Source organism: Sander lucioperca, chromosome 20, assembly GCF_008315115.2.
Source record: "Sander lucioperca isolate FBNREF2018 chromosome 20, SLUC_FBN_1.2, whole genome shotgun sequence".
Classification (NCBI taxonomy): domain Eukaryota; kingdom Metazoa; phylum Chordata; class Actinopteri; order Perciformes; family Percidae; genus Sander; species Sander lucioperca.
This window is the reverse complement of record NC_050192.1, coordinates 7,270,359-7,342,447: the sequence shown is the minus strand read 5'-3', so window position 1 is coordinate 7,342,447 and position 72,089 is coordinate 7,270,359. Positions and strand designations below refer to the sequence as shown.

Here is a 72,089-nt window from a genome sequence, read left to right as displayed (position 1 = left end):
ATTGTTGAGTGGAAGACAGAACGAAAAACAGCTCAAAGTGAAATAGAGAATGGGACGGGCTGCATGTCAGAGGACATTCCATACTTTAGTTATTTGTGGTTCTATTGGCAAGCAACAATTGGTGCTGAAATAAACAAAAATGACAGTTAATAGATAATGGGTGTAATGGTGTGTTTGTTCATTCCAAATTTTTGAATAACCTCCAAGCTCCAAATGATACTTTTACATTGCCTCTTGTTCACATATGTTTATAATCCTCATGATGGCCTGATTGTTTGCCATAATGAGCCTCTTCCTTGTGACGGAGCAGGGCTAACCTTGGACACAACAGCAACCTCCATATGAATGAAGTCATAGCTATAATATAATCTTCTCTCTGTGCGATTCCAGTTTCAAGCTGAGAAGGTATTACACTCAGCAGCGTGAGTGATTCAAATAAGAACTGATAAGGACAGTGGAAAATTTGATTCCCAACGATTATACTCAGCTGCTAAAAATGCTGCATTGCCTTAACACTGCAGTACCACTCTGGCAGAGGAAATAACTGACACTCATAATGATACTGCAGATTCAAAATTCTTGGTATGTGACTTTTTAAAGCACCAGAAAATACATTTCTTATCTAAACTGATAGAGGAAAAGAGTTGGAAATGTTTTAGCTTTCCTTTTACACTTAAATGTATTCAAAAGCACTGCCTAGTTCCAGCAAGCAAAGCAGTAACGATAATTAAAGGTGGCAGTTATTCAGATGACACCCTCTTACCACAAATCCTGAGCGTATTGATTAACCTGTCTGAGCCTGAATCAGTGTGTAACTCAAGATTTGATTGGCTTAGTCTTTAGGGGCCCCCAAATTGAAATGTAAGCACAAATAAATAATGAGTACTAAAGCAATGAGCCATGTTAATAAAGCATGTCAGCCACCTGCATTACTTTTTTGTTGCTTTGTTAAAATTAGTCCAGCCTCATTAGAAAAGAAGGCTTTGTGTTAATGTTTGCCAACATAGCAGATAAGACCCAAAAAAAAAACATTCATAAATTAAAGCTGCATTGATTGTGCTAAATAATAAGTCTCCACTTCACCTGCATCATTGCGTCGACTGTCAATCATGACTACGACCACGCCCCTTTCCAAGGTTGTATAACTCCGCCCTTCAGGACTCTCTTTTCTTTCCAAACCAAACCACACCAGGCAGAACAAAGGGAGGATTTCTGTGAGTTGAATGGACTGTTTCACCTGTATAAGACTTATATTTTGGTCACATTGAATGTTTTGCCTGAAAGTTTGATATATTGTTTTGTTTATGCAAAATTACAGAGTTCAATCCTGTTAAGTAAAGAGAAAATGAAATGCAGATTGTGTATGCAGTGCAGATTGTGGATGCATTAATGATGTCAATCAAGATGAATTTAACCTAATTTGTTATTGATGGTTTAATGCTATTCAGATCTGTGACATTTTCTTTAGCTATCTCTTTGTTTAGACAAAATCATCCAAAAAGCTAAACAGAATGCACATGCATACTATTCTGAAATAATTTGTGATGTATCTCAAGGCAAGTATAACGTTCCAGCACTTTCGGCTAATGCAGTGTCTGCAGTGTATATGTAAGCTCACTGTTAAAAACATTATCCATCAAAATGAGTAATGACAGGGCCAATCGAGGCTCTTTATAATGAAGTAAAGCTAATCGAATACCAGTAGGCCAATGACAAAATGCTTTCAGACGTTGATTTGTCTTGTGATTGGTCATGCTCGTCAGTTGACCTCTGACCTCAGGAAGCACATAAAACAGCAGGAAGTTTACACAAGCTCCAATTTATAAGTGATGGCTGACACAGGGCCCATATACCCTTCCTGCTGCTGCCATCCAGGCACTCTAATCTGATAAATGATCCTTTGTTTCACATGAATTTATACTTTATGGGGATGCAAGTCTTCTAGGCTGAGTCTATTGAAATCAGTCATAAGGTCATAAAACAAAGTCATGAGAAAACATGATGTTGTTAATCATGTGAATCTATAAAGAAATATTGTTTTCAAACTGGAAACACACAAATAGCTTTTAGAAGCATTTTCGAAAAGTTGTATTGTTGAGATTCATGAATGGCGTTTGCTTGCATACAGTTGAGACTAATGTAGAAGAAAAGCAAAACCATAATGTTATAATGAAATGAAAAACAAGCCACACTTTTTTGGAAAGACTATCTCTGGCAACACATTGCGTTAAATGGAGCCTCATTGTGTTACCAATGTAAAAACAGCTGCATGAAATCAGCTTTGATGTGGTAATGACACAGATAAAACAATGTTAAATTTAACACCTGCTGAATGCCAGAGATGGGGACTCGAGTTTGAGACTCGGACCCGAGTCGCACTTAAGTCGCACACACAATGACTTCAGACTTGACTTCAGACTCGTCCTCAAAAGACTTCAGACTCGACTCAGACTCGAGATGCGGGACTCGTTTTCTTTTAGGAAACGTCTAATGAGCTGACCGTAACCTATGACCTACCTACGTAACGTTTAATACATAAACGGTTTCTGCTGCATGTGAGAGAGGACAACAAACATGTTGACCGCACTGGCAGCTGCTGTTCCATTCATCAGAAGCTTTGGCTTTAGAATTTTACACAATAAGGCCCAAACAAAAGAAGTGCTGTATGCAAAATATGTGGACTCTAGAGACTTCTTACTTAGACTCTAGCTCAGAGACTTTGGACTTAGACTCTAGCTCAGAGACTTGTGAGCATCTCTGCTAAATGCAAAAATTGTCTTCCTTCTGAGCTGGCGCAAAATATCAATAGTTGCTGAATTAATTCTTCCATTTTACTGTGAACAAATATTGATATTCCTGGTGGAAGGACAAGAGTGCAGGGGTGCATTTTTTAGGAGAGTATTCACTATGTCAGGGATCTGTGTAGTGTTCAATAAATAATGAAAAAAGAAGGTGCTGTGCACCAGGAGTTACAAGGCCAGGACACACTGAAACTCTGACCTACAAGCTGACATATAATTTGAACCTTTTCTTGTACGATGTGCTTCCTTCCACAGGTGAATGGCTTTGGTGGGTGTCTGGGGGCTGGTTGGTTGAGGGGGAATGGCGGGTGAAGGTGAATTGAAGAAAGCGCTCAGCTCCTCTGGGACTAGATAATTTGAGGTGGGTATATGGGAACTGAAAGTTCACGGTTCATGGTGCAGTGGTTGCTGGGATTGCAGCTCCGTGGGGAAGTCTAAGGCGTGTCAAAGGGTTTGTAGTCACCTTCCAGTCCCAACACATGGGAACTGACATCATGCATCTGTGTCTAATGCCAGGGTCGGGTAAGGGATACGACTTGACCATTGGCCTTTGGTGAAATTCAGCCATTCGTCATGCGTCGCTGGATCAGGGGCTGCAGCTCCTGGCACATCTGTTCATAATGCAGGTAGCGTGTGGGGGCTGTGGCTTCTGTGAATCCGAACAATCTGCTGATGTATAGAAATTGATGGCAGTTGAGCCATGTGCTTCGAGAGAGACCCTGGCTCTCAGCCTAATGAGGTTGTATATCCTTTGAGTTTCTGAGGCAGAGTACTCACCTCTGAACTTTGAAAAATCCAAAAGCATCTTGATGAGATGCACCAAGAGATAGTAGTACACAGCAACACTAGAGGGGTTTATTTTTACGCGTTGATGCATAAAGTATCCATCCATCTTTACACTTCAAACAATGCCATGATTGTTGCAAAGTTTCCCATTTAGCTGTCCGCTGGTGTTTAAAATGATTGTGAAAAGGAGCCTTTGGGGAACTTCAGGTGTTTACATTGTCTGAGACGGATGACGCTAGCTCCCTTTAGCTTAAACACTCTGTGGACATGTCACTTTTTGTTTGGCTATCTCTCATGCAAGACTTCCATATGCTCTCATAGTGCTACCACACCAGTCTCTTTGTCAGCTGGATTACGTATTTTCATGAAATTTGGTGGAAGGGTGTAGCATCGGCCAAGGAAGAACCCATTACATTTTGGGCACAAATAGTTTTTCACTTTCGTTAACATTGCATGATAGGGCATGGCCTTGGCGTGTAACTGTGTTGACATCATAGTTCAGCTAAAGATAAAAAGAAGAGTTTAATTGAATTGCAGTAACTGAGATTAGTTAAGCTGTGAAGCCTGTGAATCACTCAAGCTAGCCACGTACCTGTGATCGGCAGATTTAGAGGGAATTTCTGTCTGAAAAAAATCTCAAGGTGAGATGAGTTTGTATGTGGGTAAGTGTTTACCAGAACTCTGACCGAACTGTTGTTGGTCGAGTTGCATTGTGGGTAATGTAGGCGCCAGGATTTGACAAAGAAGAAGAATGTGTGGAATAAAGAGACATCTCTGTCTCAGCTGCGTCAATTTTTATAGTTCTCTTAACTGCACATCTTGAGCCCGACAATGTCATAGGAGTTGAATCTAATCCAACGGAGTGTAATGCTAAGTCGATGGAGTACTCTTTTAAGGTTTCTTGATTTACTTCCCTTACTACTTCTCCTGTGTTTTGACTTGTAGAAGGAATTACAGCGACAGCAGAAAATCTGCATCTTCTCCATTTCTCGACTCGGTCAGAGAGGTCAGCCTGTGATTGACACCAGGACCAGGAAAAACAGGTGACCCCTAACCTTCAATGAAGGCTCAATCGGACAATCATGACCCTCCAGAATTGCGCTGACATGATCTTTCTTAAAGCTAGAAATGCCCACAGAATATATATATATATATATATATATATATATATATATATATATATATATATATATATATATATATATGCTGTCAACAACTGCATTGAACACAATGGCAACTATTAAGTGACCTTGTAGCTCTCAGCCGATTGAAAGGAAAATCCCCAGGGAGAATCCCCTCTCCACCTGATTGAAATTCCTTGTGGAGGCACTGCATGGAGCTCTGAAGTCACAGCAGTGATCCACAGTGACAGTCAAATTACAGGAATGCAGAAAGACTTTTATCTCTGTCTCCATCCTAAAGTATTCGTTTAAGTCATGTAAATAATGATAAATCGCACTGGGGAGGAATGTGCTTGTTGCAACAGGCTTTTCCTTTACAGGATTGTCTCCGATTGATATGTAGTAGCTCATCAGTATCAATCACGGAGGGTGTTTACTGTTAAATGAATCACTGTAGATCTTATCAAAGTTTGAGTAAATCAGCCACACTGCTGATCTGAGAGTTTAACTGGAGGTTAAAGCAACATGTTTCTGACACATGAGAAAGGAAAATCAACTGATAAGAAAAACAACTTTTCCTATCAGCTGATTTTGCTCCAAGCTATTTTTGGAGGGTCAAACAGTTAGGTACATATTAGATTTACCCATTATTAGGTTTCCAAGCACGATCTTTTGTGCTCGCTTTTTGTTATTGTTGTGAATTGTGCTCGAGTTCAAGACAGAAGGCAGGCATGTTTTGCATCCAAACCATTTGCAGTTGTAGGGTACATGTCTGAATAAAAGATAGACACAGTGACAATGAGGGATGGAATTCAATAAACTGCAGCAGAAGGCACAGTAACAAGATGGGACCTGGCATGGCAAGTTAATGAGCTGTAGCTGACAGGCCAAAATGGATTTGTGATGATGATGTTGAATGACAATGTAGCAAGACGGGTGGAAGTATTTTGTGTGTAGCATTATAATGTACCATCTTATGCTGCTCAGTCTTCAAGAGTGTCTTTGTCTTTGTCCAGCATGCTCATCATTAAAATAACTTATTTAGCTGATAGCATCTGCGTGGTGTATAATGTGTTTGCACTGTGAATAGCAGTCTTTCACAATGAGAAGCTTGATGATAGATGTGGAGATAAGTCCACTCCACACTTACATACATACAAAAAAATTCTACCAGAAACATATGTATAATCAATCTACATTTTCTCAAGTTAGACTGGGTGAGTTTTTGTTTTTTAACCCAGAGTGGATGTGTATATACAGTAACCAAATTTATCGCAGAGCTGCTGGACCTCATTTCGCTGATTCCAAAGCTTTTTCCTGATTTCATCTCCTTGCTCAAGAAATCCTGAAAGGCCTTAACATCTATTATAACAACATGGAGAAAAAATGGTTCCTGTCTTCTCCTACATCAATGAGGTCAAGTTTTCAATCTTGACTTGATTTGACAATCTGGATGAACACATCAACTGGATGGCCCAGGTGTAACCTCAAGACCTACAGAATAACTATTTTCTGCACAGGCACTTCCAGCTAACTTCTGGGGCTCCCCAAAAACAGGTCAACTGCTTCCTCTTTTCTGGCCAAGACATTATCCTTTGATGAAGTAACTTCTCATTACCTCCACCAAAAAGGTTATGTTTGTCAGCCGAACAGAAAAACTACTGACACAATTTTCATGAAACTTAGTGGAAGCGTGTAGCATGGACCAAGGAAGAACCCATTTCATTTCTGGGCAGATCTGAAAAACGGGGAAGACATATTAGACACATATTAGTTTTAACTTTTGTTACCATTGCCAGATAGGCCTTGGCAGAGGTCTGCACTCTCCAAGTGCTCTTCTAGTTCTACTAGAGCCCAGAAGGCTGGCTCCACTCCCCACTCTTTCCTTCCATAAACCATGACCTCAATTTAATTCCACCAATCTAGACCTATCCTCTTCACCATCACTCAGTCCATGCTGTCCTCTTACCAGACTGCCTTGAAATGTTCTAAAGTATTTTCATTGAAATAAATATATACACCATTCCTCTCCAAAGACCTGCTGCTTATTGCATCCTCCAGAACATATGCCAGCCCCATATTCTCCAAGCATACTTCTGTCTTCCAAGATTACCTGGCAGGACAAGCTTCCTCGAGTGACAATCTGGACTTCACCGTAATTGTCTCAGTTTGCCAATTGCACTGTATTTCACGCTCCCAAATTTCCATTACTCCCTGTAGACAATTTTTCTTCCCAGATTTCACTGGGGCATTGCCACTGTCCTCTTCTTAAAAATCCCCTCTGCACTCAGTCCCTTCTAAGCTCTTGTCTCAGCCCTCATCTTCAGACCCACTTCAGAGACTAGATCAAACATCAGATATTGAACCACCTCAATGGTATCCAACACTGTCAGCCTCCCAAACAAGCAATTTCTCTGGTCACCAGTTGCTTCCAGCGTGGAATCCCCAACACTAGAGTCCAGCTTGGTGGCCAACAGCTCTCCCAAACCTATCATTCTTACAACCTCTCCTCCCTCCAGAAAGCCCATTTTTCCAGGATCTGCTTCCAGGACTCTCCTCCCACCAGCTGTCACTCGTTCTGAATACATACACTCGATCCAAAAATCGGAGTCTCTGGGGCCGATTGTCTCATCTTGTCGGATCCCAAAGTGATCGTCCAGACTAAGAGCCAAATATTCACATACCCAGTCTTCTCATTACACTGTTACTAAACAACTCTTTGCCACCCAGGCATGTTATTGTGTTACTCATATGAATGTTGTCCAGCCCTTTGAAAAGCCATTTAGTCAAAAATATGCTGTGTTTCATGTTTTAATTTATGTTGCCCCATGAAACCAGGGCTTCATTTTAGCAACCTATTGTATTTTACATTGAATACTCACTCTTCACACTCATAGATGGTTACTGAATGGGTTTACCGGGTGCAGGCCCAGGGGCCCAAAGGGTCAGGGGACCCCTGGCAAAACAACTAAAAGAGATGCAAAACAGCTGCAAAGAGACACAATGGGATTCAAAACTATTGAAAGGGGCAAAACCACTACAGAGAGACACAAAATTACTACAAATAGATACTATGCAACTACAAAAACACTAAAAATGACCACAAAGAGATGCGTGACTTCTAGAAGCAGACACAAAACAACAACAAAAAGATGCTAAACAATTATAAAGTATGTGTGTCCTGCTGCTATGTAGGAGAGGTGGTGGGGCCTTTACTGTGCCCAGGGGCCCATTGTCTCAAAATCCGCCCATGTTCACACTGTTTCATAATCTCCGTACATTTTTCACATTATTTTGTATATTCTGTTATAATTTATCTGACAAAGTGTAGATGATAGAAGACAATCCACACCCTTGGGCGAGTTGCCCACTTATTCAGGTTTGCTAAGTGTAAATGAAAATCTACCCCAGAACCACCAGTAGGTCTATCATTTAATCCCAATTAACTTAATTTTCAACTCCATTCAACATTCAAAAGTTATCAAAAAGCACCAAATATGTCACACTTAACAAGAGCAAACAGGTGTACAGGACACCTAGACCTTTTGTGATTTAATCATGAATTTGAATAATTTCACTTCATGCAGGCATGACATAGCTCCAATCAAGCCGTGGAACTAACAGATGTGGAATACACATATGTCACTGCCACTGCCATACAGTCTGAAGAAAACTGGAAGCTACTTGAGGGGAAACCTAAACGTATTAGATGTCATCTTCTGGAAGTAATCTTGCTGATCCCTAAAGACAGATAAGTATAATTTAAAGTATTACAATGTGTATCAGGAAATCAGAAGCATGCATCAAGAAATGATCAACACAGAACACTGCTCTGTCCTGATATGGAGCTTTTGATATCTGGAAAATTACTAAGAAACCAGAAAACAACATACATCTCACACAAGGCTTGTAAAGCTGCCTCTGAAAACCACAACTACTGTAACATTGACTGTTTAACGTGTAAGTACGTTTATTAGACAGACCAATAAACTTGTGGATGGCTTTCTCTATTAAATCTGTTAAGATGTAAGTGTGGAGCTCTGTATCACATGCAGTACAGCAGCTACACAAGAAGCAGGAAGTGGGATAAATCACAACCAGATTCCATTAGTTCCCCTGTGGAAGTTAATGCCTCAAGTAGAGAACTTTTAATTTGATTTATTATGTCCCTCCCACCCACTGAAGTGGAGGTGTGGAGGACAGGAAATGATGTGCAGTGATGGTAAAGGAGACACAGATCACCAGTATAGTGTGTCAGGTAGAACAAGGACAGATGGGCTCCTCAACGGCCATTTCATACAGCACTCAATTTTGTATTCAAAAGTGGCACAAAATCATGTAGAAATGTGCTCTTCCTTTCTGCTAAAGACAGTGGCACTGTGCTGCATGTGTACGAGTGTTAAATCTGACAATATGTGTTGGTTTCAAAGAACTCTAATTCACTTTTCCTAATTTTTGTTGCCATTTTTTTGTATTGAAGCGTAGTCAAATCTCACCCGTCTCCAGTCTACAGAAAAGAAACATTTTAAAGACGTAGGTATGCAAAGGTTCACAACAGGAATGCAGATCAATGTATGCATGTTAACCTGTATGTACGTGCCCATAATCAATAAAAGTGCCTGAAATTTATTTTTCACTAATACTGGGGACATGTTGGGGCATTTGCTGTGGACATACATCATGTTGCCGTGGTGAGCTGGTGGTGATGGTCACTAGCCACTGACTGCAACAACAAAACTGGAAGAAAGTGTACGAAAAGATAGACAAAAAAGTATTTATTTTTTTAAAAGGACTCTCTGCTTACAATCCCACATTGCATTTGCATTTTATAGATGCAAAATTAGAGTCATACAATGATGATTTCAGTTAGCCTTTTTTGTTCCTTTTTTAGTTTTTTGTTTGCTTTAATTTGGATGATGCGTTCATGAACATGTGCTCCACCAGGTGCTGGCAATTTTCCTGATTGTCCAGGCAATCAGGACTGTACCAGGTGGGACTTAGGGAAGGGGGGGGGAAACAGAGGATTCCTTTCTTTGTATTGGTTTTACTTCCAGCCCAGAGAGTAACGCTTACCTGAATGTAAGGTGTAGAGTCACTATACATTACTAATTACTATATATCTTAAAGCTTAGGTTAAAATGTAATATTGCTGACTGACTTGGCAGCCTTAATTGTTTCACCCGTGCTGATATGTGGGTGGTTTTGACCATAAGTGATTTAAAGCTGCTGTTTGATCGTGAAGGGATTTCTGTGTGGGATTAGTGGAATCTTCGCTGTCTATGAGACTTTCTTTTGTTTAAAGGGCCAACATGTAATATATTTACAGTATTAAATCAAAAAATGACAACAATATGTCGTCAGATATTAAGGAAACAAGTTAAGTTGAAATACTATCTTCTCTGACAACAATGGTAAAGCCAGTTTTCTCCTTTGAAATTGCTGTTTTAGTTTTGGCCTGTGTGTTGTTATCAACTGCCCATTTTTACATCCGGGTTGCCAGACATGAAACGCAAACGCGCAAAAAACATTATGCTGCAGCCGTGGTAGCAGCACCTAAATGAAATGGATTAACAGAGATTAATTTCACCCAACCTAAAAAAAACTCTGCATCTTTCTAAACAGTTAAGGTAAAACACAGGTAAATACTGGAGATGCATTTAAAAGATGGAGACAGCTTTGAGCCCAAAAGGACGCTGAGTTGGCTAATTTCCTCCTTAACAGGTAAGCATTAAGCTTTATGCTAATTTATTTATAAATAAACATTTATAAACAACATTTTTGTGCTCGCAGTAAATTAGGCTATATAGAGTACTCAAGTTAGTTACTCGCAAAAAAATTGAGACACAGCCAGTGAAGTGATCTTGACTGGTGCTAGCTAATGCCGCCATGCTAACACACGCTAACTGCTAACGTTGGTGGAGGACCGGGCAAGCTAAGCAACCGTGAGCCTCAATTGTTGAATTAGGACATAGCTTACGTTCTCCACAGGTCGCTCTGCAATGTATGGTGTGTTAGATTATGGAATATGGAATCTTGTGGCTAACGTTACCATTCGCCAGCTTCACGGCTATGATATGTTGGACAGTAAGATGATTCCCACTTCGTTACAAACTGACATGCAACCATAATGTCTAATGTACAGTGTATAGACAAGCAGCTCTTAGTAAATTATTTTGTAGATCATGCAACAATATCATCTACATTGTATGATGTCATCATTTTCATCTACACATAAACTTAGACAAATGGAAGAAAGGCTACATGTTAAATTTTTATATAGGCCTACAACTGGGTCTGGAAAGTAGTAGAACCAAAAAAGGGTGGCTGTCAGTCAGGTACAGAGGATCGCGAGGTCGTGGCTTTTTTAGCGGTTGTTGTTATGTTTAGGCATCACTGTTGTTGTTGGTCCCTAAGCTACGGTGGCCGACAGGGGCAAACGCCCTGCAACTTAAGAAAACACACGCAAATAGACAAAACACAAGCAAATTAAGAAAACAACTTCATTAATTTGACAACACGTGCAGCATTCAGCAAACGCGCTGCAAATACCACAACACAACCAAATAGATAAACGCACTGCAAATAAAAAACGATGCAAAAAGAAAAGCACGCAAACCCCGAAAAAGAAGCAATGCAAAAAGAAAAACAAATTCATTAATTTGACAACACATGCGCAGCATTCAGCAAACGCACTGCAAATATCACAACACAACCAAATAGATAAACGCGCTGCAAAGACACACAACACAACCAAATAGATAAACGTGCTGCAAATATGAAATGATGCAAAAAGAAAAGCACACAAACCCCGAAAACAAATGCAACAAAAAAACGCTGCATCCAGATTACACAACGGAAGTTCTCCAGACCTCTAGAGGGAGCAGCTAGTGGAACAGCTGGATTTTCGACCGTTATTAACCAATATTAAATTCATATTATTATTATTATTATTATTATTATTATTATTATTATTAATAATAACATAATATATTATTAATATACAGTTTATGCTCCCGTCTCATGCCCTCCCGGCTGGTGCTGTCCCCGAGCTTCGGCTTTTCAAAATAAAAGCTCGCGTCTGGTCCGCTATGTGTTTGTACTTTGGTGTGTTGGATGTTTGTGAACTAAACAGTACGGCAATCATACTAATGAATACAATAACTTTTTCAGCAGATGTCTTACTTACAACACGTTGGAGTTAGCAAAGCAGTTTTGTGTTTATATGTGCAGGCAGGATTTATTCAGTTTGATAAATCCCACGGTTAATTGGCTGGTTTACTAACAGGGAGGGACTATAAATCCTGTCTGTTTTTTGTATTTCAAGAGCGAATTGCTCCACAATATGAATACAGATTGATCACTTATTTTGTTGGTAACCGTTGTTGTATAATCACAATATTACACTTGAGGAGGCCTACACTTAAGTAATTTCGGACCTCGAAATTAAACCCTCTCTCTGCTGATTGAGTATCAGCTGGGACCTGAGCCGAGACACACCCACCAAACCAGAGAAAACCTATCTCAAACATAGATTTAATATTTACAGTCTATAAAGTCTATGCAGTTTCTCTCTCTCTCTCTCTCTCTCTCTCTCTCTCTCTCTCTCTCTCTCTCTCTCTCTCTCTCTCTCTCTCTCTCTCTCCCTCCCTCTCTCCCCGTGAGGTCGAAAATCCAGCTGTTCCACTAGCTGCTCCCTCTAGAGGCCTGGAGAACTTCCGTTGTGTAATCTGGATACAGCGTTTTTTTGTTGCATTTGTTTTCTAGGTTGGTGTGCTTTTCTTTTTGCATCGTTTCATATTTGCAGCGCGTTTATCTATTTGGTTGTGTTGTGTGTATTTGCAGCGTGTTTATGTATTTGGTTGTGTTGTGTGTATTTGCAGTGCGTTTATGTATTTGGTTGTGTTGTGTGTATTTGCAGTGCATTTATGTATTTGGTTGTGTTGTGTGTATTTGCAGCGCGTTTATGTATTTGGTTGTATTGTGTGTATTTGCAGCGCGTTTATGTATTTGGTTGTGTTGTGTGCATTTGCAGTGCGTTTGCTGAATGCTGTGCATGTGTTGTCAAATTAATGAAGTTGTTTTTCTTTTTGCATCGCTTCTTTTTTCTGGGTTTGTGTGCTTTTCTTTTTGCATCGTTTCATATTTGCAGTGCGTTTATGTATTTGGTTGTGTTGTGGTATTTGCAGCGTGTTTGCTGAATGCTGCACATGTGTTGTCAAATTAATGAAGTTGTTTTCTTAATTTGCTTGTGTTTTGTCTATTTGCGTGTGTTTTCTTAAGTTGCAGGGCGTTTGCCCCTGTCGGCCACCGTACTAAGCTACTTCGAAACGCCATCTTACACCCTCAAAAACTGGGTCCATACCTAACAGTGACAACATGTGGGTCTGGTTGTGTTCCATTGGAACAAAAATGTGTGGACAAATGAATCACTGCAATGAGTTCACTAAATTTTTCCTTTCTGTAGCTCATCGCTTGATTTATCCTTTCCATATTCCCTCCCCTCTGAGCCAGTCTGCTGTAGCCTATGGTGCTGGACCTTTTTGTTTCATCTGCAGCGTGATATTGTGCACTGCTGATGTCCTCCTATTATGGAAATGACCCTCTTACAGAGAAAGTCACACTCCATCTCATTTTTTTGCCGCAGTCGCTCCACATTAGAGAGCAGAGAGCGGTGCAGCACACAGCTTGTACAGTAATGTATGGATTCCAGCTGATGACTTCAGACACTGAGAAAGAGGTGCAGGGAGATTTCTCTCAAGCTGTTTTGACACAGAGCGTGACTCTGGCAGAATTCCTCACTTCTTTTTGCAGGGGTGGCTAAACCTCTCTATTAATCTCTCAGAGTGAACAGTTGAAGTGAAGGGCGGGACCTATTCCTCTTTAGCATTAATCAGATCTGCCCTTTAGTGCCTTGCAAGCTAATTAGCGATCCCATTATTCACGTCTCTGCCTTTTTTGTTTTTCTACACTTTCACAGGCTTACAGAAGTGTCAGCCACAAGTATGCACTGGCTGCACAGATGGAATAAACATGTATTAAATCATCTCAGCGGCCCTGATGGCAAAAATCTTAGAAACAATATGTGCAGCACACCAATAAGTTAGAGGTTCAATCACGCATCAGGCTGGAAAATGACAAGCTGCTAGTCTCCTTGATATTTCAATAATCATTATCAAGATATTGTCAACCAGCTAATTGGGATGTCTTTTTTGCTGTATTACATTGACTGAAATGTGTATGACTGAACATTTTATTACTCTGTGCTTTCCTGTTTTATATAATTCTAAAGAGGACATCGCCTTGTGCTCTGAAAAATTATGATTTTTTTTTTTTGGGAAACTAAACTATTGGTAGGCAAAGAAACATGCAAACCACAGAATAACACTTTTCTTGTGAGATTTCCTGGTTGTTCAGCTTTATAGGAAATACATGGATTTCCTGTGTTGAGCTGATCATGTTTCTCAGTCTTATGGCCCTGACACACCAACCTGAAAATCGGCTGTTGGACAGTCTGGCGAAGTCAGTGACTCGAGTCTGTTCGGTGTGTTCCATGCCATCGTACGTTTAGAGGAGCTGTCGGCCTACATTTTGGCCGACCTGACTTGCTGGGTCGGAGGGCGGGCAGTCGGACTCACTCCACCAATCTGATTGGTGGCCTCTCAAAATCTGACGAAAATCTTTTAAACTGACCTTTGTCGATCTGAAATGAAGACAACTGTATGGCCTGTTTCTCGCTTAAAATGTTCTTAGAAACACGTTCAGTGAACTATTTTCGTAAAATACGAGATCGTATTTTGAACAAGCCGCCATTACTATCGGCTGGAGAAGCCAGACCCACGTGACGCGTTGTCATTTCCAGTTTTTTGTATTACGTCTCGCGCACGCACAGAACGTACGCTCAAGACGGCGTTGCTTCGGTGTGTTCCAAGGCACTTTTTGGACCTCGGGGAGCCGACTGATCAGTCCGACAGCCTTTTCTGCCGACGGTCAGCTGTCGGGTTGGTGTGTCAGGGGCTTTAGGTGCACAGGAAAGAGCAAAACCATAAAAGAAACGTGAGCAGTGACCCATAGTAAAATACTACAGCAGTGGTGATAGTGTATTAGCATGCTACAGTTGAAGCCTGTGATCTTACCAAGTGCATACAGTACATGTGATATGGCGAGCATCACGGGAGGGCCTCACCTGACCTTGGCCTGCGCATTTAACGTCAGTGTGACAGATGCATAGCATCTGCAGTGCTAACAAGGGACAGGATGCGTGTGTGCACATGGCCAAGAGCTCAAGCGAGAGAGGAGCATTGCATGCGCAGCACCCGCCAACACCTTAAGCCTTGCCACCTGCGAATTGTGTAACAGAGATGTTGCGTGACCAGACTGTTTTTCTGGTCAGAGACAAACCTCATTTGTGGAATAAACCATTTTGCCACACTTTTTTTTTTTTATGATTTACGATCGCTTACGGTAAGACATAGTTCCCTATAATCATGTCTCCTGTCAGACATTACACCTACGTGGTGTTTGTCACCAGTCACGCTCTCTTTGGCTCATCACACGCATTAAGTTCATTCACTGCTGAAGCTCTGTCATGGGGATAGTAAACGCCTCATCTCTATTTTGCTCTCACACACCTCTTTCCATTCTTCTTCTTCTTCTTCTCCACCAATGATGAGCATGCGGGCCCAATGAAAAACCTGCATGGCTCTGGTGGGCTATCCTGACACTTTAATTGGAGAGGCGTAAATCAGGCTCCATTGTCAGGGAGAAGGGTAATTATTTCCTCCTGTCTGAGCCACCAGCGATTCCCTTCTTTCCTCCCCCATTTCACTTTCTCTGCGTGTCAGACGCTTTCATCAGAGACCTAGCTGACACTCCCTTTACTTTCTTTCCTGAGTGGGGATTTTAGCAATACACTCTAATTCTACCTCAAAGCCAACGTGTAAAAGTGTAGAATCCTTCACATCCTGGCTCATATCTACAGTAAAGTGACAACCCAAATGCATCCATTCATGAAAATGCAAACGGAGCATAGATTCTCTCTCTGGAGCTCAGTATGGAAATAGTTAAATCCAATACATGTTGCTAGTGGCTAACGCACCCAAGTCTTTCCAGACTCATGACTCTGCTGGTTTGGGCTTGTGTTGCTACAAATCTGTCCTGGGATAAGTGTTAGTGTTGATGCAGCGTTTGGCATGGCTTGGACCTTCAACATAGCATTTTTAGGTCCCTGTGCTGAGCAAGCTTTCCCCAATGAGCCCATTAAAAGCGATTGTGTTAACTGAAAGTTTCTTCTTCTCGAGCAAGTTGGGGTTTTCGTGCTCCTGGTTTGGAACGGAGCGTGCTTCTCTCACCAAAAGCATCCTCATCTTTTTTTTTTGGCTGACCACATCGGATGAAAAATGTCCTATGTTATTACTTTACTTCACCATCTATTAGGATGATGAAATCCATTACTTATGTGGCAAGATTACTCAAAGGAGGATATTTAATTTATTGAATGGTGAAGGCAGTTTATGAAAGAATGCATCAGCAAAGGAAAAAGGAATAACTCATCTGTTTTCAGCAGTGTTACCGGGATGTCACTACTTTGGTCCAGACCGAAACATCTCAACAACTATTGGATAGATTTCCATCAAATGTTGTACATTCATGGTGAAAATCTTTTGATATTCCATCAACATCAGCTGTATTTTGTGTTTAGTGCTAATTAGCAAATGTTAGCATACTAACACACTAAAAGACAATTTTTTAGATTTTTGTGTGATATGTGATCCCGCGATTCTCGTTTGATCTTGCAAGAATCCAGCTGCCGTGCAGGGTTACTTTGATAGAACCTGGTTGTTAAAATGGTCCCAGCACACACTTACAAGCTGATTCATTTTTTTAGCTTGTTAAGCACTTTGGTCAACTATGTTTTTTAAAACTTTGCTATATAAATAAAACTGAACTGATTATTGTGGAAACATTGATATTTAATATAATATATTAATAATATAAAATGGAAAATGTAACATTTTTCATATAATGTAGGGCACATTTTTATATTTTTGTAAGGGCTATTTGATTATCCACAGATGAAAAGCAGCTTTTGTCCTGAATGTGTCTGACCTTTTCCAGCTTCACCCTCTCCGTGCGAGGGACGAGTCCCCCCCTACTTCTCTGATGTGTTGAGCTGTACATGTTAAAGTTGGCTGTCTAGTTAACAGAAGAAGGGAAGGGGAAAGATCGTGGAAGGGAGGGGTGAGGAGAAGGGGGAGGGGGACTTCAGTGGAGAGAGTGTAATAGGACACCAGCCCTCTCTGTCTTTTCGCTCTCCTCCCTCTCTCCTCTCCTCTCTCCTGTGCTCTCTTAGTCAAGCCTGCTCTGTGAGCACTTAGATGGAATAGCAGCATTTTTCCTCTTTGGTGTCACTGGTGGAAACTGGAAACAAGGTGTTTGAAGGGGGATAAATAAGACCCAGATCTGCTTTGGTAACTGGCTTGTTCAAGTGGGACCAGCCCTGGAGGAAGCTCCTGAAAGGTGAGTTCCTGGACCAGGGATTGATCTGGATCCTGTCTCTGTGGGTAGAGGGTCTACCTGCTGTACTGTACCGTACTGTAGTGGAGCAGATCACACAATGGATGCAGAGAGGAGGTGGTGGGCAGAAGGCTAACAGGTGCAGAGTCCCACCAGTGGGGATAGCTGGAAGTAAACTCAATCTGACTGTTGTAGAGTCTGACAAATTTAACAAATTTAACTTGCTGCTCCTTCTAAATCTTGTGTAATATTACATCAGACTACTATGACATGCTGTATTTCCCTCACATGCTTTGGGTGTGCTGTCTATTTTAGATACAGTATACATTTCCAGAATATGAGTCACAACTTTGTTGCAGTTTCTGTATTACCCTGAAGCTAAAAACAGAAAATTAGCTTTTACAAATGGTTATTTGGTTAGGTTAGTATTTTTATATAACTTTATTACACCAGAAAATGTTTCTCTATTACTGTAAAAAAGCTCTTATTTAACAATGTGAAGATTGTCTAGAGTCACAGGGTCTAACTGCTGCGATCACAAGATTCACATGTTAGTTATTCAGTAGGTCTAAAGTTGAAATATTTGAAATACACACATTTTGCTGTTCATAGCTGCGCCTGCTAGATATGTGTGTGTGAAGGAACGTGTGGTTGTAACAGAGCCGCTGACAACTGAATGACAGGGTGTGGTATGAACACACACCGTCCTGTTAGAGCCGGGACAGCCGGAGCAACTTGCAAGTTGTTTACCATTTCAATTCTTGTTCTCCAGTCAAGGAAAAAATTGACTAAAATACTATTAAATCTATCAAATGTAAATCCAGATGGAAAGATTTCTAGCCTGAATTTCTCGTAGTTAAATAGTGTTCATGTGTTTAAAGCATTAACAGGACCAGATGCGAGCCAAACAATCACAGACCCAGTTTGGAAGATGGAAAACAAGACTATTTGCTTGTACAGCTATGCAGTTTTCTGCTTTCATCAATATTGGTTTTTGAGCAGCAGTGCCTCTGAAATAGCGAAATGGAAAATTCATTAGGCTGATAGCCAAGGAATGCACAATAAACACAATTATCATTACACCCCACTGGAAATATAACTCTCCACTCACTCAGGCTGGCCTCCTTTTGTGGAGGCATTTAATTGCTGTCGCAGAGATTCCTGGCCGACTCTCAGCACTGGAATTTCTGGACTTTGAAGAGCTCAACATAATTAATTGAAGTATTTATTATTTTTGTTCATGGCAACAAACATTAATGCACCTTTTATTGGGAGCCCCGTTAATCTTGTTGAGCGTTACGTTGCTCCACAAATGCGAGCAAGGATGGTAGTGAGCTCATTCATGTGTCAGTGTGGCGATCATCAAAGGAAGAATGGAAGGAAGTGTCCGGACCTGACCCGGTGGGATGTCATAGGATGCTCAGAAGGAGTCTAACTCCCCTGACGATGAGTTTAGCAGCTGTGAGACTGTTTCCACGCCAGAGCCTCTCCCTGGTAGGGGTAGGTGTGGATGTTCAACAGTTTAAAGGGGTCACTTAAATGACAAAAAAATAATTATTCTCACTTAGTGGTAACTCAAATCTAACGCCAAACAAGAATGCCAGTATTGAGACAATTCTTAAAATGCATTACATTCAATGACAACATTTTTAAGTCCAATGCTTTTTAAAACTCTCACTTTCTTTAATTACTGCTCATGGCAACGACAGTATGGTTTAGGTTAAGGACAGACTATGGTCATGGCAATAAACTAAGGTTGTAAGGTTAAGTTTAGACAATAAAACTAATGTGTTAAAGTTAGGAAAAAAATGTGTTTGAGGCTAATAAAAAGACATTTGTTAATTGGTCTGTGATGGGGCACAAACTCCAGTCTTTTGCAGGAAAGTCAGATGTGCTTCACCCCCTTCCACACACCCTACTTTCTGCCTCGTGACATAAAGGACACAGCACTTACTGTGGTGCCATTTGACGTTAATCATGCCATGCGGAATTATACAATATGGGCATAATTTATAGGAAACTGTGCTGTGTATCTTGTTCTTTTTAGTTGTTGTTTTTTGGCCCAAGTTTTGATATTCCTGCCCTCACACAAATGTAAAACATAATTTTGTTTGTGTTGTGTCACAGCATTTAAAATTACTTCTTTCTTTTCTTCTTTTTTTTTTTTTTTTACAAAATTGTCTTGTCCAGAAACTGAGATCCCCCTTACTGTGGATAATCCACAGACATCAGCAGTTTACATTGAAACTACTTTGCACCTAAGAAGGTCTCCCTATTCTCAAAGCTGTAGATGTAGAACTTTGACTTAAATCACGAAAAGGAGGGCTTGAGACTTGACTTGGACCTTGCTGCTGTGAGACGTAACAGCAAAAACATGAAAGTTTTGACCTGGTTAACTCTTGAGGGTCTTGCATGGCCATATACCTTGAAAATGCCTCAGCTATTAACACAGCTTTGAAATAAAAAAAAAATGTCATTTTCATGGACAAAATATTCAGAGATTTGAAAGTCTTGTAGTTGACTGCAGTTGACTTTTCCTTAGAGCAGGTCAAGAGCTGAGCCTCGGTACAGGGTCAGAGCCATCCGCCTGGAGGCTAAAGTTCTGGGAGACACCCGATATGAAGCAGGCTCTGGGGGAGGGAGTGTGGATGATGCAGCAGGAGAGGGCCTGCAGCACTACAGTGGCCAGGCCGCCTGGATAAGGCCCATGCTGTTTTATTTCTCTCCAGTGCAGTTTTCCATCTGTTATCCTTGTGCACCTGAACTGTAGAATTCCACCTCAGCTACATATCAGTCACGCTTCACTCCACCACACACACCCATATCTCAACCTATTTGTACACTACACCCCAAACTGAAATTTTCATAGCAATCGTGCAGCTTTTCTATCTCCTGGCCATCAATTTTTCATTGCACATCTTTAAGCCATGAGAGCAGAGATCCACCCCCCCCTCCCCCTTGTGTTTTCTTTTTGCATGTAAAAGGGACATTCTCTTTATCTAGTGCAATGTGTTTTGTGCACACAGGTCGTGTAACAGCCAGTTTGGGTGGTTAAAACAGCCAAGTCTTTCTCCAGCTGTTGAGTTTTGCATTGCAGGAGTAAGTGTCCCGCAGGCAGGCAGTACAGTACCTGCCTCTATCAATAATTGAGCTGCTCTTGTCCTGTTATGGAAAAGGAACAAGTGAAGGCTGAGGGGAGCATTTGTCCGGCAGCTCTTTTGTGCAGATTTAACTCATCCATATTTAAGAGATGTACATCTGCAAGGATATAGTAAGTGATGGGATTTATCTGACATGTTGTGCTCTCATCCATGTCTTCATTCAGTGTCGTTAGTGCTGCGATTTACTTTATAAATCAGCGTTTCTGGACCTGTCAGACTGATGATTTAACAAATAAATGTAACGATAATAAGGGTCATGTGTATTCTGTGTTATTTCTGTTTTCTCTTAAAGAATTATCCTCATAGCAACGGATAGTATTGTATTTAAATTTAGTATGATCAGAGACATTGTGTTTTGAAACCACTGCATCCCGGTAAGCATTGATTTGGTGATTTGCAGATCAAAAGACACATCGAAAGCCACTGTTTGTAGAACTTTTATACAATCAATAGTTTTTAATTATTTTAATTTTAATTATTTTTTAAGTTGTAAAATGAATGTAGTGTGTTTACTTTCACCCTTCACACTTTGTTGATACCACCGCTGGGTGGCACCAATTCAAATTATTTAAATCCTACACATTTAACTGGGCTAAATTTGAGTACGAAAGTTTTAAGATGTTCATAAATATGATCATTTAAACTACATTTAAAACTGCACTAGTCAATATTTTTACATTAACAAAGCATCACATGTGTAATGCGAAAGGTGTTGCTCACAGAAAACTATCACCCGTTGCTCAGCTTTATGGCGCTTTTTAGCAGTTCAGCCATTTAGCTGCTAAAGAGACCAATATTTCCATCAGGAAATAGTGGAGATCAACCCAGAGCTAAAGGGACAGTGAGTAGGCTATTGGACTATTATTCACCAGGTGTCAAGAAACATGACTCCAAATGAATGCTAATGTTCCACTGTATCTGTCAGAAGTGTAAAATATGCAACACATTACCCATGTTAACTTAGGTGTTAATGGGTCCTTGTCCTTGGCAATGTGTTTACAGTTTTTTCCGATGCCCCCAAGTGGTCAAAAAAAGTAATTTCATACTGCTTTAACTTCCTGTATTTCCAACATGTAGTGTGGCCTTGCTAAATGCTGTTCAAACTATATTTATATGTCAGATAGCTAAAAGAAATACCCACATTTTGTTTTACATATCTTTTAAGGCAAATTTCTTTTCACAACACTAATTCTGGTAAACAAGCAGTGATGTGTGTTACATTTCCAGCAGCAGAAATTGCAGTTTATTGGGAATATGAACAACTAAAGTGGCTAGTTAGCTTTACCAATGATAGCTAAGATGGTGGAAGAGACAAAAGCCCAAACACTTAAGATAGTGGGGAAAACTCAAAATCTTTTTTTGTTCTCTTTCAAACATTACCAACAGGCAGTGGTGACTGGTCGGGGTTCCTGAGTGGTGCAGTCATGGGCAGGCCGGAGGGGTTGGCCAGGCCACCTCTGGTGCTAGCTATGGCGCTCCTGGCTCTCTCTCTCCTCTTCACAGGGGTCTCCAGCCTCCCACAGCCTCTGCCAAGAGTCTTCCTCTCCTTTGAAGGTAAGAAGAAATAACAAGCTTGCAACCCCCAAAATGAATGTAAACCATTAACTTGGAACTTGTGTTTCTCTGCAGATGTAATGAGGTTGCACTGATGCCATGTGTTTAGTGAGCTAATGCTGAACAAATGGTTGATAATCAAGGCTAGCTCGGGGCTGTAGTACCTAGACTTTCCAGGGCTTGTGCAACTATGCTGTTGTTTTGGATCAGATTAATCTTTGATAGTGTTTCACTTGGGCCTTCATTTCACTTAGGCCTGTTACTTTAGGCGTTGAAGCTCCGTTCTTGGACAATCCTTGTCTCTCCACAGTCCTGCTGTGTGTCAGCAAAAAGTCAGACCTCTGCAGGAGGTGGCACTGCTTGTCAGACCTACCGTGAATCTGCTCGTGGTTAAAATGTAATCACACTCCTCCATACTAAAGGCCTGTGGGCATTATTCCTGCCTCTGGGTTTGATTCTGTTGTTTTATTTAATTTCTTTGACATAGATTATTTTGTGAATTTTTGATGTTCCCTTGAAATGAGTGTACTGTAGGGGTAGGCAGGTTTAGCTTTGCATGCTTGCATGAGTCAGTGTGGATGAGCTGGCCGATCACTCATGGCCCGAGCCATGAGCGGTGCAGTAGCCTTTCCTCAGTGGCTGGATAGTGTGCCGGGGCTGAAGGAGACGTTTGATCACCTTTCACTACCTCTCGCTGTGGATTAGGCAGCACAGAGCAGCTGAGGCTGTCCGTCAGCAAGATTTCTGCACTCAGACAACAACAAAAAAAGCCTTACAGTGTGAGGCTGAAGCAGTAGTATTGTTTTGTTTAGTTTAGTTTCTCTCTCAGACTGAATGCCTTACATGTGCCACATCTTTTCCCAATTTGGTCCCATATTTTTCTTTCACTTTCATTCCTTTTCTGTCTTTCTTCCCTTTCCGTACTTTCTAGTTTCTCTGATTATTGTTTCATTCCAAATACCTGAACCAGCCCACAGTCTGTTTCTGCTCTGCACATTGTTTTAGTTGTTAAATAGGGCAGTCAGCTTGAACAAAAGCCAAACTAATGACTGAATATGGGTAAAAAAAAACATCACTATCACTATCTTTGGTTTTGACCACTCAAGTCACATTATTCACTCACTTCTCGAGTGTTTCCAAATAGCCAGCTTAAAAGGTCAGAGGTGGCCATGTTGAAAATGAGCCAATCCCTGTAATCCTGGAGCTCTTGATTCCCTTTTCAGAGTGCGGATTAGATGTGATGTGTGTTAGTTGTATTCGCTACAGGGAGGACCATAAATGGAGAGTTTGACTTTGCAGTGCACTAATTCTTTAAGAGACTCTGGACTTTATTCTTAATGAGTGTTTATCTGTATGATGAGGCGAATCTCTGTGTTTTGCTGTCCTATAATTACCTTGGGATACATTTAGGTGAATTTACGAGGAAGCAGGAGGATATTTGTTCAAAGCTAAGCAACCAACTTTAGGTTTGAGATTACATTCCAGCTTTGATTTAGCACCTATACGCCTAAAACACGAGGGAGCTTTGAGTAGATACACCTTTTTGTTTTTGAGTGAGAAATAATTTTAAACTAGAGAGGGTTAGGGTCATAAGCTCAGCTGCAGGGGAAAGTTGGACAGGGGTGAGCACCAGATGTAGGGAGACTCTTAGGCACAAGGTAGAGGCTCATTTCTCCCATAAACTCTGGAATCCCTCACCGAGCAAAGAATTCAAGGAGTTTGGGCTCCATCCAAAGCAGCCAGAAAGATGAATGACAAGATATTGAAGAAGACTGGAAGAGTGGTGTCTCTGAGGGGATGGGGAAGAAGGCACAGGTGGTTTGGCACCTGCTGGTTGAACAAAAGGTTAGTCTGGATTTTTCTGCTCCCACATGTGAAAGCCTGTTAATTATTACAAGCTGGAACAGACTCAATCAAGAAAATAAACCAGTGAGTGAGACGTTCAGGTTGTGCATAGATCTGGACGCTTGAATATCCTCCCCCTTTTCCTCCTCATGTCACTGCTGAAATCCAATCCAGGGGTACGGCAGGTTCGCGGGACTCCCTGCGCAGCCTCGCGTCCTGCAGAGAAGTTGCTGTCTCTGACATTCCTCTCTCCCTCACTCTGCTTACTCTTGTGTTCCTCAGGAAAGCACAGCCAGACCCCAAATTAAAACCGCATAATAAACAGTGAAAAATGCAGCTAACCCAAATAATAAACCCTCAAGCGGTGCCTATCTCTTCCGTGCCTCGGATAATAAACACAGGCCCCCTGCCATAAAGCAAAAACTATTTAGGAATACTCAGTGTGATAAAAGATACAGTAATTACTCCTCTACATTTGCTTTAAATATCTCTGGTCCTGTAGCCGGGTTAGCTCAGTTGGTAGAGCAAGCGCACATATGTAGAGGATTACTCCTCGTCACAGCGGCTGCAGGTTCAACTCCGACCTGCGGCCCTGTGCTACATGTTATTCCCCTTCTCTCTCCCCTTTCATGTCTTCATCTGTCCTGTGGAATTAAAGGCCTAAAATGCCCAAAAAAATAATCTTAAAAATATCTCTGGTCCTCTCAATGTTTACTTTGTTTTTATGTATTTGTGATCAGATGGAGGATGAAATGCAAACCGTACACTGATCTGAAAGAGAACGTTTGATTGCAACTGTTCACAGAAAGGTAACAACTTTCTTATCAATGTCTGCAGCAGAGATAGTTTAGTTTTTTAGAAACTTCAGAAATACTTTACCATCCACATTTGTGGAAAACTACCATCATTGGTATACAAGATTTGGTCTTATCACACCAAAATAAATTAAAAGTGATAGTTTTTCTTTTTTTAAATGAAATCCCAGTATTTCCAAGAAGCCTGACTTGTTTTGTAAATAAAACAGCCCTTCAATCTTCTTTATAAAGTATTTAATAAGTAAGTCTTTCAAAAAATCAAGTCTGAATCAATTCCGGCTGTCGTTATCAGGTGACTTATTCGGACACATGTAGCCTAAACCTAAACTATGTTGTAGAATTGATTTTCATTCATGGTGCCTCCGCTGCCTCACTTAAGGAACAAGCTAACATTACTGTACGGCAGAAGTTTTTTTATGAAGTTATCAAACGGTTTTATCTTTATAGACAATGTCTTCAGCCATGGTGTCAAATACAAAATGCTTCCAACAATTACTACTCAGATGATTTGGTGTCATGATCATCTTTTGAGCATGGCTCGCTTTTTTCCTCTATAATGTGTTTGCAAAGGTAGAAGTAGGGACTTGATATTGAACCCTAATACTTGTTTTGTACCTTCCAAAATGTATCAAAAACTGTCAACTACCCGAAAGCTGTTATCAAATTTTGGGTTAAGTTTGTAATTTTGTCTATGGTTTAATATTAACTGATTTAAATTAAAAATTTGATTTGGGCAAAGGTATTGTACGGCTGCTTGTGTTTAGACAATATTTAATATTTGGCTTCTTTTTTAAATGAAAAAAAGTTTTTTGCTGAAAAACATGCTTGCTTTTCTCAAATGTTAGGTATCAGAAAATGTTTTGTATCGGTACTAGGGCTGTCAAACGATTGAGTTTTCTTAATCACGATTAATCGTTGAATTTCTATAGTTAATCGCGATAAAATTCTATTATTTTGCATTTCAGAACAGTACATATTAACAATGGAAAGCCATTCTTACCAGTGTATCTTGATTGAGAATCAAATGAATGCAAAGAAAGTGACTTTATGAACTTGATTTTAAGATTTGTATTTGTTTATTATATATTTAATCTAGTCACACATTTGAATTTAACAACAACTTTGAATGCACCACGAGACTGTAAATTACCAGTTTCATTGAACGCACCATCTGAGTTTTTCCGACAGCAGCAGCTGCAGATTGTTACATGCCGCTGTTGAATCCTCTACAGTGAAATACAGTCACACTTTACACCGTTTAGCGTTAGCTGTCAGCATTTTAACCGTGTTTAATCCAGCTACTAGCTAGCGGTAGGCTAACGTTAGCTGCTGTCGAGTGTAGTGTTAACTAGCATCATGTGCAGCGATGTTTCTGTTTCCTGTATCGTCTGTTTCAGAGCATCAGAGAGAAGTGCAGGCATATCAGTGGCACCAGAATGAGGCACCGAAATCGGCGTTGCTATTCCTGCAGCAGCAGGATGTTACGAGGAAGTACGGCAAAATAGTAGCCTGTTAGGCACGACGCAAAGCCGAGTGTAGTGAAAATAAATTAATAAATGGCGGCATGCGATTAATACGATTAAAAAAAAATGAACGCATTATGCTCGACCCTTAATCGCATCGCGATTAACGTGTTAATGCTGACAGCCCTAATCGGTACCGAAACTCAGGTATCGTATTGGCAGTGGCACTAGTAATCAAAATGTTCTAGCTAAATAGCACTGATCGTGAGTTGTGTCTACCTTTTGATGTGTTGTAATGTCAGATAGGATTAATACGTTTCTGCTGTCAATTTTAGATATTGTGGAGCAGCTTCCAGAGAATGGATATTGTTTCAATTAATGTAAAACTTGCACAGACAAAACACTAAATCAAGGAAGTTAATGTACTGTTAAACAAGCTATTCTATTTTGTCGCGCTCACATTGCTTTCATTTGCTTTAAACTGAAAAAAAGAGTATTGTTCAGAATAGGCTGATGGAAACACAACACGTTTAATATGTTGCTTACTGGTTCTGCTACTGTATCAGAGGTTGGCCTTACTGTTGCCAAAATGCCATTCTAGGAATGGTAGGATCAAAACTTCAGCCTCATTTCTCCCTTCAGTTGGCAGTTGGTGCGGTGGTCTGCGTTTATGATCAGGATCATTTAACCTCATCAGCGGTCTCACCCTGTTCTGGCAAAACTCCAGTATTCAATACAGTATATTACCTTTGAAACACATACAGTATGTATGTCAAACCATGAAAGATGTTTATTTGAAAGTCAGCCAGTCTGAGCATGCTTTCGTGTGGATAATTTAGATTTTGCACACACATGTTTGGCAGAGAGCCTGGCTGAGACATCGGAGAGATTGATTAAGATGATGTCTGTAGTTTAATGAGCGCTCCCTCACACTGGTATGAGCCACATGGGCATCATTCACAGCCTGAACAAAACCAGGCGGGGAGATCAGAAACCAGGCATCAGGGAGCGGATACACCGGATCCCTCTGCCTCCACAGATTACTCCTCGCTTTTATCATGCCTCATTACTACCTCCCCTCACCCCCCATTATCCATACAGCAATGATACTGCTCATACACTGTATGTGGATGTCAGTCTGTTAAGAATGTTTTCTTGGTGGTGAGGGTTTGCAGAAGTATGTGTGTCACTCTGTTTAAGAAAGAGTGTATGTTTGTCTGTGGTGATTGGCTGGATGTGCTTTCCTTCGACTTTATTGCATTTCAGTGGCAAAACTTTCTGCTGAATCGTTGTTAAAACTATGTGGTTTTCTACAGCTTTGCGAGTTATGAAAGGAAATCTAAAAGGTATTTTGCTAAGTGGATACCTCAAATATTTGAAGCCCAAGAGAACCAGGACTATTTTAAGACTTTCATTAATCTGTGTTTTCTGAATTCCTTCGAGAGAAGATCTGCCTGGGTAGCCTATATTATATTAACCTCTTGTAAAGTAATGTGTCAGATTTAAATCCAATAGGAGTGGAAGGAAGAATAATTTGATGCTCTGCTCAGGGTTTTCTTTTGCCTGAGGTTTAACTGCTTATGATAAATAATTTCACTTTTTTACGTATATTATGGAAATGTCTTTAAACGGCCTGTTAAATGAACATCGTGATGCAGACACCAGACTTGGGTGCCTAACGGCATGTGTCGTCTTTTGGGGTTAAAATCTCAAAATGTCAAAGATCAATGCTGACAAGTAGCCAGAAGCAGGCCAGGATGTCTATGTCTGTGCCTAAAGGTTTAATTCTTTGCTAACGTAGGACAACTTCCTGTCTCTGTTTTACATTAGACCTGCACATTAGCATATTTCCTGTGGTGAACATAATAAAGCCTGTGAAGTCAAATCAGTGATGCTCTGTGATTATAGCGAATTTCTGGCAGGGCAAAGCATAGGCCTGTCAAAGCTGTTGGAGACATGCTACAAATAGCTATAGGTTAGCATTGCATGTGTCTCTGAGCCTGAATACTGGTGTATTCGTGGCATGAAGAGAGCGATTTCTTTGTGTGTGTGTATGCATGTCCCCCCAGACTCACGTCCTATAGATGTTTATCTAATTGCCCAAGTTGCAGCATGGAAATTTCCTGCAGGAGGGCAAGGGAGTGCGGTGAGCTCCAGCTTGCACCGCCTTGGGGCTGACAGCATGTGAGATGTTTGACAGCTCCTCTGTCAGCCTGTCTTTCTCTGCCCGTCTCTCTCTGTTTAGCCATTCCTGCGTCTGACCTTGCTAGCCCTGTTGAATGTTTTATTATTCCTCCTCGGAAACATGTTGAAAGGTAATCAATGGCCATCAATACGAACAAAGACAGTATCTCTTCAGGGATAGCCCAGGTCAACTGGAAAATCCTTGAGTCGGAGGTTGGCATTATCACAAATCAATGACCTATTCTTATGAAACTGTTTGTTAATACTCCTTTAATATGCTTTAGAAGTAAAAAAAAAAAAAAAAAAAAAAAAAAAAGGCATTCACTTTTTTGGTCAATCGTTCATGTATTGTCCTAGTCTTGTTTGCACTGTCTGTATTGTCGTTTTTAGTTGTCTGTAGCCCATGCTAATGTCCTGTACAGATGCTTCTGTCCTCATGTGCCGTAACTATGTTCAATGTTCTATGTTTCTGCAGAACAGGAACCTGCTGGAAACCAGTTTTTAAACTGAGTCAGGCCCATTTGTATTGTAACTTATTGTAACTTTTAAAAACTTTCCTGTATAATAAATGAAATGAAATCACTTTCTCTTAAGGCTTAAGAAAATTAATGGATGGATGTCTTCTTTTAAGCATATGGAGAAGGTAAATAACCTTTTCCTGGAGTCTACAGCCAACTGCAAAAGCTTTAACAGGTGCATTTGTCATTGTTGCCCTCACAGCAAATCTTTACCTTCACTCAACACCACAGAAACAACCCCTGGACCTCAGTGACATGATGTCACTGAGGAAATATAGCTTTTTAGACCTGACACAGCTTCAGCCTTAAAGATGGCAGAGAGGAGTCCCACCTGGTTGAGCCTTTTCCTTTTTCCTTTGGCCGTCCTCCATGACTAGTAAACACATCAACTCTGAGAATCCTCTGACCCGTATCTCCTGCATGCCTCCCCTCGCTCTGAGAGTCTCTGCGAGAGCCTACGACAGTAAAATCACTGAGATTTACTGTCTGCTGGAGGTGAGCAGTAACCAAAGGCTCCTAGTGTGGGCAGGTGAGAGGTCACGGCTAGGAGACGAGGTGGCTGGTGGTACGGGTTGGTTCTGTGCGAAGGAGCAGTCGTCTGTGTCATGTGAAGGGGAGGTCAGGTGCTAATTGGAGCATTGGGAACGCAAACTAGCTGGCTGTCGGGGCAGCATGACGGACAGGTTGTCATCTCAAGTTTCAGCTCCTACAGGGAATATTAGCCAACACCTTAGCAGGTCAGCCGTGCAGTGAAACCAGCAGTTGACATTGGTGCTGGATAACATCACTCCATACAAACACACACACACTTAGCCAAGGGAAAAAATACACTCCAGGCTCACATGTCATATTTAGATGTGGTGTCTGCTTTGGGAAGCCAAAGTGAGAGAAAGCATACATAAGAGCTCAGGAATTCTCTCCAGTCATATGATTCCCATTACAAACCTCTGGATATAGATAATTGGCGACAGACAGCAATCAGAAAATTAATGAGAAGTAGTAGATATATAGTCTTTCCTATCTTGAGCCAACGCTGGCTTCTATCCATGACAAGTAGTTGCGAACAGTAAGTTTGTGCATGCTGTTTGCGTTTTGAGTGCTGAGCACAGCCTGTTTGAGAATGTGGAGTATGCCTCTTAGACAGACAATCGGACGACTCTGTCGGCCAGACGTCCTGGGTGGTCTCCCCGCAGTGGAACGACACCTTAACTTTCCCTCTGCCATATGTATACGCCACCAGTCATTACTGTATACCATCAGGCTGCTCCCAAAGGAGAATGGAAGGCCGTCTCAGTCGGGCAACAGCCATTACTTATCTCTAGAGGGGCCCGTCAGTTGCCAGGATAAAGTCTTTTACTGGTGCAGTATGTGTGAGTGGGCCAGCACTGTGTTAGGTAAGTGCAGCCATCCAGAACTGAACCAGAAGGGCTCTTAGCATTGTCCAGACAAAGCGTAATGGTATTTGGCACCAGGTTTGAAGTCAGGCCTCTGTGATGAAATCCACTCCATCTTGTGAGGAGAGATGAATTGCAAGGGGGCGGTATAAGCCCCTGCTTCAATATTTATCAAGATGGGTGATTGGGGTCCTCCCACCAGCTGCCCCTGACAACCACATACAGGTTCTCCTAGAACTAAATAGAAAGCATGCCTCATTAGCATGGAGTTAATGTATTCATACTGGCCTTTCAGGTACAAAGCCAATTGATGAGAGCTGTATTTGCATGGGAGACACCAAGGTTTGTTTGTAATTGGTCTACTGTCCAACCCTGAAGTGTTAATTAGGTGCAGGGACCTTTTGGTTCAGACACTGGTGTTAATAAAAAAACTCAACACTTCACACAGTCAATTATGTAATACAATTTATGTAAAGCTGCTCATCCCTGCTTCACAAGGGCTAAGCTAATGTTTTGACAAAATAATACCACATTCTTGACAGTGTGCTGATTTTATCACCTTGTTATGTAGACAGGAAAGTCTCCGCAGATGGATTTCATCAGGTGAATATTATAATCCACAGCTATGTTTTTCAGTCTTAACCACTTTTTTCCCCACCACATTTCCCTACAAAATTAACCACGATGCCACACTGTTTCCGTTTGTGTTCTTTCGCCTATTTTGTTCTCCCATCAAATTGGAAGAAGAGCCTAAAGGCTGTTGAAGTGACACCAGCTCAGTCAGTTGGCACCGGCTCCTAAAACCTCAGTGCTGGGCAGTCAAAAACTACAATCGCCTCTGTCATAAAGATCCCACATACTTTCCAGCGACATTGAACAACAAAACCCTTCTTATACGGACATCCCAAACCAGAACCATGGAAGCGTTGTTTACTGCTGTAAAACCCAGAAGTTGTTTGCGTGATCAAATAACTAAGTCTGTCCGAAAGTCTTATGGGTTAAAAACCTGGGTGTGCGCCCAGATAGCTCAGTTGGTAGAGCCGGCGCACATATATAGAGGTTTAGTCCTTGACGCAGCGGTGCGGGGTTCAACTCCGACCTTGGCCATTTGCTGCATGTCTTCATCTGTCCTGTCAAATAAAGGCCTAAAATGCCTAAAAAATAATCTAAAAAAAAACCTGGGTAAAGCCTCCTTGTGGTTGTTGTTCCCTTCCCACTCCTGGCTATATACAGTAATCACAACAACAACAAAAGTCTGCTAAGTGAGCACTGTGATCTCTTCTGCACTTTAATTGCTGCCATACAAACAGGGGCACAAAAACAAGTCCATTTTTTTGCCCACAACTTTTTTTTTTGTATTTCAACTTGGCTTTTCTCCACAATCACAGAAAAAAGCATGTTTTGTATTTTACTCTGTGAATCTTTGTGGCTTGTTGCCTCTCTGGGTTATATCCTGGAGTCTGTGATCATGAACAATCAATTCTCCTATGGTTCACAGAAGGCAGAATTACCCATTACAATGATCACAGCTTGTAGTTTCTTTAGATATCCTTTCTTCAAGGCTGTAGTGACAGCACAAACGAAAAGTACGGCCTGCTGTAATGATCCAAAGGACTGTATTTAATTTTTCAACTCCATAAAGTATGTCAGCCTGTGATCAATTGACATGGCATTCATCAGGCCACCTGTCACAACATCTCAGCAGATCTAACAGTTACCTTGGGCTGCAACCATTGATTATTTTCATGCATAATTTAATCGATTAAGGGCACGTAGAGCAGGTGCCCATATATAGAGGTTTACTCCTCGACGCAGCGGCCGCAGGTTCTACTCCACCCTGCTGCCCTTTGCTGCATGTCATTCCCCCTCTCTCTCCCCTTTCATGTCTTCATCTGTCCTATATAAATAAAAGCCTAAAATACCTAAAAATAATCTTTAAAAAAATAAATAAATGTAATCAATTAAATTAAAAAACTATTGAAAAATGACCATTGCATTTGTTTTTGGCCGACCAACCATCCGAAACCCAACACTATCTACTAATCTTTTTCTCTTTTAAGCCTACAGGAAGAAATTTTACAATTCTATTGCAACCGTGCACACTCCATCTGCTGAGGAAGGTCATGTTATACGATTGAAAGCTCCAGAATAGCTACTAATGGTCATTGTGGTGACGTTGTCATATTTAGTTTAGATATTTTATTTACAATGATATGAAACAAAGAAAATTAGCAAATAGCAAAGAGTGAACCATGCATTACAACCTGGTGGTGTGAGGGTTGAAAGAGGTGGCTGTTCACCATTCAGATAAAAAGCAATACAAGATAAAATCCATTATTAAAATAGTTGGATTTAATTGATTAACTAACTGTTTCAGGAGAACTTACTACTACTACTACTACTAGCTCTTTTTTATTCATTTGCATTGTAGCCCATCCTCCAACATGTGAGGGGGAAAGTTTTCGGCTAATAGGATCTCCTCTACAGCAAAGAAAGCAACCTGCTGTTTAATATTGAATGACCGCTGTCGTTTCCCTGCTCAACAAAAGGCTTTTGTGCTGCTTCCGCTTGACCACTTCACACAAAAAACACATCAAAGAGAGAGAAAGTCTCAGCTCTCTAGTCGCCACCTTGCCCTTAATGCTAACCCCACTGTCCATCGCATGGATTGGAGTGGATTATATCACCATTGCTCTGCCATCGGACCAATGGGGCACTATGGGTCAAAGCTCAAAGGCAGGACGCTGGGGACTGCAGTGAGGTCCGCAGGGAGGAGTGAGGCCCACCTGCCCACATGCATAATAGAAAACCCACCAACTGTCAACGCTCAAACCCTGCTTTCCTTTATCTCTCTTTTTTCAGTTTCTTTCTCTCTTCTCCTGCAATGACGACAGCATCAAGAAAGACAAAACAACACACAATAAGACATTTCATCACTCACATTACCTCAGCTTTTCCCAATCCTACTTTGTCAGGTCCCCACCTTTGTGTCTTTGCACAAAATAGCATCTGTAAAAGTGCAGATCCTTGTTCTTTTCGCAAAGCAGGACAAGTGTGTTATTCTAAGATCTATTGTTCTGTCCTTTAGCATCCCCAAAAACAATGCTGTCCGCAACAAGCCGCTCGTCTGAGTAATGATGTCGACAAACACTTTTGACACTCTTCCCTCTAGGGAAAGTTGCATGATCTCAACAGTGAGGAACGCATATAAACTCAAGACTAACAAACTACATGTGGTCCAGAGGATTTCTTCATCACAGACACGAAAAACAAAAAAACAATTGTGCTCAAACTTTAATTTTTTTCTGTTTTGATCTAATTATGAAAATGTGTACAAACTGTGAGGTTGTGGTGCCAAAAAAACTTAGATGCAAGTTTTGGAGGGAACACTAGTAGCAGTTTCGGTCTACAAAGACGTCATACGAAGGTTATGAGCTGGCAATGATTCTGTAAACACATGGTCCCAGTGCATATATTGAATGACTGGAAAACCTTGACGATTATTCAGAGCAGCCCCCCCTCTCCCTGATGGAGCAGGTGCGTGCACCATCTGTGAACTTTTGATAGTGGTCTACAATGCTGCAGCAGTGCAGGCATGACTCATATGTTTGTTGAGATTGAAAGCAGAGCACTGAGAAGATACTGGATCCGACGGTATGTGGGCTCCAGAGGGTTTCCGTTGTCTCTCAGTGAATAAGCCGGATCCATGTGACACACCCCTGCCGCGTCCCATCCCAGCACCAGACTTAACTGGCCTTCCACCCTCACGAAAAAATTTATGTCTCCTATTTCCCCCCACTGAGAAAACAATACAAAGTTCACCATAATGTTCACCATAACAGTTATTTCACCCCGCACCACACCCCTCTGAACAATTTGTTCCCCTTGTGTGTTTCGGAGGGATGCTGTCAGAAGTAGAGCTAAAAAGACAGGAGTGTACCATAATGTCCGGGTCAATTAACAGTAGCTGCTCACCTGTCTATTAGCAACCATAATTACTACAGATTTGTAACATTTAAAGGGTAATTTTAATTATTTTCCAGATAATGTTTAAAAAAACAAACACTAAATCATCGTAATCCTTTCAATACTCATTGACATATTATAGAGACTGCAGACATTTTCTTAAAGGAGAATACCACCTAAATTACCAATTTAAATATGTTATTTGCATTGCCTAGAAAATCAACATTTGTGAAGATGAGATACTCTCTCTCAAAGCCAGAGAACCAGAGAAGTTAGAGAAGTTTTCTTTTTTTATACCCAAATGAGCTTTCTGCTATTGTAGTGTTCTCAGATATGAAACAGAAAATGTACCCACATAGTCATTTATAACATCTTTCCCATTTTTTTTATCTATAGAGCAGTTCCACTGACATCACACATTTGAGTTTTAGCACTCTAGTTTTTGGATTTGGGGGATTTTTTCATGTTTTCACTATCATTAATGTTTTTGGAGCATCTTAGACCATATATGGATAATGTGTGAATTTTGAAAATGGGTGTAGTTCCTTTTTAAATTTGTATTTGTTGTTTTATATATATACTGTATATTAGACATTGCTTGGCTAGAACTAGGGTTAGAAAACTTGATATAGCTGCTCTGCATTTTATAGTTAGTAGAAAGAATGCTTCATGACAGATACCTCTTCTTTCACCTTTTGCCTTTTTCTTCACCCCAATCATACACATTTTAAAAAGCTGTGGTTCTTTGGCTTCTACCCACTCAACCACTGAGCCTGTATACGCTATAATATACGATTGTAAAACTCCTGCTCAGACCATACGTTATAAACAGCTGTATGTTTATTGACAGCTGCATCTTAAGCTCCAGAGAAATCAACTAGAATAGTGTTTAAATTAAGATTTACTTCCATGTGTAAAAATGAGTTACAATATTGTGGTCTAAAAAGGTTTTCCTGAATCACCTCCAAAACTGTATTTTAGGAAGATGTGTGTTTTGGCAGAATTTTGAGCCCTGCATGTTTTAGTTTTTTTGCATGTTAGTGATTCTTTCACCCTTGGTGCACTCTGGCAGAGCAAGACGTGTAACATCTTAAACCTTTTTCAGCCTCTGTGCAGAGCTCTCTGTGATGCAATCTGTGATGCTATCTCTTCAGCTTCGAAGCATGAAGCTGATGCGATCTTTATTTATATACGTTTCTCTTCTCTATTAAACACACATCTGCTTGACAGGACACATTCAGCTTTAATTTTGTTCCTGGCAAATCAGGTAAAAATGGAGTCGTATTTGTGTGTATGTTCTTCATTAGACACCAGATGATGCTCTCGCCTCTGATGATACAACGTTCAAAAACACTTACTTCAAGACATTAACCATATAAGGCAATGTAGGTAAACATGGTGGATGTAGAGAGCGAAGAATCGTGGGAAACTCTCCTGTGACTGAAGTGGTTAACTTGTCTTTATTTAAAGTTAAACACTCCAGTTTTTACGAGGCGAACGCCCCAAACAACAGCCTGTGATCAGAGTGAGGGGTGCCACAGAAAAGCCACTTTCCTTGGAGATAAAAGGCCCCAGCCTCAAAAGCGTATGTCACACAATAATGAAAATGTGACTTTAGCCCAAGGCATAGAAGCAAAGCACAGGCAACCTGTTTGTTGATTAGAGGAGGGAATACAAAGAGAGCCGAGAGAGGGTCAATGAAGGGGAGGAAATGGAGGGTGTAGATCTACATTGCCTCCCACACCCCCTGCTCTCAGCACAGATTGAAAAAGTGATAAATATGCATGAGTTTGGTTTCGACAGTGAAGGCCTTTGATGGTATGGTTGAGAGTTCTCTATCTCAGAAGCAAATAGGCTGAAAATAACTGTCTGAGAATGTTTAGTTGGTGTGTGTGAACATTGTGCGCTTTTAATGAGTAGAAGAGACTCTGCAGGAAGACTTTTTCATACAGTATCTCCCCTGAACAAGTACTCTGTAGTCACAGCTTTGATTGACTGGATGAAAGTTAAGTGAACGGTGAATAATCTTTAGCAACAAATCACTATGAGATCAACTCCAGGGGCAATTTATTCTGTGTATCATCTGGTGTGATAATGTTTGATGATTCAGAGTCATTCAGATAATTATTTCTGATGATTCAGAGTCTGCTTTTATCTCAAGGAATTGGAATATGTTTACATCATTTTGTGATCACATATAAGAGCAATGAGGATTTCACATGGAGTCTGGAGACACATTGGATCTACAGTAGGTGTGATACATCTATCACATATATTTAACATATCTAAAACTAAGTCACCGTAAAAGAACATAGCTTGAATAAAATACACTTTGAAAATTATGATTTAAATCAAGAACAATCAAAGAATACATAAACTGCAAACTAAGGAAACTACTAAGAAAAGGCTACAAATATGACCAGGAATTGAATGCAAACTTTTGTTTCTCGACAGTTCTGGATACTCTTGAGTTTCAGATTAATTTCGGTTGTTACTAAAACTGTTGAGGTTTGATGCTAACCTTAGGATATAATGGTAATCATCTGTACTATTGCACAAAGCTAAAATCTTCAGTTACCCTTCATATGAAATGGCAACAGAAGAGACACACGTTCAAAGAGCAGCATCCAAATCCTAAAAGTTACAGTTTACTGAGTTTTCATTTGAGATCTCTTTTAAAACCTATTGACTCATGCACAAGGACCTCGAGATCTTTTGAGATCTGATCAGAGAGAGATTAACGTGGGCTTGTATGTAGCTTTTCCTCTTGAGTTTAATTAAGTTTAAGAAGGAGAGAACTTCTCATCTCAGCGTGAAAACAAGCTTATTTGTGTGTTTTCCTAAGCCTTTTTTTCTATCTCTTTCAGACCTGCAGGCCTCCCAGTCCTTTGAACACTACAGTATATCAGACAAGGCCATGGACTACAGGATCCTGCAGATGGACGAGGACCAGGACAGGATGTATGTGGGCTGCAAAGACCATGTCCTCTCCATGGACATTAACAACATCACCCATGGCACACTTAAGGTCAGCAGATGCTTCTTATTAAGGTCTGTGGTTAACATTTGGTTCTGATGCAATGCTGGCATGTATAGCATTTCTTTTCTCTCGCCACAACAAAGGAGGAAATACATTTTTAGTTCAATTTAACAGTGTGTCAGGTGCATCATAAAACTGTTGCACTGGTATTATTCTAATTTGTGCAATGATATGCAAACTACCATACATTTGCACCATCAGAACAATTTAAGGGTTATTCAAAAGAGGTATGAAAATGCTGGAGCTCTCTGATAACTGATTCTGTATGCAGTGAAGGAGTTATCTTCCGCGTAATTGACAGGCATGAAGTGTATAAACAGATGGGAATGCATTTAGGTTCCCCCTGGGAGTGCTGCACCGCATCCATTTTTTCCAAGTAAATTGCTTGATATATTCATTGAGCTAGACCTTCAAGCACCACTCCCGGGTTTGACAACTCACACATTTTCCACAGACGGTAGCTGGCTGTAATCACTGACACAGAAACTTCTATCGAAACTGGATGTTTTTTACAACATTTGTTTTGTTAATTTCCCACAAATGTTCCCTGGGATTTCTGTCCGTGTAAACAGGATATGATCAAAGATCAACATGGGTATATTCATGTCTCTCTCAATCTGTTGCTGGCTTCCTGAGTTCACTTCCCCACTTATCAATAATTTAAATGCTGTGCTGTTTTTTTTCCTCACCAGGTGTTTTGGCCTGCCTCTACAAGCAAGATAGAGGAATGCCAAATGGCAGGAAAGGATCCTACGGTAAGGACCCTCAAAACCCTCATCTTTGGATTACTTGGGGCCTTTTATTGGTTAGCCAATAAAAAATAAAAAAAGAATTAAAAAAATAAATAAATAGAAATTCAGATATGAATACTCACATCAGCTCATGAAGCTGATAATAGTTACTGTGCCAACAGTGAATATCTTAAAATGCTTTAAAGTGCCCATATTATGAAAAAAACACTTTTTTGGGGTGTTATGTTGTGTCTCTGGTATTTCCACACGCATACAAACTGTGAAAAAAAAACCTCCATGCTGTTTAGAGTGAGATACGGTTTCTGAATGTGTCCTGCCTTCAGTCTCTGGGTGAGCTGTTAAATATATGCACGGCTTTCTATGTCACTAGCCGAAACAAGGGTGCGATGCCGTTAGCGTGCTAGCGCTAGACCAGTGTTTCCCACAGAAAATTTGTTAGTTAAGGTGGTAGGGTTGGCATCTGACCGGGGTGTTACTACACACTACACTAATAAAAAAAAGTGCTATAACAGTTTTACTCGCATGGCTCCCATTATCCTCCGTGACACGCTCTCTTCCACTTCGCCTGACAACTCTTCTCCAAAACAAACAGCTCTGTGATAATAGCTCAGCCCATAGATTCACTCACTCAAAGCAGATAGTATGCGTGAAATAAAAACAGGACACATAATTTCACTGTGTGTAGTGTTAACTACGCTAACTAACCGTGTGTTGTGAACCGCGTGTAGTGATTAAAAAAAACAGACAACAGCTGTGTCTCAAAGACCGGGCAGCAGCCGGGACGTTGAGAATCCACGAGCGAGAGGTGATGGATATTTCCAGTCACTTCGTCACGTATTCACTTTGTTGAAACGAGAAGAAAGCCTCACTGATGTGAAGAACAGGACAGAGATACATATATAAATGCTCTCTTGCCTATATGCCAACGCTCCGGTAAGTCCATCACCCCGTCTCTGCCCGGGCAGCTTCCCGCACATTTGTTGACAAACTCCGACGTGCACGCAACGGTGAAATGGCGATTTATCCCTTTACATGTGAATAAACCACAGTTACACTCACCCGCAGCAAATGCTCCTTCCGTTGTGATTGGTGGTATCTTGACAACTCGCCGTTACCTTGTTTTCCTGTGACTGTGTTGATGCGACTTGTACATTACAGCCACTCAAACAGGACAGAGTAACACGGCGGATATTTTAATTTTTTTTTGAAGACTTAATTAAGGCGGCAGGCGCGTGTTGTTAAGGCAGGCCGCCTAAACTAGAAAGTGCTGCAGGAAACACTGGGGACCACACGATTAAATCGTGTGGTGCCCATCAAGTTAGTGGAGTGCTAAACCCCCATAGTGTAACAAACAGTGTTGGGCAAGTTACTTCCAAAATGTAATACATTATAGATTACTAGTTACTGTCATTTGAGAGTAATTTGTTATATTACAATATTACTGTCTCTGAATTACACTACTTTTGCATTACTTTTGAGTTACTTTAACTAAAATAACCGCGTAAGTATGACTATATGACTAGTTTGTGAATTTCACCACGGGATCAACAAAGTCTCATCTTTATCCACGTTAATAGGCCTACATCATAATTTATTCATAATATTTTGTATTATTAATCTGAATCTGCAAAGTAACTAAATCTATAAATAAAAAAATAGTGAAGTAAAACATAGACTAGGCCTACTTGACTGAATTGTAGTGGAGTACAAGTATAAAGTAGGAGAAATTTGAATTGTATTGAAGTACGGTATTTACTTTCCACTGCTAATAAAATGTAATGCTATGCTAATGCTTACGTGGTAACAAGCCTAAACATTAATTCCCGACATGTTTATATCTGTCAGCTGCTCGGACACACTGCTGCCGCGCTGACCTGTTGGGGCGCAGTTGATGTCCGTACCGTCTCTGGTTCTGGCTCCGACCACGGGAACAGTGATGAGACAGCAGTAATAACTCCTGAAAATAATGGGAGTATGTCCATCTCGCAAATGTAGAATCAGTCTCTGCAGTCATCTCAACGCTCAAATTCCAGCAACAGGAAATAACACTCACAGACTTTTTTTTCTGTGCCGAAATGTTTCGCAGTGTTTGTGAATTCTATATATACTATCTACTATATATTACTGCGTTATAGCCAAAATTAATACATTGCTGTACCTTTGTAATGCGTTACTCCCAACACTGGTAACAAATAGTAGCTAATACTGAAGTTGCTAATGGTAGCTAACCTAATGAGTTACAGAAGAAAGCGACTCAAAATCCAACTAGCCCTCATCTGCCATGATGTTCAAGATCTAGAATAAAGGTTTTGTCAGCTGTTCCCTGATCCCTTCCTCCAAGTGGGTCTACTGCGGAACTGTGCATGCCGCCTCCTGGGATTTCCCTCTCCCATCTGTGAGCTTATGTCAGGTCCAACCACATGTGAAGCAGGCCGCAGATGTCTGCAGGGTCACCGACTGGCCCGGAGTCCTCCTGGCATCGGCACAGTTTGTCAGGAATGAGAGTGAGGCGTGGGAGGATCGAGGGCCACGGAGCGCAGTAGAAAAATAAACCAGAATCAAAGCTCGCAAATGGAACACAGCTCATTGACGCAGAGATTTCATAACCCCGGCCTGATTCTCAGCAGCACTTGTTAGCTGCAACAAGATTTAATGAAGGCATAGCACTCAGAAGAATGATTTCTCCCCCGCCTCTGTTTTCCTCTAATTGGGTTGGTCTGGAATACATGCACAGTTAGACACCGCAGTGCAGGGAGATAGAAAGATATGTTTTTAAAGAAGAAACCTCCCAAGCAACTTTGTAAATAAATTGGAACCCTAATTTTCAAAGTAACGGTACAAGTTACCATGTTTTTCCCACATTCTCCATCATCTGTCCATTCACTGACAGCAGCTGGGGTAATGGAGCCAGGGTTTTGTAAAACATGCTGTTGCAGAAATAGAGAAGAAGCTGTTTCCGTCAGTGGGTGATTTGTGCTGCTCTGAGTCACAGCCCGCTGGCTGCAGACAGGCTCCCACAAATATCTGGGTGAGCCATCTTCGTGTGGAGCCACTCAGTGGCCCTTTCTTCCTTTTGTCATCTCTTTTTTGCTCACAACTCTGCCAGTTTCTCTTCTAAAAGTTTCTCTTTCAGTCTTACTATTTTTTCCACTTTTCTTGGTCACTTTTTCCAACTCTCTGTTTCTCCTACCGCAGTATATCTAATTTTCTCTTTTCCATAATGCTGCTCTCCTTTCTCATGGGTTTCTTCATGTAAATCAGAGCCCACATCCCTCTGTTATGGTTTACCCTACACATCTGTATATATTAAGTTCCTCTTCTCCGATAGAACTGTGGTCAAGAGGGGCTCCAGAGAGCGACTGCACATTGTTTGCGCCGGAGGGTGGCACAGAAGGAGAAATATAGACCGACCAGGTTGATTTAGTCTGTTTGCTGCTAGCTCAAAAGCCTCCATTTTAAACTAAATGTGATCACCACTTGAATTTGAGACCGTAAAGCTGGATGCAGTTTATCTGGCACGGTTACGAAGGCTGCATGCGTACGAAGAGGAAACTGGAGATGACAATAAAACAGGATGCGGCTACATATGTGTAGCTCTGCGAAACTCAACATCAGATATGGGTGCAAGACCCAGGCCCAGTGAGGGTTGAAGGAGGGTGTGACGAGATTAAAGGGTGATAAAAGTGAGGAAAAAGGCAGACAGACTGGGAAAGAGATTCTGTATAGAGGAGCAGGATAAATAACAGAGATGGGTGTGTAACGGTGAAAATATAGTTGTTTTTTTGCTCCCGGTGGAGCTGCGCACCGATCGCGAGCTGCAGCAGCTGCCATTCCTGCAGCCATGGCCAAGTTCTTGACGGCTCCCTGGATATGTGTTCCTCTCCTCCCCACTTCTTTCTGCTCTCTCTTCCTTTCTCCACTCGTTTTCTGCTAGCTCAGGCTTAATGAGCCACAAAGTCCAGCACTCCCGCTGCTGGGTTTGGGAAGTGAAAGAAGAGATGGAGGGAGATCAGTAATCTGCCTTACCTAGATATATCACATATACCACTGACACCATTTTTCCACTGGCCTTAATACCAGACCAGTGAGCTGTGGGATTGTTTGATGGTGCAGCATGTGATTGGATAACTGCCATAAGAAGTGAGATAAGTTTGAATTACTGCCTCATATGGAATAGGATACTTCAGGAGAGATAAACAAGTTCTGGATTTGGTATTCACCTTGGCTGTGTACCAGGAAATAGACACGATCCTCTGTTATGTCTGTTTCAGTGTATTGTGTCATAGTTGAGATTAAAGTAATTATTATTTTTTACAGTGAATGGATTGGAAGAGTGTTGCCAACTGCTATTCATTTGTTATTTTATTGTAGGTTTATTAAAGGTTAATTAACATTAAAGGTCTCATATTGTAAAAAGTGGGATTTTCATGTCTTTTTCTATTATAAAGCAGGTTGCGGTGCTATGTAAATACTGTGAAAGTATCAAAATGCTCAATGCTCAATTCAATCCACAGAAATGCACACAGCCCTTATTTAGGATCAGTGCCTTTAAACGAGCCGTCAGGACTTCCGTACGGTTGTGATGTCACAGCTACACTATATATGGGTAGAAAGTGCCGCTACAGAGTTGTTAGAGTCATTCCCCGGCTGCAGTGACGGTGCAGAGATGCCGAGAGCGCAGATGGAGAAGACCTGGAAACGTTGACCAGTCAGAGATGACCGGGCTTGTTCGGGAGGAAACCTTAAAGAGACAGGCGCTAAAACAGAACGTTTCAGGCAGAGAGTGAATACAGGTATATTCAGACAGACAGTTTGAGAGAAATAATGTTTTTTGAACATTGAAGAATGTAAAGATGTTCTAGTAGAAACCCAAATTATAAGTATGAACCTAAAATGTGCATGGTATGGGACCTTTAAAGCAACACTATAATCTTTGAACAGTGACCACAGTGGCTACAAAAAAAATGTAAGCTAAATGCCAAATTACTGGCCACCATAAGGTACTGGTCATACAAGACCAACCAAGGCTGTAGCAGCAAGTGTATTGAATTGTACGATGGTGCGTTTTATCGCCTATGAATTAAAATGTTCATTTGCATAAGTAATAGTGTGTTATTTCTCCTCTCAAAAGCTCAAGTCTCGCTTTAAAGTCTAATGCAACAATCATCTTATTAAAGATGACTTATTACAATTAACTTTGAGTTTAGCATTTCATGGGAATTAATATGAGCAACGTTTTTTTTATTTTTAATGTTTCTCACCTACTGAACTTTTTTTTATGTTTATCTGTACTTTCCAGCATGGCTGTGGGAACTTCATCCGGGTGGTGCAGCCTTATAACAGAACTCATCTGTTCATGTGTGGCAGCGGAGCGTACAGTCCCGTCTGTGTGTACATCAACAGGGGCCGCAGACCAGAGGTGGGAACACGATGACAGATTCGCTTCACTAAATATGCAAACTCTTAAGGGGAATAAACCATTTTTGGGGACATTGGCCTGGTGGTCAACACATCCATTACAGTAACTGTTGAGAAGCTAGAGACCAAAACTGCCCATGTGTTTGGTAGATTATTCACACTGGTTGTCCATTGAAATAAGATACACTGCAGGCTGCTGACATATACTACACACAAACAAGAACCTCTGGTACCTCTAATCCTAAATTGTAAGCATTTATACTTAAAATTCGTGAAAAGAGATCATAAAAGCCTCAAGGGATGTGGACGAGAAATATTTATCTTTTGATGAATCAGATTTTATCTAATTATTTAAAAGTTCAAAACAAAATATGACATGTTTTTGATTAATCGCTGCAATAATATGAAATAGAATGTCTTTACAACACTCACTACTAGTTTTAGTAGAACAACTATAATTCAGAGTCAGTACTGGAAATCTATTAAGTGGATGACAACCAGCGCATATGGAATTGATATAATCTCATCACAGTTTATATTTGCCTGAAATTAAATTCATGCCGGCATCAGATAGCGATTGTTTCTAACAATAACATATTCTTTTACTGGTCTACTTGGAATTTAGAAGTGTTGCCACATGATAAGAAAGACTCCATAACGTTAACATGAGCAAAGTTTTCATGCACTCAATTTGAGCCACATGAGAGGAGATGCTGAGGATAAGAGGGAGAAAATGGAGCTCTAGTGTCAGGCATGAAGAGCTGCACTCTCATCTCTGGCCGCACAGCTCTGGAAGTAAGAGCGGGGAAGCCCACCAGGAGAGAAATGCTCACTGAGTGAACAACATTTAGCCCCAGACTGCCGACTGCTGCCAAACACTAATAAGCAGAGCGAGTCAGCTCCCAAACAGGCTCTTTCCACACGGCGGTGCCTTTTGTCGTTTGGGGGTTTTGTTTAAAAGGCAGACTGCTCTGTCTGCAACTCAAACATGTCAGTGTCTCAAGAAAAGGGATCTGTTAAGTATAACAAGCTGCCGTAGTGGGAAGTTGACAGCAAGCGCACAGAGTTTGGACCTTTGCCCCCAAGAACAGAACCCAGACTATTATGTTGTTTTGAAACTTGATGGGATGGCTGGAACAGAAAGGTATTTGCCTGTGTCAATGTTTTTATCTTATTTTGTGGTTTAATAAGTGCTACTCAAGTTGGTAGGGAATTATACGCTGCAAATGTCCATATTACTGAGTCAATTAGTGTATCAGGAATTCCTCTGAAACATTTATCAGTACAAACAGTTATCACTTCTTTACAGAAACATTCAAGAGAACCAACAAACACATTTTGAGTGCATGGGGAGCTTTATTGGTTCATTGCAACATCAAATGACTTGTTAAAACGGATACTTGTTGCAGTGTAGAAATTAACGACACAGCCTACCAGATGGAGTCCACCTCCAGAACCTCTTGGCGAACAGACATATTTTCCTGGAAAATGACATCACTTGCATCCCCATTCAAGGAATAGTGCTTCCTTGAATGACCAGACCTAAATATGATGGGACAGGAAGCTCTATAATTTACCCAGGTTACAGTAAAAGGCGTTTGGACCATCCAGTCCACCACAAGGAAGGGAATGTTCTCTTTACTGTCCCACATGGGCCAGTTAAGGAAGACCAGGCCAGGACCATTTCTGTGTTTAAAACCAAAAGGGAAAGAAACGTGAGCAGGGCTACCTTGTGGTACATTTGGTATGCTCATATATGCAGTTTTATTGTGGTAGAGACGGAATAGCTTACCATATAAAACTGTCTCCACAATCTCTGACTTCCTCTTTTTTCTGTCACAGGAACAAGTATTTCACATCGACTCAAGGACCGAATCTGGAAAAGGGAGGTGTTCCTTCAACCCTCAAGTGAATACAGTCTCCGTTATGCTTAGTAGGTGCTTCCTACATCCACCTTCATGACTTTTCAAAAAAAAACTGAAAACTTGTTTTTACGAAAAAGAAGAAATTAAGGTTTTGTTTGTTTTTCTATAGTAACTGAGCCCCCTCCGTCTGTGTTCTCAAGGGGGCATGAAATGTTGTTTCTGAGTGACAATGTTGGTACTGTAATTTGAATAGTGCGGTATCTGTGTGTCCCAGTCAGTAGTGCCAGTCGTCAAATGTCAGTCAGTAACAATATAGTTTAAATGTCGTTGCACAAAAAGTGAGCAGAATTCAAATATCAGCTCTGCTTACACATCAAACACAGACCACCAGAGGCTAAAGCAGTACCTCCTTCAGGTCAGGCTGCACCCTCTCTCTCCTTTGATCTCTGATTGGTCGAGGGGTGTTGGGTTGCTGTTGACATGGCTAAAGGCGACACATTACACCCTCAGCTCTGCTTTCTGACACCTGAGCATGTCAGCAGCAACTTTGCCAGCTAGTGAACGGCTTCAGAGTTGCCCAGGGGGGGAGCCAAAAGGGGAGGCTGGAATAACCTAAAGGGGTAGGAAGGAAAGTGCTCTGCCTAATAGAGTTGAGGTCAAGGACAAGGCTGTGGAGACAGTGATGCAGCACACAGAGAATCAGAGGCAATGTCGGCGCTTCATCTCCCCATCCTCATGTTTTGGACCCTCTGTGGCTGTCTGAGTGCTGTCAACACTCGCTCCTTAGCAAGCCAGCTTGGATGCGGGCCACATACCCCTAATCCACATCTAACTTGCCCCACATCCTCCAAAACACATGGTCTGGAACTGATGCATGATGAAGTGAGAGTAAAGGAATGATAAAGAGCATGAAGCGGCTGTGGAGAGCACAAAGTCTCGTGTTAGCAGCAGAACGCAGACTCTAAACCAATTCATGCAACATTATTTATCAGTCAAAGAATAAAATATTGGTGTATTGTATCCATATTATCTTAAATGTCTGAGGCTGTTTCAGTCTTTTCTTGGTTTCTAGAAGCACTTTACAGTAGATTGTTGTTGTTTTTTGGCTCTACAAAATATGTGAGCATATTGTTGATTTGTTTCCTTTAGACCAGGAGTTGTTCTCAGGCATGTACATTGACTTCATGGGGACAGATGCTGCCATCTTCAGGAGCCTGACCAAGAGAAATGCAGTGCGAACAGACCAGCACAACTCTAAGTGGCTTAGTGGTGAGCACACAAACAGTCTCTAAAGATTTTGAATATATATATAAATATATATATTTACACAAACAAGATGTTTATTTTTATTTTTTTATTTATTTATTGTCAAAGTGTCAATGTATCCCCTTTTTCATTCAGAGCCAATCTTCATTGACGCCCACCTGATACCAGACGGAACAGATCCCAACGATGCCAAATTGTATTTTTTCTTCCGTGAGAGGCTGACCGATAACAGTGGAAATACTAAAAATATCCACACCATGGTGGCCAGAGTGTGTCCAGTAAGTGCCTCTGCCTTCATAAATCAGTAGTGTATGTTTTGTTGTTTCGAGTTGCTATGTGCAGCTTCTGTCTGCAGAGTGACATCGGAGGACAGCGGAGCCTGGTGAACAAATGGACCACCTTCCTTAAGGCCAGGATGGTGTGTTCCGTTCTGGAGGAAGACGGCACCGAAACTCATTTTGACGAACTGGGTGAGTAAAATGAAGGAACAGGAACATTATTGTGGCATTTTTACATGTTATATATTTCCTTTATTTGTTGACTGATTTCCAAGCTCTATTTTATTTTCACGGTCCATGAAACAAGTTTAAAACAAACTCTGTATTTCAGAAAATACGAGATCATCCTAATTCCCGAAAGCTCGCTATTTTTGTTCCAAGGTTTCCAGTGAATGCTTTCTCCATAAACAATCCATGGAACTTCCTTTGTTTGGTCTGGATTAGGGCTCTAGCCCTTTATCAACTTTCATAACCATTGTTCTGTTGTTTTTGGTTACCTTTTATTATTAGTATTCATTCATGTGCATTATATTCCAGTCCTTCCTGAGCCTCAGCTTTGAAAACTACAAACACCAGCTCAAAACATTTTAAACCTGCTTTTCCACGTTGTTCATCTGACCGGTCAATCTGTCAACATGTGCAGTTATTCATTCATGCATTCTTCGCTTTTTGGCAATATCACCTGCAGGATAAAGTGATATGGGTTATGTGGAATTTGTTGAAGGTATTACACATTTGCCTGCATGTGTGCACGTGTATTTTCCCTTACAGAAAATGTGTTTTTGCTGGACACCGATCAGCCCAAGGGCCTGTTGGTGTTTGGAGTCTTCACATCTACAAGGTAAGACTGATGGCGTTGAAGCCAACTGTAACATTCCTGCTGGCCTCAGTGGTTATGTTAATCACAGACTGGATATCAGCGGGAGCGGATGTGCTTGTCAAAGGGCCTGTTACATAGAGACGTCATGTGTCACGTTGCAGAACAGCTTAGTCAGAGGTTGAACTATCAATTACAACATCCTGGTAGCTTCACTATATGGCCTTCGTTTTGATGTTTTGTCCTTATGATCGTAAGCAGCAGTGCGCTATTTCGCTGACCGAGTGCAAGAGATATATTTATAGTAAGCATTGATACATAATTTGTATTACATGATATGTATTGTTACAGGGAGTAATAGTACACAGCAGCATGTTTGAGTGCAGAGAGAATTAAATTATTGCATTTTTCAGATAGGTGAAACCCGAACTTTTTTCGCCAGATTTTAGAGAAAATAAAGGGAGGAATATGGTCACCATTTTTCTTTTAATTGTATCTTAGAATCCTACCCACCCTTAGTATGATATGTACACTGTAAAACAAAGGTAAGAAAAGATTACCACACTGTCTAAACCTCTGTGGTAATTGAGGAAAACCACACTGAATAAACTTCTCTCATTTAGCCGAAAGTCACAGTCAGCAGGGTTGCACAGCAAATTTGGCGCTTTAAAGGAATGGTTACTTGATCCATGTGTTCTGATCTCTAATTGAGTTTGTCTGGTTAACCCAGGGTGACACTGCCACAGGCCCCCAATCTACTTGTTACCTCAGGATCATAGAAAGGTTACAGTAGACTATCCTGGCTCAAAGAACACAGCCAAACCAAACAGTGAGGTCCTTGAGGTCTCTTACCTCAATGTTCATCCTTTCCTTTCTCCACACTGGGATTCTTCCTCCATCTCCACTTTGCACAATATGCGTCTGCCCCCCTTTTTCAACAAAGACTCTTTTATGTGTGAAGAAGTGTGGTTTTAAATGACTTAGCCAAATCGTATCAATATCAATGAGGGGGAAATAGGTGAGCTGTCCCCACTGGAGAGTGGCCTTGGTTCCACCCAGACTGCATTACATCCTTAGAAACAGAGATCCTAAGTAACAACTGCAGAATATTTTAGCTGGGTGGGTCTCCAGGTTGTGAGTGTAGTAGGTTCCCACTGTTGTGTTTCATTGAAAGTATGCATCCTATTTCCTCAGCTCCGTGTTTAAAGGCTCGGCAGTGTGTGTGTTCAACATGGCCGACATCCTTACCGTCTTCAATGGGCCCTTTGCTCATAGAGAGGGGCCCAACTTTCAGTGGGTGGCCTTCCAGGGGCGCATCCCTTACCCAAGACCAGGAACTGTGAGTTCATTTCCAGAACATTCTTTCATTCATTAATTTGTTGGTTATTTCCGTGCATGATTCTAAAACAAAATTTCACATAATATATTCCTCTTAATCATATGTCTTTACACAGTTTAAGCCATAAAAAGGAGAGAAAAATCTTGTATTACCAGCCTGTCAGTAAATGTTATAACCAAAAGAAAAGGAAAATATGTTTTACCATCTGCAAATGTATTAAACTGCAACATCCTTGGCACTTAACAAATGAAAGTATCAAACAAAAGCAATACATAAAATAACAAAGCCCCCAATGTGGAGCCTTGTGGCACTCCATATTTAACTTTCATGAATTCAGATCAGTTATCAGCAAACTGTACATATTGTTGTCTGTTATCTGTTATCTTAATTAGCACTAACAGTATATAAACTAAGCCCCATAAAGTAAAACATGTACTGTCTTTTTAATACAATACTGTTATTTACTTTTGTTTCTCCAGTGTCCCGGTGGAGCCTTCACACCTGACATCCATACTACAAAGGAGTTCCCAGACGACGTAGTGACTTTCGTACGGAACCACCCAGTCATGTTCAACCCCATCTACCCAGTTGGGAGGAGACCTCTGGTGGTTCGGACCAATGCTGACTACAAATACACATCAGTGGCAGTGGACCAGGTTATGGCTGCCGACGGCAACTACCAAGTGCTTTTTCTGGGCACAGGTATGAATGTAGACACGACCTGCAGATTCTACCAAAGAACAAGCCAACTTTGAGTTGTTGTTTTTTTTAACCTGGCAAGCTTTATGTAGAGATTGTTTCTTATGGCTATAACAACAGCTGCATTATGTTTTATACTGTATGTTAAGGTCAATGGATATTTGAGGCTGACACTAAAAATAATTGAAAGTATAAGTGTAAAGTAAAGAATCTCATAATGACATATCAGCTAATATTATGTAATTTTACAACAAAATGTTTGATAAGAATGCCTTCAACTTTTTTTTAAAGAATTGGGACTAAATATGTGCTAGGCAGGACGTTTATTTTATATCTGCAATTTTTCTACTGCAGTTTCCTGCTACTTATCAGCTGATGCATATACTGCTACAGATGCATCAGTTATAATCTAATATTGGCACGAATGATTTATCAGTCTAGCTCTAATGAGCATGTGATGGCACACTCACCTCAATCCTGTAACCAGGAAGATCAGTTAGAAGCAAACCAATATACAGTGAAATTACGGAAAGGAGCAATAACACAATCCATCTCTCGTGTGAGCTGTCAGTTTTATGAGTAAATGATTGTTGAGCGGAGTTCCATTGCAACAGCCAGTAATCAGATAAACAGATAACAGAGGGGATAGTGCACTGTGGATGTGGGCACAAATTTGAAAACAGAGACATGAAGCATAAATTATGTCTTAAATAGGTCATAGACCAGGTGATAAGACAAGGTCCTTTAGGAGAGGACTTTGACTACGTCTGGTGTTCCTTTTATCAAATCAGGTGAGAGAACTTGTGGGTGGGTTGAGATCATTTCACTTGTCTCTACCAAGTTTTAATCAACTTGATATTGTCACTTCTTTTTCAGACTAATCTCACTAAGTGGCGTATGTATGACACGCCAATTCATGTGCCATTTTGACGTGTTATCAAGACGCATAATGTTTTTTTAGCGTGTTTATCAACGCCGTTTGGCAACGCCATGTAATGTGTATGTTTACATCCGCTGTATACAGCGTAGACATACACGTGGATAGCTCAAAATGCGTACAGATAACACGCCATTTGGCTTTAGGAAAGTGGCGTGTATGTTTACGCAAACTCATGATGCCATGTTGTGTTTTTTTAGAAACTACCTGGAATACACAAATGTATTATCTCACAACGCAGAGAGAAGCTTTGAGACTGATTATGAGACTAAATGTTACAGAGAGCACAAGTATAAAATATATATTGTACAGAATAATATGTGTGTGTGTGTGTGTGTGTGTGTGCGTGCGTACATAATTATGCATGCATTCATGCTCGTGCAGGGCCACTTGTGCACATGTTGGCATTCAGCAAGCAGCTCTGGGACTCTCACAGCTGCTTGTGTTTATCAGGCAGCCTCTCCATTGTGTTCCTCCTGCCTAGATTCTTGAAGAAAAGCCAGTGCTGTCTTACCATATCTGAGTCCCGAAATGCTGCTTTGTCTCAAGGATGAGAGAGAGGCTCTTATCAGGCGTTTCCAGGAGCTGTTACTGTAACTCCTTCTCTCTGCTCTGCTGCTCCAACTCCCAGGACAAAACAGCCGTATTGATGATGGTTGTGTTGCAGTTTGCCCTTTTCGTGGCCCTTGTCCACCCTTTGGCAGGCTTAGGAGCTTCCATTCCCACCCCTGCCACAGTTGATTTTGCTATGAAAACTGGTCGTGGCTCTCATGCCTAATTCAAAAGCAAACATGGGCAAAGGAAAACAGACTCTGAGTTTATTTTTTTCACAAGCGTTGTATTTTAGTTTCACTGGCATTCTTAGTTGAGTTAGTAGCCATATCTGTTTTGTGTGTGTGTGTGTGTGTGTGTGTGTGTGTGTGTGTGTGTGTGTGTGTGTGTGTGTGTGTGTGTGTGTGTGTCACTCATGACATGTCTGCTTTTTGCCCTCAGACAAAGGTACAGTACAGAAGGTGATTGTGCTGCCAAGTAATCAATCCCTGCATGAAGATCTGATCCTGGAGGAGCTGGAAGTGTTTAAGGTCAGTGCTCTTACTTTCATCCCTTTTCTTTCCCAAAATCAAAAGCAGGGGGGAAGAGGGAGCGCTTGGCCACAACATAAAGGCCAAGGGCAGACAGAAAGAGGCAGGGTGGCATTCAGGAGATGGATGTTCTGCAGTCTAGTGCAGCAGAGTGATGGGAAACATGCTAACATACCACAAGAGTCTGGTTGTTGCCCTGAGTGAACCTTCGCACATGCTGATTTATCTATGTATCTAAAGTGTGATCAACCTATGATCACACGTAAAGGCCTCGGCTGCTTTGATCTTTAACTGCACCTATTGAAGTCATTCAATCAGAGGACATTTATTCTCAAAAGAATATATTTTTTTCTAGAAAGTTACGTCTGGCCAGAAGCTGATCCTCGATGGCTACCGTCTCTGCTATGACTGCTTTTTTTATTAAAGAAAACTCTGATCAACGGTTCTCTGCTTATTTCCCCAACATGTTCCCAACTATTCTTTTAAGATTTTAATAAATAACTGTGAACAATGTCTAAAAGCTCTCAACTTTGCTCTATGTGCTAATTTTTCAGAATCAAGCTCCTGTTACAAACTTGAGAATATCCTCAAAAAAAGTAAGTGTCCTTTTAAACTTTGCATACCTCACATAAGTTCAGTTTTATTGTTTTAATATGTTATTCATTGTCTGCGGCTACTATGTAATGCACGAGACAGAAATCTCCTGGGCATAATAAGCCTCCCAAAGGCAAGGAAATAATAAGCCATAATTGTTTCTGCGCTCTGCCTCATTTTCCTGTCAGCCAGCCACTTATTAAGACAAACAGGGCGGCTGACATTTGAACTGTTTACTTTACAGCAACAGCTGTACGTCAGCTCGGAGTTCGGGGTCTCACAGGTCTCCCTGCACCGTTGTCACGCTTACGGCTCGGCATGCGCTGACTGCTGCCTCGCCAGAGACCCCTACTGCGCCTGGGACGGACTCAGCTGCTCTCGCTTCTATCCCACCGGCAAAAGGTACACAAAGGTTTACAGCTTTAGGGTTCATGCAGAGTTAGTGTTGATTAGGGAGCCCATTCATGGAGGCAGCTATTCAAAACTTTCACAAGTGTTAAATAAACATTAGCATAGTGTAGATTTTTGATTAGTATACAGTTATTTCTGTTCACTTGTGTTCACTTTTGCCCAATTTGCCATAAGAATCTAGTAAGGCTTTGGGCTTCCAATAGTCAACCAAAGTAGTATTCATCAGTTATACAACAAATATGATGTCAATAATGTACCACACCCAGCCATATTGAATGTGGATAACAGATGATGTACAACAATTTGTTAAACAAGAACAGAAAGGAGCTGCTCACAAGTTGTGAGAGCAAAAAGATCAAATGACTGGATTCCTTCAGTGCAGTGTAAGTATGTCACTAATTCTGCCTTTGTTGTTTCCCTCCGTCTGTCTAGACATAACACAGACAAGGAGGTATGAGCGAGACATCGCCTCTAAACCGATACCTCTCCACCGACTGTGTGTCTCTTGACATTCCTGTCAGACGCAGGTCAAGTTTAGTTTGGTCGCAGAACAAAAGCACAGCCCCCCGTTTACGTGCAGAAAATGTGTCTGAAATGTGTCAGCTGTTTACAGGCTCTTTTCCTCAAGCTGTTACATATGAGGGTGCACCACTGAGTAGAATAACAGTCAGATGATTTTTCTTATTTTGTTTTGGCACTGACGGCTCCTTCCACAGTTTCAATATGAGATAAACACGCGTAGAGAAATGTTGTGTATTTTTTCTGTATTTAGCTAAAGTGTATTTATACTCATTTCTATTTTTTTCATTTCCTTTTTTAGGAGAAGCAGAAGGCAGGACATTATGCATGGAAATCCACTCACTCAATGCAGAGGATTCAATCTAAAAGGTATTTAAAGCTGCACTAATCAATATTTTTATATTAACAAAGGATTGAATGACTGTGTAAAGTGAAAGGTGTCACTCATAGGGACAAACCCACAGATCATTTTCACCCAACTTTGCATTTTCCCACAGCTCTTAAGAGCTTATCCTCTTTAAGCTTATTGTTTAGATTTTAGCAGCAGACAAAATTAGCAAGTAGCTGGAGGAAAAAAAAGCAGCTAGCAGCTATAAAACCAGATATTCTTCTCAGGAGTTAGCGGAAACCAAAACAGAGTTAACACTCAACTTATAATCAGCAGGTGGACAGAAACACAACTCCAAATAAATGCTAATGCTACGTGTTAGCAGGATATAAATAGGTAACTGGTAACCAGCATGTTAGCCTTAGCAAATTTATAAGGTCATAATATGTCAATGTTGCATTTTCAGCTTGGTTTTAAGGTCAGTGTCCAAAAAAAAAGTATGCAGCTACAATTATTTACCTATTGTATGTATTTGTAAAGGGACAGTTGTCATGTCAGAGATACTTTCACAACTGATTCATATTCACAAATGTAAAAATAAGTCCACATTTGATGGCAAATGTTTTGTTTGGGCTTGTTTGTGAGTCCAGGTACTCCAACATCCCTCACAAAAGATTCACCCAGTAGTACTAGCAGGGTGCTGCTTAATGAGAGGAGAAAATTTGCTCCCCAGAGTGTCCCGTTTCCGTCATTATTTTACATCTCTAAATTTAAACGAGCTTGGGGAACAAACCATATGGCCATTACCACTAATTAGACACAACCCTGTTACACATTCAGCTGAGTGATGAACCATTTAGCTGCAACACAAAACAATACAGTAAATGAGACGTAACGGAGTTGCCCCCGATGCATCGATGGTTCTTTCATCTGTAGAAACTGAAGAAGTCTGGGTGGAGTTTGGCTGCGCTGCAGGTGTCGAACTAAGCTTTGTGTCAACATTTCCCTCTCACAGTTGGGACTTGAGACAGATTTGATGTCCATCTGTGGGCTTTGTGTCTGTCAGCAAGTGACGTCTGACGTGTGTGTGTGTGTGTGTGTGTGTGTGTGTGTGTGTGTGTGTGTGTGTGTGTGTGTGTGTGTGTGTGTGTGTGTGTGTTAGCCTACAGAAACGCTGTGGAGATGACGCAGTACGGCGTGAAAAACAACACCACCTTCCTGGAGTGTCTTCCCAAGTCTCCTCAGGCCTCTATCCGCTGGCTCATTCACAGGGACAATGACAGGAGGAAAGAGGTCAGTTTGACATGTAGAGAGGTCTAAGGTTAACATCACAGCCTTGTTTGTATGTAACACGCTGATGTGATGCAAAGGACGCAATATTGAGATAACTTAATAAATGTCCTTTTCCTGCTCTGGTGTTTTGGTCACATAGTTAAATATAACATCAGACGTTAAACATGTCATAGCAATCATATGAGCTCACACGCTTGATCAGGACTTGTATCACCTATATAATGATACGGTGAACATGGAGAATCACAATGAGCAGTGATACAGATCAAACATGATATGTACCTTGACTAATGACTGCATTCTCAGAGGGGAGAACTGTTTACAAATGTTTGACACCCCTTTAACCCCTTGAAAGGCTGTGAAAGATTAAATAAAGCTGGGGAAGAGAGCATCTGCATGAAAAATCTTTTATAGATTAAGCGCTCACCTCAGTGGAGTAGACTCAGAGTAATGGCCGTTTTATAGCTGTTTCCCCATGAGAATAAAAGTTGGCCTTGGAATAAATCACTTTAGTTTCATGGTGTGTAAACATTGACATCTTATCCAAACTAAGGCCTGGCTGATTTTAAAGTAATCAGTGGAAAAGTCTCTCTTCTTTCAGCACCTTCACTTTGACTGCCATTTCAACTTCACTGCTATTACTACTACACTTGAAGTATATCAATATTTCAAATGTTTCACATTTTCAGCAGCAAAATATATATACAATTTCACCCAAAATCCGTTCCCAGTTAGGCATATGTAATTGTAACCTACAAAAGAAGACAGTCCATCTTGCCTTTTTTCCAATCAACATGAAGTGTAACTATACTGGAGGGATGAGGACCATTCTCCAAAGGATATTCCCTCATTTGGTGTTATGATGATTGCGATGGAGAGCACTCTCTTAAAGGGGTGATAGAATGATTATATAGGGTATTTCACGCTGTTCATTAAGGTCTTCTAATATGTAACATTTGTTGGGCAGAAAATATCCCTTTTGCTGTTCATTTGGCCCTAATGCTACCCTGTTAAATTGGCCTGTATTGAAACGAGAGCTTTTCTGCCTTATATTTCTGCTCATGAATATTTAGATGAGCTGCACGCTGATTGGTTGAGCGAACCACACACAATACACATACATTGGAGACGAGACAGCAGTTCTCATATTTCAGACACTGCAATGTTATACATTGTTAGTTTGCTATTTCGTTACTAAATTCACTTCTGATACTTTTTTATGCGAGAAATCAACTATATAAAGCTCAAATATGGGCCGTTTTACGAAAATTGATGGCTAATTGCAAATTTGGTAAGACGTGTCGGACTTCAGAAGCTCCACACAGTCTGATGAGCCCGCTGCGCTCCATACCCAGGGCAAAGTCACCGTTTCTGGGTTACAGGACTACCGGGGCTCTGCGGAGCTGGCCGGCTGCCAGCTGACGGCATAACTATAGTATATTTACTAGGGCTGTCAAACAATAAATTTTTTTTTAATCGCTGAATTTCTATAGTTAATCGCGATTAATCGCATATTTTATCGCATGATTAAAATTCTATTATTTCGCATTTCAGAACATTTTTAAGTACATATTAACAATCGAAAGCAATTTTTACCAGTGTATCTTGATTGGGAATCAAATGAATGCAAAGAAAGTTACTTTATGAACTTGATTTTAAGATTTGTAATTATTTATTTACTGTAAACAAAAGAAAAATGTGTGAATCTGTCATTAATGCACAATTCCTCCAAGTACCTAACTAAAAAAATTAAAATCCCTATCCTTACTAGAGTCAATATAGTGTTTAGTAACTCCTAAATAGTGTTGATTACTCACTGATGTCCAGTGATCACTGGTTAATGAGACAGAGTTTGCAGCACTTTGCAGCTGTTCCAGTGTGGCTGCTTTCTCCGTGTCATACAGGCTGTGTATCCGTGAAAACTACTGTCCCCCTCGACGGCAACGAGACAGGTCAACCGTAGTACGTCTTTAAGACCCGAGTCCTCTACGATGCTGACAGGTCTGCAGTTAGTTGCCACCCGTTTCGCAAGAGCTGTAGTAATTTTTTGGGATTTGGTTTCATCCACAGGTCGGCAAGTAGCATGCCGGTCAATGCTACAATTAACTGACAACATAAGTTATACAAGTTACAGTTCTCAAGGACGCACACACGGACGCGACAGCACAGTCTCTTTTTCCTTTCTCTCAACTTTTCCGCCGCCTGTCGTGCGTACCCGCTCGCGGTGTGAACTGTACTACTATGCTTAGCTCCGTAGGTGGTAGCTCAAGCTTGACGTGCTACGGTGATATTTTAATTCGGCTTTACACAATGTGCATATGGCTTTCGACTTGTCTACGAGCCGTCCGGGAGTTTTGGAAAATAAAAAGCACCATTCAGGATTTCATTGCTGCTGTCTTTCTCCATCATGCCTGCAGCAGCAGGATGTGTTACGAGGAAGTGGCAGCTTCATGATAAGTAACGGTGCTGCAAAGGGTCAAAATAGTAGCCTGTTAGGCACGACGCAAAGCCGAGTGAAGTGTAAAATAAATTAATAAATGCCGGCATGCGATTAATCACGTCAGCCCTTAATCGCATCGCGATTAACGCGTTAACGCTGACAGCCCTAATATTTACACTTTTAATTTCGTCACGGCATGTATATCACAGCTACCCTAAGGTCTTACAAAGCTTAGCTAACACTTTTCCTATTTCAATTTAATGCATTTTTGTGAATTTGAGGGGTCTCCTTAGGAGGAGCTGTTAGCTAGGCATGTGTCCCATTTAATCCTATGGGAAAAGATCACCTCTACACTTTCGGCATACCTATAGTATATTTACACTTTGCTTTTCGTCACGACATGTATATAACAGCTAACCTAAGGTCTTAAGGCGCTGACACACAGAGCCGATTATCGGCCGTTGGACAGTCTGGCGAGGTCGGTGACTCGAGTCTGTTCGGCGTGTTCCGTGCCGTCGTCCGTCGGAGGAGCTGTCGGCCTTTATTTTGGCCGACCCGACATGCTCAGTCGGAGACAGGGCAGTCGGGACTCACCCGGAAATGGCGAGCGGATGAGCCTCTCAAAATCTGACGAAAATCTTTTAAACTGACCTTTGTCGTTCTGAAATGAAGACAGATTCAGCAACTGCATGGCCTATTTCTCGCTTAAAATGTTTTCAGAAACACGTTTCGGTGAACTATTTTAGTACAATATGAGATTGTATTCTGAACAAGCCGCCATGACAGTCTGGCTGTGAATTTCCGGAGAAAAAAGACCCACGTGACGCGTTCGTCCAATCAGCTGCCGGTTTTCATTTTCTGGGAAACAATACAGAGAAGCGCCGCCTGCTGCTATGGAGACGTATTACGCGCAGAGCGTACGCTCAAGTCGGCGTCGCCTCAGTGTGTTTTGAGTCATTTTTTTGGACCTCGGGGACCTGACTGATCAGTCCGACTGCCTTTTCGGCCGACGGTCGGCCGTCTGGTTGGTGTGTAACCTCTCTTACAAAGCTTAGCTTACACTTTTCCGATTTCAGTTTAATGCATTTTTGTGAATTTCAGAGGTCCCATTAGGAGGAGGCTAGCTAGCTCTCATTGATAAGCTCCATCCAGCTCACTCGCGAACAAGAGGCATTTATTTCCCCGATCGTTTGTTTTGTTTTAAAACTCAACACACATATCCATTATAAGATTAACTGGAACCTGTGGTAAGAGATTGCGGGCGTAACAAGCTCGCTGAAAGCGCTCTCACTCATACACACCGGCCATTTAGCAGGAGAGAGGAGGGAGAACAGCGAGTTGCAGGCCCTGGAGCTCTGTCAGGGCAGCGGCATTTGGTAGTCCAGTAATCCAGAAACGGTGACTTTGCGCGGGTATAGAGCGCCGCGGGCTGCCGGCCGTGACAGAGCTCCAGGCGGCGAGGCAGCAACCCTCAGCAGCACCGGCCGCTGAACTCCGACACACAGTCGGACAAAATTTACAATTAGCCATCAATTTTCGTAAAACGGCATATATTTGACCTCTACATAGTTGATTTCTCACATAAAAAAAGTCTCAGAAGTGAATTTAGTAATTAAATAGTAGACGAACAATGTATAAAATTTCTGAGATCTGCGCAACCTAGATTCAGAAGACTAAGCTGACCTCAGGTCAGTGGTGTAGCCTATGTAAATTTTGGGGCGTTACAAAGATAGAAGGTAGAGCCAAATAAGGTAGGAGTTGAGGAGTTGACGTCAACTTTTAGCTTTGTTGAGATTCGCCCGTTTTCAGAGGCAGTTTCAAATTTTGAGATTTGCAGAGGAAAGAGGTGTCAATGGGATTTTGAGGTTCTATGTATGTCCTATTTTACCCACCAAACTGTCTTTATTCAACTATGACAAGGTAAAATCGGTTTTGCATTCTATCACCCCTTTAACACATCTCTCATAGGTGTTCAAATGGGTTGAAATCTGGTGACTGCAAAGGTCATACCATAACAAATAATTATAAAGTGACCCCTTCAATCTCTATTTAGTATTTAAGGTTTTCCCTTTGGTCTGTAACGTATAGTTACTGCATAGATAGATTCTCCAATTCTTTGCTACAAACCATGTAGATGTGGTTATGACACAACCTAATTGTGCCAACCCCAGGTGAAGCTGAGCGACCGCGTTGTCTCAACGGAGCACGGCCTCCTTATCCGCTCCGTCCAGCTGTCGGACCAGGGCCTTTACTACTGCCTGACCACCGAGAACAGCTTCAAACGCACCGTTGCCAAGATCCGCCTGCGAGTGCTGAGCGAGGCCATGGTGAGCGTGCTGACAGACAAACAGCAGTCGCCGTGGGCCTGGGCCAGCTCGTTGCATCCCAAGGAACTACTGTCAGCCTTCAGTCCAGCGGAGAGCCTGGCTGTACAACAATACTGCAAAGAAAGGAAGCAGCTCCAGACCCTCCAGCAGAAGCAGCAGCAGCCTCAGCCACCTGGACCACTCAGGGGGGACCTGGCCAAACTGAAGCCCCTGTTGGACCGGAGGAAGAGCCGCAACCGCCGCAATCACCTCCCAGAGGTCTGATACAGGAAGGTGAAGGAACTGACAGGAACACCTTCCTCTCCACCTTCCCAGACCCTCATTTTCCAAACTCTCATCTCAAACTGCAGAGCTTCACTGTGGATGTACAGCAAACGAGGAGGTGGGTGTGGGGAGTTGTTATTCGGCAATATCTCTTTTTCTTGCATGAGGTACTTTGACCAGATGGCTGTGACATACACTAAAACACACGCACAGGCACCCACGAGCAATTCATTTGTTGTCGCAGTTACAACATGGACTGTGGCCCTGTTAAGAGTGCCACTAATAAACTGGGGTCTAAGCTGATATTGCTCATGATAATACACCTTGAGATGCAGCTATGGTCAATGATCATATTTTAGCTATTAGAGGGGGAATTTGGACTAGTTGGATATTGGCTCACAATGGATTTGTTCTTTGTTCACCAAAAATGGGGATCATTTGAAATTATGATTGTAAAATATAATATAAAATGATGATAAATAGGGGAGATTGAAAAGGGACAAAGGGGAGAAAGATGCATGCTTGGAAGTGAGTGCCCTCTCAAAGTTTAATATTAGTATTTTATTAGATTCTACTCACATTTCTATATTTACTTTAAGCTAACAGCTAACAACTCTGTTCAGTAAAATTACTTTGTGGGCACACATAGGGTGATAAAAAGTCAATTTGTGAGAAGAAAATTTATTTTTTCTCATGGTTTGACTGCCTCCCAAACTGTCTACAATAGCACTGTTCATACAAAGGCCAGATGGTAAGTGGTCCCAATAAAAAGTGTTATATTACAGCGCTGTAAGTTTAAAGAAAGGAATTAGTTCAAAGGCGAAACGTAACATCCAGTGCAGATGTTACCTAAACAGAAATCGTAGTATAATACTGATTAGCATATACAATTTGGTGTGATCTACATATGCTCTCCTGTATTTATTCTTATTACTCAGACGTACATCTAAAAGAATCTGCCTCACTGTAATTCAGCTGCATATCGTATCATATGTCTCTTGTTTCTAGCACAGAAGCATGTTTATAGAAATGTATCAGTAATGTAGATGTATCTTATTCCTTGCCTGGATTAGATTTGAGTAACTAGCAGATACACACATTTTAGTTTAACAGAATACTTTACATCAAAACGTAGATGCCTAAACCTGACAATATCCTTCTTCGGATTCATATTTTCCACATTGTCTACAGCAAAGTGGACACTTCAGAAATAGTAATGCATTGACATGTGAATAGACTTTTTTTTAATAGCGTAGTTAATGTAGATAGAGATTATTTGTTGCTTGTGTACAGAATCTATTTGTGTTTGTTTTATCCTTTTAATTTAATGTGCAGATTTTTTTGTCAAAATGTGTATATAATTTCAACATATTTCACCAGCTATGACTGTATCTGCAAATTGCAGAGACATACAGTATTATTTTCATTTTGAGAAAAGACTTGAGTTGTACCTTCCCTCTAAACAGATCTCTGCTCCACGTTTAATAAATCTGTGTGCCAGCATTATGTCAACTCAGTGTAATTTCAGTGTTATGAAACATGTATTTCTATTTATTAATGTCATGATAGCCTGAATAAATCTGTTCAGATGAATCTCAATTTTACAGAAAGATCATGTATTTTATTGTTAGACTTTTTTATTAGAATCATTTTTTAAAATGTGAACCTTATCATTCTGTTACGGGCCAATACATAATCCCTCTGTCTACTTAAAGCTATAGTGCGTAGTTTCTGTCTCCCCCGTGAGGAATTGTAAGTAAAGACAACAACACTGTCGGTGTGTCCACATGATATAAGCCTTCCGTGATTGCACACAGGCCCCACCCCTCCTCCATGCAGTTGCTTGTAGCCAAGGAGGACACGGAGGATTAAAATAACATGATGGACTCTTCAGAAGAGGTAATTATCTTCACTCAAGTTTCTGTGCGCAAAAGTTGCCGGACGACACAATCTTCCGAACACAGCCATACTGAGAAATACAGAGAGTTTGTGGAGCTGATAATCTTGAAGGTGCTCTAAGCGATGTTGGGTGACGTCACTTCTTGTTAACGTTCGAAGTATTGTCAAACAAAACGAGGCTAGCTCGCCGTGCTTCCACGCACTAACCCCTCAACCCCCACCCCCAAATCCTTCTTGTCGGTTATTGGCTGGAACGCTGGAAGACTGTTTGTTTATGGTGCAGGTTGGCCACTTTGTTTTTGTTGCCGTTTGTGAAGCCTGGACTGTCTACAGCAGGGGTCACCAACCTTTTAGAAACTGAGAGCTACTTCACGAAGGGCTACCAGTTTGATACACTCTTCTGAAATAACTAATTTGCTCAGTTTGCCTTTAGTTATATATGATTATTAATGATTAATGATACTCATCTATGTGAAGACACTGATCACGTTAATGATTTCTCATTATCAATATTACCAGCAATGACATAACAAGGTGGGAAACAGATAATATCAATATTCAATTTTCATTTTTAGAACAGGCCTGAGGGCTACTCATGTGGTCCTTGGGGGCTACCTGGTGCCCGCGGGCACCGTGTTGGTGACCCCTGGTCTACAGAGACTGCGTTTTTTTACAGTGTGTTCAGGGGACAGGCAGCTCGCGGATAGTGAGATGTTTGCTGTATGTGACAAAAAAATTTGCAGCCTAAAAAACACGTGGCATCGCTTAGAGCGCCTTTAATTAGCTTTTTTAGCAACTCATTTGGCAATGGCTTAAATTTAATGGACGTTCATTAATTATTAAGTTTTTTACTTAAGTAAGTTTTAATTAAGTTACGCACTAAAGCTTTAATGGATTCGATGGTGGGGCATATGATAGCTTATTATTGTTTTTAAGGAACAGTTGCACTGTTGTCATAATGTGATTTGGGGAAATATTCATATTTGCTCACTGGCCGAGAGGTAAAGGAAAAGGTCGATACCACTTACAGTATGTCTTTATGGTAAATATGAAGCTACAGCCACCACTGGTTAGCTTGGCTTAGCTCAAAGACAGGAAACAGCTACTCTGGCTCTGTCCGAAGGTAACAAAGTTTGTACAGTAACCCATCACTGTCCAGAGAGAGATATTGATCATCTCGTCTAACCCTTGACAAAAAAGGGAATGAGCGTATTTCCTACAATGTGGAACTATTCCTTAAAAGATTGTCACGTCAAGAAATTCTGACAACCTGGAAAATGTATGGGTTTAATATTATGCGGAAGCTCAAGAGGGTCCAGCTTTTCAACCAGGAACATGTGTCCAAAGTTTCAAAGAGCAGTGCACACTGTACCTCAAATACTTTGCCAATTGCAAGAGGTGTCTGTTTTAATCCCAAATGACAACACTCCTTTATGTGTGTGTCATGTAAGATTCAGAACGAACGGTATAATCAAATTCGTCCATGAGGCTGCAGAGGGTCATTTAAAACCCATAAAACCAAAGAGAGGCCTCCTGCCGAGCAGAAATATTGCTTTCTCACCAAACAAACCCAAGTACCATTCAAAACCACACGTACTGTATAATCATTCCCCAGCCCATTTTTATTACTCTTTTTGATTTATGGGCCAGTCAAGGTAAAGAGGAAACCAAGTAATTTTGCTTCAGCATGCACAATGCGGAGGTTTGTTTCAGTAGGGGGACAGCCTCTGCTGTATTTTGGGCCGAGAGGGATGTAGGCCAATTTCGATAGATTGTTGCCGGGTAGGAACAACCCCAGTAATAAAACACCCAATGAGAAATGCCTTTTCAGCCTTTATTCATTTTGAAGACACTAGTTCAGCAAAGGATTATATTCATGTACATTTCTTTTAAAGGATGTCAAACAATCTCTCCTCTGTGTAGATTAATAACCTGACCTTTCAAGAGGAGTCTCCATCTGGTCTCCCTCTAAAGATCCCTGATTCAGGTAATGTTAGTGTTTGCAATTGAAATAATATATGGCAAATCTCTTGAGCTTTACAAAATCACAGTATTGCCCCTCCCTGGTATCAAAGGAAGCATGATATTATAAATAACACTGAAATTACCAAAAAGTGCAAGTCTATATCAAAAGGGTTGATGTCCCGTAGCAGCCTAAATGCACTGTGCTCTGCAACTCACACACACAGACACTTCTGCATGATTCTTTTACCCAAGCTTGCTTCGGTTATCACTTCTCCTCACCACGCAGTAGGAGATGAGACACAGGATGAAAATGCACACACCTGTGCCAATAAGCGCCTTCTGTATAATATCCAACATCTCGATACGGAAGATGAGTTCCTTCTTAAACATGTCTGCTGTTTCGTCGTCCAACGCAGCCGTCTGGTTTCGAGGATGGAGACAGAGGAAAATAGAGTGACTGATTATTATGCATCCCAAGCAAAGAGACTCTACAATTCATGACTGCAGGGCTCCGTTTTTTTTTTTATCTTACCTCATTCAGCCAAACAATAGGGAATATGGTATAATCCTTGACTTTCTTAAGCACCCTGCAGGGAAAGAGTTGATGACTTGGTATTCAATGCATGACACTTTTTTATAGTTATTTATTTTATTTTTTTTACAGTGACAGTACAGACACAGAGGAAATGCAGGGATGAAAAGATTGGAGGTGGCATGCATGTGTTATGTGTCCCAATCACTCTGCCAGACACCACATGTTAAACCTTCTTAAAGGTATAGATTGACATTTTGGAACATACTCCTATTCGCTTTTTCTCTGAGAGTTATATGAAAAGATAGATACCACATTCATTTCTGTACAGTAAATATGAAGCTAGAGCCAATAGCTTAGCAGCTATTTTAACACAAAGCCAATAGATTGTTAAGGATATAACCTCAGTAAAACCCCAACTTGTCATTTTTAAACCTAAAGGGGCTGTACTTGAAATACGGAAAAAAACAGCAGGCTGATGTTGCCTCCACACGGTTCTCACAGACCGTTCCCCCATATGTGAAATAGGCTACCTACATTTCCACGGCCATATGCACGCGTGTTTGTTTTGGGTTAGGGTTAGGGGTTAGGGTTAGTGGTGAAAGGGGAGAAAGAGGGGAAATGACATGCAGCAAAGGGCCGCAGGTCAGAAACCGAACCAGCAGCCGCTGCGGCGAGGACTGAGCCTCTGTCTATGGGTGCAGGTGAAACACCCAGGTGCCCGTTTTTTGGGGGGGTTTTTGCTATCAAAACGAAGTACAGAGAAGCTTGGATTACAACACACAAAAAGGAGTGTGATTTAATTCTCTGCTCAGGGCTCCAATACTCCACTATAGCCTATGTTTAAATAACAAATACTTGTTTGCTGCTATATTTCTGTTCTGAATGTCGAGTACAGCCCCTTTTAACGAACCTAATAAACAAGATTTGACAGGTTAATCACAGAGCTTTGGTGGAGCTGGTTGAACAGAGCCAGGTGAGCTTTTTTCCCTCGCTCTCAATCTTTACGCTAAACTAAGCTAAGCTAACTAGCTGCTGGCTGTAGCTTCATATTTACCATACAGACCTGAAAGTGGTCTCAATCTTCTTATCTAACTATCATCAAGAAAGCAAATAAGCATATTATCCAAAATCTTTTCCTTTAAAATGGTGAAGCAGAACTTACGTGATGACCTTTGATGGTCCATACAGCATATTTGCTTGAATTCTCTTAGCAAACCTCAAGGTGAACCCAGTTGTCTGTTGGAAAAAAAATACCACAAAACAATTAGAGTCGCTGCCCCTAAAAATAGAAGAAATCACAAAGATGTATGATAGAAGTTCGTACAGGTTCCACATCCAGGAAGGTGGCATGGTGCTCCTCGCTGGGATTGAGGCCTCGCACATCCTCTCTTAGGTACGGACTGCCATGGAGGAAGTGGGGCAGAGAGATGTAGACAGGTTGACCTGTTAAGATGGCAAAGAAACAAACATAACCAAGCTGCTGAGCAGAATGATAAAACAGTCAAAGAAAGTGGCATAATTTATGTTATACTCAACAAAATGAATGCAAACTGACCGCCTTTACAGACGCTGACGTCCAGTACTCCAGCCAAGGTGCAATTCCTGGTGGTCTTAAAGTTTTTGCAGTAACATTGGTTGTCTGGGTTTTCCATAGGGGAGGCCAGGGTGTTTGGCTGGAGGGTGTAGCGGTACACTTCAATCCCTTTTAGATCCATGCTCTCCTCAAAGCCAGCTGACACAGACCTGAAAACAAAAAAAAACAGAGATTATTTTAAAAGTCTTTTAGAAACTGACCATCATGTACCCAGTAATCTATTGTGCAGTTCTGACTCCAGAACATGACTGTGGTTTTGGTATTGGAAAGCTCTGACCTCTAGTGGTCACTGAGAGGAAATTGCAAAAGGTGCAGTTCTCAAATTAAGATGTTAAATCACCCGTCGTTGACACTTACTACCCCGCTTAATGTTAGCGAAGCACAGCCGGACTACATCAGATGAAATTGCTCCCACAAAGTGAAACTCTTCATCACCTGCAGATGTCTGATGAGAAGAAATAGAGAGGCTTCTTCTTGTCCACAAAGGGAGCGAATGAAGAAGCATCTAAGAAAGAGTGGAGAAGAAATGAGGTCAGAAGGTGACTCATCTGCATTTAGAGCTGCGTTATAAGATGAGTTCAGGAAAAAAGCCTTTTTTTTTTCTTTTACAAAACACATTGCTGCATGAGCCACACCTGTCCCGTTGATCATGTCACAGTACGTATCGTTCCAAAAACGTAAGCTCCTGTTGGACAGAATTCACTTTGTCAGACAAACTATTGGATTTAATAATTCTATTATATTATAACAGCTGAATTCTCACATTGCAGAATCTGTACAGCCTGATTAACCTGATTTGATTAAACAGCCTTAAAGATCACACTCGTCCAAATCTGCAGAACCTGTGTTAAAAGATAAAGGATTTAAATCCTCTCCACTTTTCTTATAATCAAACTCACCTATGTCCTTGCCACAGGTCAATTGTTCCCACTTTTGAGATGTCCTCCTTTCCAGTGTAGACATTGTAGTAGCCATCATATGTACCGTTGTACTAGGGAAAATATGTAATTTAGTACATTAATAAAATCATAGAATTTCTGAGGTGTTACTGGGTCGATCTTGTCTCTTCTAATTATGTGTATGTGTAAGGCTGTAATATCTGTTTGCTTACAGGTGCAAATAGGCCCACATTATCTTTCAACATGGGGTCTATGTAACCCCACAGCAATTCGTTGACTGTACGCTTCTGGAACAAGGAGGAGTTGCTTGACTTTATCCGATTTTCCAGTACACCATGTAACACTTCTGGAATCAGTGAATAAGCTCCCTGACAAAAAAAGAAAAGAAATCAGAAACATGTATCTTTATATCTGAAAAAAGATCAGTGATTGTGTCAATTATAAAAGGTGCCAAAAAGATAAACGTTGGTTGCCTTGGAAGATGAGCCAGAAAGTAACTCTTTTATGACTGCATAATTACTTGCAGAGTTGCAATGGGTCATGCTTATCATTTGAGCCTTACCAAAGTTAGAAGAGAAAGCCCATACTCTGTACTCATGACTGCCATTGTAAAATTATGACTTGGCAGTTTGTTTCCCAAACTCACGAAGCAGCTTTCCGCCAATGTGAATGCCTCAGGTCTTCTAACACCACATCACCATTGAGCTGGGTATCACACCTTACTTTTCGCATGTCACGTTCCAATAGCCTGCTTGCTCAGACAGATTTGTACTCTTTTACCTTTTTTGTGATCAGACAGTCCCTGCCCCTCGTGTTTATATTACTCAAAGTATAGAATCAAAGAAAGTATTAGCGTCAGTACGAAAACTACGATATTGTCTCGCCACTGTCACTACAAACCTTAGCTTGCCCAAGTCAAATTTTATTTTATTTTAATTTCCTTCTGAAAAAAACTCTTTATGATATAGTGCACTGGTTTCCAACCTGGTGGTCAGGACCTTCCATGGAGTCACACGTTAAATCTGAGGGCTCACAAGATGATTAACATGATAGGAAGAAAAACCATTCTGCATTTCTGCTGTACTGAGTATCTACTGTATATTGTACAAATATTCTTTAACCCCTTGATTTTCTAGTGAAATTTCGGATAGTTTTTTTTAGCCCTATTAAAAAAATATTCATAGGAACAACCTGGGTTACCAAGACAAAACTATGAAAAAGGTTGGGAACCACTACTAAAACGAGTGGCTGTAGACCAAAGCAACCCACCATTGGGCAGCACAGCTTGATTTGGCACAGCTTGTCTTGGCCATGGAACAGAAGTACAGTCACGATTAACAGTATCGCTGAGTCATGTCAGGAATCACCACACAGTGGGGTGACACTCACTTACAGCCACAGCCAGGTTGAGGGTAGTGACTTTGTCTTCATCTGATCCCACTGACATGGATGGCTCAAAGATGGCGCCCAGAGGCAGCAGGAAGGAGACAGTTTGATTGGGATGGAATGTGATGTTCTCTTTGGCAAGATATCTCGTCCTGAAAGGAGAGCAGGTCTTACTTAGACATTCAATTTTGTTAGAGGAGAGGAAATTATTGTATATTATATTACACCAGATAAGTGTGATGAAGGGTTAATTTAGGACTTAATAAAGTGACTTGTAAATTCTTAAGCTTTTCATCAAAATGTTATAAAAGACGTACACTTATCAACCTTACCTGTATGTATAAGGTCCTTTTTCCACAACCATTGGACTTGCTCCATTCTGTATAACCTCCTGGGCGTTTTGCACGTCAAAAAACCAGAACTGCCTGTACACTATTCCCCCTGTAGACACCCAGTTGTCATAAGCTGTCGTTCCAGGCTCAATGACAGCTTCCTAAACCCCGAAGACACACACACACACACACACACACAGTCTATTTTTAACATAGCTCAAAACTGCTAGCAGGCCAGCTGCCCCACTGATACCTGAAAAGGGTCGATGCTCTGTTAAAAAAGGTCTAAACCGTGAAATTTTTCTCAACAGTGTCTAATAAAATCATAGATGCTGATCTTCAAAAAAAAAAAACAACAAGGCACACTTGGCTTTCTGCAGTTTCTTGTTTACCATTTGAAGCAGCTTTCCAAAAACACACGCCTCTTCCCTCTCCTTTCTCCTGATTCACCTTGATCTCTACACACACACACACACACACACACACTCTGTCACTCCCTATGAAACTGAGAACCATACCTTTTTCACTGTTCCCTCAATGACGCTGTTTCCCAGCGGGATAAGGATGCCTCCCAGGATGGCAACCACCGCCCCAAACACAGCTCCGGCTATCAGCCCGCACCTTCTGTTACAGCAGCCCATGGTGGTGTGCGTTACCTTCCGTTAGTGCGTATTTCCGTCTGTCTGACTTGCAGTCTGTTCTCCTTCTGTGTCTGTGCTAGTGTGTGCAGCTTGTGTCCCCGTGGCAGCAGCAGTGGCACAGACAGGCTGTACCATCAGAGGAGCTGACAGAAGAACCAAGGCCAGGTACTGTAACACCACAGACACCTCTGGCAGGCGCCCAGGGACCTCCTTTAAACTCCTTTAGTTATATAATGGCAAGAAAGGTTTAAGGTTCAGCTGACAGTTGTCTCTACAGGTATCAGTGAATGCTATCAGACCAAATGATAAAAACCGCAATAGACTTAGGTGAAAGGTGGAAAGAGAAGTTGGCACATACACACACACACACACACGTACACAATTAGGTTGTGCATGAAATAAAGTTTGTCTCTGATCCTAGAACCATGTCATTCTGTTTTGTTTCGTTCGTTTTGTTAGATTCTAACACCTAGTAGTAGTAAGATGAATTTGCCATTGACTTGAATCCTCATTCAAGAGGATTTATCAGGACGTGAGATATCAACTCTAGATATTTAATAACCTGGAAGGTGACAACCTTCATAGAGATTTTATTCTTATTCTATTCTTTCCTGCTATGTTTCTAATCCGTCCTTCTTTACCTATTCATCTCTTGTCTCTCCAATTTCTGCTCTAAACTTACAAGAGACAGAGAAGCAGGAACATGTTAATGATTATGTATATCCTCATTGTGTACGCTCCGCTAAAAAAGAACAAGACGCTTGTCTGTAATTGTAGGTGTGTTGTGTTTTATTAGGATTATTAAAATGAATTGCTCTTTATCACTCTTATAGTTATTTGTGCCATGCTTATCTGGATTCATTATTGTGACATCAATTATTTTCTTGCACATGGGCTTTTGGAACCTAATCAGCAACAACATAACATTGGTTGTGCATGTGGTGATCAGGTAATAGATACAATCCTTTTTTGAACTCTTTGCCAAGATTTAAAGTGACGATCCAGACTCAGGTTTTGCATTATTTTTTTGGCATTTTTCCATCCCACTGTCTGCTGTCTATCTCTTCACCCAAACAAAAAAAAATGTGCATCACACAACAGTCACTTACATTTGGTTTAACTAGTGTACAAAATAGGACTACACTGATCGGCGAGTCGTTGTGGCTATGATGTAGGTATACTTGAAAAAGGTACTTTAGCACTTCCATAATGTTTAGTTCCTCTGTGTCAAGCTCCAAAACGCTTTTTCCTACACTTCCCATAATACAACTGAATAGTGACTTTTCTTTACACACCCCTCCCTGGTAAATGCACACATCTTTCAAAATCCACATCCCCAGTTTGCAACACAGGCTTTCTGTTATAAATTTGAAGTCTTACGCCCAAACCGTAATAACCCTGATGACCATGACATGATATCACTATGACATCATCAGTGGTTATTTTATCCAACTTCACAAAGCTCCTCCAAAATGACAGAAGACATAATCCAACTGCTTTTGCAAGCTGTGTTGTACTCCCTGTAAGTGACAAGTAAACTCACCCTCATGTTTTTTTTTTTGTAACACATTTTTATTGGTTTTCAACAGAAACACAAGTTATACATTTTGCCATCATGTCAGTAACAGAGATAGATAAAAGAAAATTAAAAAGAAATTAAAAAAATATATATATATATATATATTGCCATCCATCTATTCTTAGCAGGAAAATGTCCCAGTCTACTACCCCCCCTTCATCTTCACAGTGCATACTAGAGCCTCTCTCCATATTGCTCTGCATACACACACATTGTCCATTCGTGTAGCCATAGTCACAACGGCGCCCATATTCTACAAAAGTAAGCAGAGATACATCAAGCGGAGTTAAAACATAAAAAAGACAGTATTTGAGAACCACAGTACAAGAGAAGGCACTTATGGATTTATCCCAGGTGGGCGTAGCCATTTTAGGAAAAACCCTCATGGTTAAAATCTTGCGGAGTGCCCCTTTAAAATAGCAACCTTTTAAAACACTACAACACGTCAGACGCTGGCCTGCTCTCCATTCCCCACACCAGTCTCTGTACCTTTGGAGACCTTTGGAGACAGAGCCTTTAGTGTTGCAGCCCCATCCCTCTAGAACCCCCCCCCCCCCCCCCTGCAGATATTCAAAATGCTACATCCCTGGACATTTTTAAAAAAGCTCCTGAAACACCACTTGTTCACCACAGCATACAACCTCCCTTATAAAAATTATTATGATTATTGTTATTATTATCATTAACACTGTTTGGCGCTGTGCTATATAGTTGAACATAGTATTCCCAGCTCATAGTTACTGCTATGCAAGCACTGTGAGGTTACATGTTATCACCACTGGAGGGCAGCACCACCATTCCCTCACTGCATGTTTACAAGGCCTGTCCATGTGGGTCATCCCATTTGAGTCTCTCTGCCAAAGACCTGTCTCTGTCTATTCAAACAAACAGTCTTGTCAAAACAGTTTCAATCGCACCTGACTGACTTTATTGTTGATCTTGCAAGTACAACTTCAACATTTGGATTAGATTTCAGTTTGTGTGGCCATAGACTGAACCTATCAAGACTTTCAGTTTCTCTGCCAGCAGCTGTAATGTCTTTATTGAAGACACGTAATAATGACATTTATCTGTCTGTTTTTTTTTTTGCTTTTGTTTCACACCCATCTAAAACTAACTGTACTTTTGACCACCTTTATTGAAACAGAAAAAAAATTGTCTCCAATTCTAATGATTAATTTGGGGTTTAAGAGTGTTTTATATTAATATTTAGTCTGTTTAAAATAAGTTTAATACGTTGTGTTTTGCGAAATTAAACTAGTTCCTGTATCTCTGCTCCTACAGGTTAAATGTGTGTTTAACACACCAGTTTTCTTATTTGTGTGGAACAATCACTTTGTACCAAAAGACAGTATGCAATCTTTTTTAATGGTTTATTTATTCATATGATTGAATAAATAAACAGTATGCCTAACTGTTCAGCACATACCCATACCCATAGATATTGAAATGTCCTCTTATGTAATCTA

At 41.0% G+C, this 72,089-nt stretch overlaps 2 protein-coding genes across 2 annotated transcripts; one reads left to right on the top strand and one right to left on the bottom strand.

Annotated features, from left to right (window-relative positions):
- Positions 1-16,981: 16,981 nt before the first annotated feature.
- On the top strand, positions 16,982-61,389 carry sema3c (sema domain, immunoglobulin domain (Ig), short basic domain, secreted, (semaphorin) 3C). Its single transcript, XM_031313509.2, has 18 exons — positions 16,982-17,224; positions 21,769-21,936; positions 36,989-37,149; positions 37,854-37,916; positions 43,213-43,332; positions 45,174-45,264; positions 46,346-46,465; positions 46,598-46,740; positions 46,818-46,932; positions 47,512-47,581; positions 48,752-48,896; positions 49,376-49,598; positions 51,526-51,614; positions 52,169-52,210; positions 52,453-52,610; positions 53,440-53,507; positions 54,629-54,759; positions 59,371-61,389. Exons 2-18 carry the CDS (start codon positions 21,807-21,809, stop codon positions 59,788-59,790), a joined length of 2,289 nt encoding a protein of 762 aa, XP_031169369.1. The 5' UTR covers positions 16,982-17,224; positions 21,769-21,806; the 3' UTR covers positions 59,791-61,389.
- A 2,120-nt stretch (positions 61,390-63,509) lies between these two features.
- Positions 63,510-69,243, bottom strand: cd36 (CD36 molecule (thrombospondin receptor)). The gene is made up of 12 exons (XM_031313692.2): positions 68,919-69,243; positions 68,401-68,561; positions 68,076-68,220; positions 66,895-67,050; positions 66,683-66,774; positions 66,419-66,468; positions 66,219-66,288; positions 65,745-65,932; positions 65,514-65,632; positions 65,352-65,425; positions 64,187-64,241; positions 63,510-64,074 (listed from the first exon to the last, which is right to left on the bottom strand). The coding sequence occupies exons 1-12, from the start codon at positions 69,039-69,041 to the stop codon at positions 63,898-63,900; spliced, it is 1,410 nt and encodes a 469-aa protein (XP_031169552.1). The 5' UTR covers positions 69,042-69,243; the 3' UTR covers positions 63,510-63,897.
- Positions 69,244-72,089: the final 2,846 nt, after the last annotated feature.

Bases quoted from the DNA above. Each gene is read 5' to 3' on its own strand.
- cd36 (XM_031313692.2), bottom strand. From the start codon at position 69,041: ATGGGCTGCTGTAACAGAAGGTGCGGGCTGATAGCCGGAGCTGTGTTT. The intron at 66,469-66,682 runs GTGAGTTTGATT...TCTGTCCAACAG, and splicing joins GACCTGTGGCAAGGACATAG to GAGCTTACGTTTTTGGAACG. The intron at 64,075-64,186 runs GTAAGATAAAAA...CCTCGAAACCAG, and splicing joins CTATTGTTTGGCTGAATGAG to ACGGCTGCGTTGGACGACGA.
- sema3c (XM_031313509.2), top strand. From the start codon at position 21,807: ATGGGCAGGCCGGAGGGGTTGGCCAGGCCACCTCTGGTGCTAGCTATG. The intron at 47,582-48,751 runs GTAAGACTGATG...CTATTTCCTCAG, and splicing joins GGAGTCTTCACATCTACAAG to CTCCGTGTTTAAAGGCTCGG. The intron at 54,760-59,370 runs GTCAGTTTGACA...TGCCAACCCCAG, and splicing joins ACAATGACAGGAGGAAAGAG to GTGAAGCTGAGCGACCGCGT.